This window comes from Mytilus galloprovincialis, chromosome 12 (genome assembly GCF_965363235.1).
Source record: "Mytilus galloprovincialis chromosome 12, xbMytGall1.hap1.1, whole genome shotgun sequence".
NCBI lineage: Eukaryota > Metazoa > Mollusca > Bivalvia > Mytilida > Mytilidae > Mytilus > Mytilus galloprovincialis.
The window spans coordinates 38,096,858-38,167,993 of NC_134849.1; the positions used below are offsets into that span (position 1 = coordinate 38,096,858).

General features: G+C 31.6%; 1 protein-coding gene across 5 annotated transcripts; it reads left to right on the forward strand.

The window, feature by feature from the left end:
• Window positions 1–24,193: 24,193 nt before the first annotated feature.
• Window positions 24,194–59,544, forward strand: LOC143053460 (neuralized-like protein 4). Of its 5 annotated transcripts, none has more exons than XM_076226255.1 (7): window positions 24,199–24,279; window positions 26,646–26,894; window positions 48,964–49,039; window positions 53,564–53,730; window positions 57,178–57,237; window positions 58,175–58,254; window positions 59,008–59,544. In XM_076226255.1, the coding sequence occupies exons 2-7, from the start codon at window positions 26,702–26,704 to the stop codon at window positions 59,203–59,205; spliced, it is 774 nt and encodes a 257-aa protein (XP_076082370.1). In that variant the 5' UTR covers window positions 24,199–24,279; window positions 26,646–26,701; the 3' UTR covers window positions 59,206–59,544. The 5 variants fall into 5 exon arrangements, with proteins under 5 accessions (XP_076082373.1, XP_076082374.1, XP_076082370.1 ...); XM_076226256.1 differs by having other exon boundaries at window positions 58,178–58,254; XM_076226257.1 differs by lacking the exons at window positions 24,199–24,279; window positions 26,646–26,894 and adding an exon at window positions 34,242–34,329 and having other exon boundaries at window positions 58,178–58,254.
• Window positions 59,545–71,136: the final 11,592 nt, after the last annotated feature.

The window sequence follows — 71,136 nt, forward strand, 5'->3', positions numbered from 1 at the left end:
CCTGTGTTATAAGGATGTTATCTAGTGTGCATACTCCTTGTAAAACAAAGGATCTGTATTATGGGAATGTTATATATGATTCATTTCTCTTGTAAAACTCATAACCTGTGATATAGACAAAAAGTCATGTTATATATGGTTTTATCCCTTATAAAACACAGGAACTGTTTAATAGGAATGTTATCTAGGGTTCATGTCTCCTGTAAAACACAGGAACTGTGTTATAGGAATGTTATCTAGGGTTCATATCTCTTGTTAAACTCATAACTTGTGTTATAGACATGTTATCTAGGGTTTTATTCCTTATAAAACACAGGAACTGTTTAATAGGAATGTTATCTAGAGGTCATGTCTCCTGTAAAACACAGGAACTGTGTTATAGGAATGTTATCTAGGGTTCATATCTCTTGAAAAACAAAGGACCTGTGTTATAGGAGTTTTATCTAGGGTTCATATCTCTTGAAAAACAAAGGACCTGTGTTATAGGAGTTTTATCTTGTGTTCATATCCCTTGTAAAACACATTGTCTATGTTATAGGAATGTTATCTAGGGTTCATATCCCTTGTAAAACACATGACTTGTGTAATAGGAACATTATCTAGGGTTCATATCGCTTGTGAAACACAGGACTTTTGTTATAGGAACGTTATCTAGGGTTCATATCCCTTGTAAAACACATGACCTGTGTTATAGGAATGTTATCTAAAGTTCATATCCCTTGTCTTAACACAGGAACTGTGTTATAGGAATGTTATCTACGGTTCATATCCCTTGTTAAACACAGAAATTGTGTTATAGGAACGTTATGTAGTGTTCATATCGTTTGTGAAGCACAGAACCTATGTCATAGGAATGTTATCTAAGGTTCATATCCCTTGTAAAAAACAGCACATGCGTTATAAGAATGTTATCTAGGGTTCATTTCGCTTGTAAAACACAGGACCTGTGTTATAAGAATGTTATCTAGGGTTCATATCGTTTGTAAAACACAGGACATGTGTTATAGCAGTGTTATATTGGGTTCATATCGCTTGTAAATCAAGGAACCTGTGTTATAGGAATGTTATCTACGGTTCATATATCATGTAAAACAAACAACCTGTGTTTTAGGAATGTTATCTAGGATTCATTTCTCTTGTAAAACTCATAACCTGTGTTTTAGACATGTTATCTAGGGTTTTATCCCTTATAAAACACAGGAACTGTTTTATAGGAATGTTATATAGGGTTCATGTCTCCTGTAAAAAACAGGAACTGTGTTATAGGAATGTTATCTAAGGTTTATATCTCTTGAAAAACAAAGGACATGTGTTATAGGAATTTTATCTATGGTTCATATTCCTTGTAAAACACATTACCTGTGTTATAGGAATGTTATCTAGGGTTCATATCCCTTGTAAAACACAGGATTTGTGTATTAAGAACGTTATCTAGGGTTCATATCGCTTGTGAAACACAGACCCTATGTTATAGGAATGTTATCTAAGGTAAATGTACATATCCCTTGTAAAACATATGACCTGTGTTATAGGAACGTTATCTAGGGTTCATATCCCTTGTCTAACACAGGACCTGTGTTATAGGAATGTTATCTAAGGTTCATATCCCTTGTTAAACACAGGACTTGTGTTATAGGAACGTTATCTAGGGTTCATATCGCTTGTGAAACACAGAATCTGTGGTATAGGAACTTAATCTACATGTAGGGTTCATATCGCTTGTGAAACACAGAACTTATGATATAAGAATGTTATCTAAGGTTCATATCCCTTGTAAAACACATGATATGTGTTATAGGATTATTATCTAGGGTTCATTTCGCTTGTAAGACACAGGACATGTGTTATAAGAATGTTATCTAGGGTTCATATCGTTTGTAAAACACAGGACATGTGTTATAGCAGTGTTATATTTTGTTCATATCGCTTGTTAATCAAAGAACCTGTGTTATAGGAATGCTATCTACGGTTCATATATCTTGTAATGCAAAGAACCTGTGTTATAGGAATGTTATCTAGGGTTAATATCCCTTGTGAAACAAAGAACCTGTGTTATAGGAATGTTATCTAGGGTCATATCCTTTATGAAACAAAGAACCTGTGTTATGGAATGTTTTCTAGGGGTCATATCCCTTGTAAACCACAGGACCTGTGTTATAGGAATGTTATCTAGGGTTCATATCCCTTGTAAAAAACAGGACTTTTGTTTAGGAATGTAATCTAGGGTTCATATCCCTTGTGAAACACAGGACTTGTGTTATAGGAACGTTATCTTAGGTTCATATCGCTTGTGAAACACAGAACCTATGTTATAGGAATGTTATCTAAGGTTCATACCCCTTGTAAAACACATTACCTGTGTTATAGAAATGATATCTGGGGTTCATATCCCTTGTCAAACACAGGACATGCGTTATAACAATGTTATCGAGGGTTCATATCGCTTGTAAAACACAGGACCTGTGTTATAGGAATGTTATCTAGTGTTCGTTTTCCTTGTAAAACACAGGACCTGTGTTGTAAGAATGCTATCTAGGGTTCATTTCCCTTGTAAAACATAGGACCTGGGTTTTAGGAATGTTATCTATGGTTCATTGCTCATGTAAAACACAGGACCTGTGTTATAAGAATGTTATCTAGTGTGCATATTCCTTGTAAAACACAGGATCTGTATTATGGGAAAGTTATCTATGATTCATTTCTCTTGTAAAACTCATAACCTGTGATATAGACAAAAAGTCATGTTATCTATGGTTTTATGCCTTATAAAACACAGGAACTGTTTAATAGGAATGTTATCTAGGGTTCATATCTCCTGTAAAACACAGGAACTGTGTTATAGGAATGTTATCTAGGGTTCATATCTCTTGAAAAACAAAGAACCTGTGTTATAGGAGTTTTATCTTGGGTTCATATCTCTTGTAAAACACATTGTCTGTGTTATAGGAATGTTATCTAGGGTTCATATCCCTTGTAAAACACAGGACTTGTGTAATAGGAACATTATCTAGGGTTAATATCGCTTTTGAAACACAGGACATTTGTTATAGGAACGTTATCTAGGGTTCATATCCCTTGTAAAACACATGACCTGTGTTATAGGAATGTTATCTAAAGTTCATATCTCTTGTCTAACACAGGAACTGTGTTATAGGAATGTTATCTACGGTTCATATCTCTTGTTAAACACAGAAATTGTGTTATAGGAACGTTATCTAGTGTTCATATCGCTTGTGAAGCACAGAACCTATGTTATAGGAATGTTATCTAAGGTTCATACCCCTTGTAAAAAAACAGCACATGCGTTATAAGAATGTTATCTAGGGTTCATTTCGCTTGTAAAACACAGGACCTGTGTTATAAGAATGTTATCTAGGGTTCATATCGTTTGTAAAACACAGGACATGTGTTATAGCAGTATTATATTGGGTTCATATCGCTTGTAAAACACAGGACCTGTGTTATAAGAATGTTATATACGGTTCATATATCTTGTAAAACACAGGACTTGTGTCACAGGAATGTTATCTAGGGTTTCTATCTCTTGTAAAACACAGGAGTTGTGGTATTGAATGTCATCTGGGATTCTTATTCTTGTGAAACAAAGAACCTGTGTTATAGGATTGTTATATAGGGTTCATATCCCTAATAAAACACATGACTTGCGTGATAGGAACATTATCTAGGGTTTATATCGCTTGTCAAACACAGAACCTATGTTATAGGAATGTTATCTAAGGTGCATTTCCCTTGTAAAACCCAGGACCTGTGTTATAGGAATGTTATCAAGGGTTCATATCCTTTGTCAAACACAGGACATGTGTTATAGGAATGTTATCTAGTGTTAAAATCCCTTGTAAAACACTGCACCTATGTTATAGGAATATTATCTTGGGTTCATATCCCTTGCCAAACACAGGACATGTGTTATATGAATGTTATTTGGGATGCATATCTCTTGTAAAACACAGGGCATGTGTTATAGGAATGTTATCTAGGGTTCATATCCCTTGTAAAACACAGGGCATGTGTTATAGGAATGTTATTTAGGGTTCATATCCCTTGTCTAACACAGGACCTGTATTATAGGAATGTTATCTAAGGTTCATATCCCTTGTGAAACACAGGACTTGTGTTTTAGGAACGTTATCTAGTGTTTATATCGCTTGTAAAACACTTGACCTGTGTTATAGGAATGTTATCTAGGTTTCATATCTCTTGTGAAACAGATATGTGTTATAGGATTATTATCTAGGGTTCATTTCGCTTGTAAAACACAGGACCTTGTGTTATAAGAATGTTATCTAGGGTTCATATCGCTTGTAAAACACAGGACATGCGTTATAGCAGTGTTATAATGGGTTTATATCGCTTGTAAATCAAAGAACCTGTGTTATAGGAATGTTATCTACGGTTCATATATCTTGTAAAACTCAGGACCTGTGTTATAGGAATGTTATATAGGGTTCATATCTCTTGTAAAACACAGGACTTGTGTCATAGGAATGTTATCTAGGGTTTTTATCTCTGATAAAACACAGGACTTGTGGTATATGAATGTTATCTGGGGTTCTTATTCTTATGAAACAAAGGACCTGTGTTATAGGAATATTATCTAGGCTGTATATCCCTTTTAAAATACAGGACCTGTGTTATAGGCATGTTATCTAGGGTTCAAATCTCTTGCCAAACACAGGACATGTGTTATAGGAATGTTATCTAGGGTTCATATCCCTTGTCAAACACAGGACATGTGTTATAGGAATGTTATCTAGGGTTCATATCTCTTGTAAAACACAGGGCATGTGTTATCGGAATGTTATCTAGGGTTGGTATCCCTTGTTAAACACAGGACCCGTGTAATAGGAATGCTATCTTGGGTTGGTATCCCTTGTTAAACACAGGACCCGTGTAATAGGAATGTTATGTAGGGTTGGTATCCCTTGTTAAACACAGGACCCGTGTAATAGGAATGTTATCTAGGGTTCATATCCCTCATAAAACACAGGGCATGTGTTATAGGAATGTTATCTAGGGTTCATATCCCTTATAAAACACATAACCTGTGTTATAGGAATGTTATATAGGGTTCATATCTCTTGTGAAACACATGCCAAGTGTTATATGCATGTTATATAGGGTTCATATCCCTTGTAAAACATAGGACCTGGGTTTTAGGAATGTTATCTGTGGTTCATTTCTCTTGTAAAACACATAACCTGTGTTATCCACATGTTATCTAGGGTTTTATCCCTTGTCAAACACTGGACCTGTGTTATAGGAATGTTACCTAGGGTTCACATCTCTTGCCAAACACTGGACCTGTCTTTTAGGAATGTTATCTAGGGTTCATAATCCTTTTTAAACACAGAACCTGTGTTATAGGAATGTTATCTAGGGTTCATATAGCTTGTGAAACACAGGACCTGTGTGATAAAAATGTTATGTAGGGTTCATATCGCTTGTAAAACACTGGACCTTTGTTATAGGAATGTTATCTAGGGTTCCTGTTTCTCTTTCTCATGACAATTCGAAAAAGTGCCACATCCACTAAATGCATGGACGAAAGGAAGAACAGCTACTCAAGGACCAAACGCATTTGATATGTCACGTGCAGGAAGCCATCAAAAGCCGTTATTCCTTCCCTAACCTATCCACATTTGTTCTACATAATTTTGCGATTGCTTCAATTCTTGATACTATTACATCTGTGTCAGTACTATCTAAAATTACATTTTACAACACTTAATCATGCCGAACATGGACAATCATTCGTGTATCTTCATCATGATTACAAGGGGATAGGTAGGAAGTATCTTTATTGAAATTGCAAAAAAATATTTTCACAATGAGTAACATCCACATTTTTATTAGTCTCTTAAGAAGCAATTTTGTCAGCAAGAAACTTGAACAATTTCGTTTTGTTGTCATCTTCACAGAGAAAACTACTCCTTACCCTTGATGTTCTACCAGAACCAATACCTTTCCATCTGACACAAGAACCTTGCCTTTGCCTTGTCACAGCCTTTAAATTATTCATTTAGTAAACATCAAATACAATGTCTGCTTTTGAATACTTATCGATGCAAGATTTTATATAAGGCAGTATGACATCAATAGCATAATCATCAAATATTTTTGCCCAATTTTGTGACCTGGAATTAACCATTGCTGCCCCACCAACGATAAATGCGTCGCAGCAAATCGCAGAATGTTTTAAGTAAACCCATTTGCAGCGATTAAATACCACTATTTCAAGTGACATCCTGAGATAAAGACGGTGGAGCAGTTTGATTTATATGGATAAAGAAATATTCCAAGTAAAACTGTCTACTGTGACAAGAAATAAAAAGTCTAGAAAAGAGATCGCAAAGAACTTTGGGGTTCTCTAGCTTTGTTTTTGATGAAGACGTTTCCAGTTTCATTTTGCGGCCAAAATAGGAAGTTGTTCTTTTTATTTGGTTATGAAAAGCAGGTTCTCCTTCGTTTTGCATTTGCTTCAAAGGATCTTCGTATTGTTTGGACCAATATCTTGGAGTTTATTTACGAATCAACAATTTCCTACCTGGAGTATTTTTTTTACAAATCTGACGACTCTTCTAGAAATGAATTTCCAAACTCGTTCATCACTTTGCAAAGCCTTTAAAGCTGTTTAAAGAAATCTTTTGGTGTTTTCGTAGAGTCTTTAGTATGTCGTTCGTCTGTTGTAGAATGACCCAAACCACTAGATCTTTCAAATTAATGTGCTAGTATACTGAATCCTGGTCCAGTCGGTAATCCATTTGTCTAAAAGGGATCTTCGGTTAATCCTATGGCACCAACATTGCCCTTCACAATTGCATCATTCTCTTTTTTGTGCCTGATCGATTGTGTTACAAGAAAGAAATTTGCTGGTCTTACGTACAGTGAAATTATCATTTTCAAATTTCATTGCCAACTGTGGGTGATGTTCGGGAAGGGAAGTCATATCTCGGAGATGGGTCGGTAACGATCGACCATACTTTACACGATCAAGACCTAAAACAATACGCTATCAGGCTTTCTTTGTTTTCGTACTGCATGTGTGAATACACAAGACCAATTTGTCATTTAATTTGTCATTGTATAACTAACTACTGTGGATTCATTTTTATTCGTGGTATACCAATTTTCGTGGGTTTCGTGGGTCACAGCGAACCACGAATTTAAGAATTCAACGAATAACAATCCCGAAAAATGTGTATGGAGTCGGATGTTTATTTCCGGTTATGTTATGCAGTTCTAGTATAGTGTTGACTAGCAGTAAACATTGTAACATAACACGTGTTTTTTTTTTTATTGAAAGAAGATACAAGTATTTTGATCAAATCTATAATAAATATATCGAATATCAGTAATAATTTACTTTTTAAAATTGATTAAAACTGTTCATGGAAAATAACTGCAAGTTGTTAATTACCGTGTCATAGTTTGGTTTAGCAGTGATTAAAAATCAATAGGATTAAGTACGGGGATATCGCCCGTAGGTAATATTGTTTATGACAGGAACATTTATTTTCACACCTTATACTTATATCACTGTTTATTATATCGTGATTAGGGAAATGAACTTTCAATCATAAAGTTTTGAATGCCTTATAGAATTCAGACAAGAATTTATAAATTGTAAAACAGACAAATAATTAGTTGTCTCTGTCCATTATTGTAATCGAAGTTATCAATGAACACTTTAACCTAGAATGACCAAGCGAGGATTTTGACATTTCAAAACTTTTTCAATGAATTCCTTCTTTTTTGTTTCGTTTTATTATTGATTAAACCAAGCAAGTTATATGATCTCCTAAATCAAAAAGAAATCCACGAATTACGTATCTAATTTTTTATTGTTGTAATCAGCGATCCACGAATTTATGTATACCACGAAACGTCTTTTTTTCTCTATCCACGAAAATTGATACCCACGAAAATAAATGAGACCACAGTATGCGGTATTAGCTTTGCTATAATATTATAAAAAATGGATGGCAAATTCACAACATGAGTTCCAAGTATTGATGCTAAGTTAACGGATATAACTTGGTATCCAGGTCATAGGAATTTGTATGACCACCGATGGAGTAAGCTTTATACAACTCAGTTACTGAACTTACTCTCAAAACTGTATCATGATAACTGAAAGTCGTACTCGACTTCTCTAATTCAACCAGACATGTTCAAGACTAAAATGTCTTCTGATCTGTTGAACAATCTTTACACTTATATCCAGGACCGTTCCACATAGATACATACCATTGATAATTAAATTACTGGAAATACGGTTATCGTTTTTCAAATAAAAGCGCAGATCTCATATTAAGTATCAGACTCACCAATCTGTAAAATGCAGAACTATCCTAGTAAGTCCCAAGACTAGTCAATTGCAGAACTGTCCACAAGTCTGGTCTGAAACAGTTTTGTTTATAGATCTGTAGCAAGCATAACAATCAAACTAGCAGGACTAGTCTAATGACGAATTTATCCAACTTGTCTGCTGTACATTTTGTTCGGTAATTCAGCAAGTCTGCTCCTAGTTACATAATCTACAGGTTGGGACTACACTTATCTGTTCATTTCTATATATATCACATAATGATAAGTCCCGTCACTGTCACTGTAACATGGATGTATAGTTATCATTTTGGAAATCTTGCAATATACCTTATATTTTTTTTTTAACAAATAAAAACAAGAAACGAAATTTAAATAAAAAAGAGAGGCACAAGATAACAAACGGTGTTGTAACTCATTAACTTATTACGAAAACATGTTACTCCTGTATTAAAATTACAATATAATATGTAACCTACTTTGGTCGATCATGAATATTTCAATGAATCATGTACACTCAAATTTAAAAACGTAAACTTAAATACCGATTATCTCGAAACAATTTAGAAAAACTATGATTAGTTTTTAATCGACTCATTTTTGAATATGTCACGGAAGTGTGGGATCATTGTGAAAAAGGCTACTCACATAAATTAGAAAATTTGAAATTAGAGGCCGCAAGAATAGTAACAGGTATACCAATATTTACAAAAACTGAAAATTTATATTCTGAGGTTGGCTAGGAATCTCTTTTTGAAGGAAGAAGGAGACAAAAATTACAGATGTTTTATAACAGGAACCAAAAGCATGCACCATAGTACCTATGTAATCTTGTACCTCCTTGTGTATAAACTACAATCAACTATCCGTTGCGAAATGATCATGATATAACTGTTCCATTTTGTAGACTTTCTCTTACTACTGAGTCGTTTGTTCCCTCTACAATACGTGAATGGAATAAACTTGATTTAAAAATTCGCAGCGTCGACTTTATTTCTAAATTGAAGAAAGAATTACAAAATTATAGTCTATTATGTAAAATTGAAACGTTTTATTTCCCAAGGAAATTAAATAATATCTTAATGCAATTGCGATGTTCCGCTTCATTCTTAAACGATGACTTATTTATAGCTAATATTATAAATGATCCTGCTTGCCATTGTGGGTCCGATATTGAGGATGTCTACCATTACTTCTACGTTTGTCAAAATAAACACAGTACGTAGAAAAACCTTACTCAATTATCTTAACTGGCTCTCCGAAAACTTTGTTTTAGATACAAAACTATTAATTTGCGGACACTTGGAACTTTCGAACGAGCAAAATATTCAATTTTCAAACATGTTCAAAATTTCATAAAAAGGCCAAACAGATTTCGTCTGCCTTATTATTACTGACACGGAACGTCATCATCGTCATCGATACACAAGTCATCGTCACAGAATTATACGACTTTTCAAACTTTCTTTTTTCTCTTTTTACTTCCTCTCCTCTTGTTTTACCCATGAAAGCTAGTATTATATTCTATAAACTGTTTGCTTTATATGCATGTCAATTATATTATACTAGTATTGTAACTTTATACCGTATTATGGAGAAGAATTCATAAGTATGATTTACTTGAGTATAATCCACTTTGCTTTAATTCAGCAAATAAAATATGTTTCAACTAAACTCAATTTAAATAGAAAAGCTTTAAAAAAAAACAATTATCCCTATAATCCCTCTTACCTTTTTAATTTGTTATCCCTACCACACAAATTTTAAACGGTCATTAAATAAAAATAATTGACTGCCTTTCTAAATCTGGCAAATAGATTTTGTTCTTGCGTATGCATATACACGTACAAATACCGTTTCGTTTGATTTTAATTCAAAGTAAATAAAATCAATTGTTAACCATAATACAATATTTCAAGCCTTATTATAGTATTGATTTGATACTATTTTGCGCATTAAGTTTATTCAAACAATACATTATTCTTATAAATATAATCAGTGTAAATTAAGATACTTATAACGTTCGAAGTTAACACATATGATATCTTCGTATAATTGAAGGATTAAAAACAATAAGAGAATATAAAAAGTGCATGATTGGTGTCGATAGTTATTGTATGTATAGGTTAAACTTAATTTTAAATGCATTCATTCTATATTAAAAGAAAACAAAGGTATTCTTCTGTTCAAAAGGTAAGTTAGTTCAATATTTATTCATGATCAATAATATAAAAGCAATATTTTTTCTAGTTCGAGCAAATATGATATGTTTAATTTTACTGTTATTAAAACTAAAAACAGTAGGGGAATATTTTAAACAAGTTCAAAATGTCAAATATTTATATACCACACTCATTTCCATTTATTTTCTTAACATGCATTCAACATATCATTTTGTGTTTCCTTCATTATTATTGTTTTTGTTGTTTTGTTTGTGTCATTTATACGTATACATATATCTATGTATTTTACTTGCATGTAAATTCACTGTTGGCAAGATTCTAACGATTAGTCTTAATGTAGCATTTGAATATTTAACATTTAGTTGTAACAAAGCTGAGGTTCTTAATCCATCCGGTAGACATGATCTCTGAAAAATGATCCTAAACTTTATCGAACCTCCATTGAACTTGATAGAAACAGACTTATTTATACATGATATATCAGATATTTTTTTTTTCTTCTTGGGAGCTCACCTAAATGTAAGGTTCTTTGTTTATTCGAATAATTATAATAATATTATATAAGTATGCTGTGGCTGTTCCTGAATTTGCATCACTATAGAGTGTCGATCAGCTGTTTTAGAGTTAAACTCCAATATACAACAGGGACATCACAAATTATTTGTTGATTTGTGTTAAGCGCCAATTTCAGTATTATTTACTGTTTAGAGGAAGCCATATAAGAGACCCGTTTGTTGTATTTTGTTGATAGCACATACAAAGCAAAATCAAATGTTAAGAGCGAAGCACAGTTTTCGTGACAGCATTTTTTGGAATTGTTATACTATTGTTTCAGAAAAAGGGAGAAGGTTTGGTACCATTAAAATGTTTAATCCCGCTGCAAATGTTTGCTCCTGTCATAAGTCAGGAATCTGATGTACAGTAGTTGTCGTTTGTTTATATAATTTATACTTGTTTCTCGTTTCTCGTTTTTATATATATATTGATTAGACTGTTGGTTTTCCCGTTTGAATGGTTTTACACAAGTTCTTTGCGGGTTCTTGATAGCTTGTTGTTCGGTGGGAGCAAATGCTCCGTATTGAAGGCCGTACATTGACCTATAATGGTTTACTTTTATAAATTTATTTGTATTGAGAGTTTTCTTACTAGCACTCATACCTATTTTTATGACCACCGATGCAGTTAGCTTTAGACATTTCAGTTACTGAAGCTACTCTCTAAACTGTCTTGCGATAACTGAAAGTCGGACTCGACTTCTCTAATTCAACCAGACATGTTCAAGACTAAAATATCTTCTGGCCTGCTGAACAATCCTTACACTTATACCCAGGACCGTTCCACATAGATAGATAACGTTGGTAATTGAATTACTGGAAATACGGTTATCGTTTCTCAAATAAAAAGTCAGATCTCATATAAACATGATAAAGTATCAGACTCACCAATCTGTAAGATGCAGAACTATCCTAGTAAGTCCTAAGACTAGTCAATTGCAGAACTGTCCACAAGTCTGGTCAGAAACAGTTTTGTTTATAGATCTGCAGCAGGCATAACAATCAAACTAGCAGGACTAGTCTACTGACGAAATTATTCAACGTGTCTGCTGTACATTTTGTTCGGTAACTTGAAAGTCAGCAAGCCAGCTCCTAGTTACATAATGTACAGGTTGGGACTCCACCTATCTGTTTATTTCTACATATATCACATAATGATAAGTCCCGTCCCTGTCACTGTAACATGAATGTATAGTCATCTTTTTTGAAATCTTGCAATATACCTTATAATTTTGTTTTTAACAAATAAAAACAAGAAACTTAATTTAGATAAAAAAGAGAGGCAAAAGGTAACAAACGGTGTTGTAACTCATTAACTTATTACGAAAACATGTTACCCCTCTATTAAAATTACAATATAATATGTAACCTACTTTGGTCGATCATGAATATTTCAATGAATCATGTACACTCAAATTTAAAAACGTAAACTTAAATACCGATTATCTCGAAACAATTTAGAAAAACTTTGCTTAGTTTTTAATCGACTCATTTTTGAATATGTCACGGAAGTGTGGGATAATTGTGGAAAAGGCTACTCACATAAACTAGAAAATCTGAAATTAGAGGCCGCAAGAATAGCAACAGGTATACCAATATTTACAACAACTGAAAATTTATATTCTGAGGTTGGCTGGGAATCTCTTTTTGAAGGAAGAAGGAGAAAACAATTACAGATGTTTTATAACAGGAACCAAAAGCATGCACCATAGTACCTATGTAATCTTGTACCTCCTTATGTATAAAGTACAACCAACTATCCGTTGCGAAATGATCATGATATAACTGTTCCATTTTGTAGACTTTCCCTTACTACTGAGTCGTTTGTTCCCTCTACAATACGTGAATGGAATAAACTTGATTTAAAAATTCGCAACGTCGACTCTATTTCTAAATTCAAGAAAGAATTACAAAACTATAGTCTATTATGTAAAATTGAAACGTTTTATTTGCACGGCCCAAGGAAATTAAATAATATTTTAACGCAATTGCGATGTTCCGCTTCATTCTTAAACGATGACCTATTTATAGCTAATATTATAAATGATCCTGCTTGCCATTGTGGGTCCGATATTGAGGATGTCTACCATTACTTCTACATTTGTCAAAATAAACACATTATGTAGAAAAACCTTATTCAATAATCTTAACTGACTCTCCGAAAACTTTGTTTTAGATACAAAACTATTAATTTGCGGACACTTGGAACTTTCGAACGAGCAAAATATTCAATTTTCAAACATGTTCAAAATTTCAGAAAAAGGCCAAACAGATTTCGTCTGCCTTATTATTACTGGCACGGACCGTCATCGTCGTCATCGATACACAAGTTATCGTCACAGAATTATACGACTTTTCAAACTTTCTTTTTTCTCTTTTTACTTCCTCTCCTCTTTTTTTACCCATGACAGCTAGTATTATATTCTATAAACTGTTTGCTTTATATGCATGTCAATTATATTATACTAGTATTGTAACTTTATACTGTATTATGGAGAAGAATTCATAAGTATGATTTACTTGAGTATAATCCACTTTGCTTTAATTCAGCAAATAAAACATGTTTCAACTAAACTCAATTTAAATAGAAAAGCTTTAAAAAAAACCAATTATCCCTATAATACCTCTTACCTTTTTAATTTGTTATCCCTACAACACAAATTTTAAACGGTCATTAAATTAAAATAATTGACTGCCTTTCTAAATCTGACAAATAGATTTTGTTCTTGCGTATGCATATACACGTACAAATACCGTTTCGTTTGATTTTAATTCAAAGTAAATAAAATCAATTGTTAACCATAATACAATATTCATAGCCTTATTATAGTATTGATTTGATACTATTTTGTGCATTAAGTTTAATTAAACAATACACTATTCATATAAATATAATCAGTGAAAAATATGAAACTGATAACGTTCGAAATTAACACATATGAATCATGCTATCTTCGTATAATTGAAGGATTAAAAAAATAAGAGAATATAAAAAGTGCATGATCCGTGTCGATAGTTATTGTATGTATAGGTTAAACTGAATTTTAAATGCATTCATTCTATATTAAAAGAAAACAAAGGTATTCTTCTGTTCAAAAGGTAAGTTAGTTCAATATTTATCTATGATGGATAATATAAAAGCAATATTTTTATCTATTTCGAGCAAATATGATATGTTTAATTTTACTGTTATTAAAACTAAAAACAGTAGGAGAATATTTTAAAACAAATTCAAAATGTCAAATATTTATATTCCACACTCATTTCCATTTATTTTCTTAACATGCATTCGAGATATCATTTTGTGTTTCCTTCATTTTTATTGTTTTTGTTGTTTTGTTTGTGTCATTTATACGTATACATATATCTATATATTTTACTTGCATGTAAATTCACTGTTGGCAAGATTCTAACGATTAGTCTTAATGTAGCATTTGAATATTTAACATTTAGTTGTAACAAAGCTGAGGTTCTTAATCCATCCAGTAGACATGATCTCTGAAAAATAATCATAAACTTTATCGAACCTCCATTGAACTTGATAGAAACAAACTTATTTATACATGATATATCAGATATTTTTTTTCTTCTTGGGAGCTCATTTAAATGTAAGGTTCTTAGCTTATTTGAATAATTATAATAATATTATATAAGTATGCTCTGTTCCTGAATTTGCATCACTATAGAGTGTCGATCAGCTGTTTTAGAGTTAAACTCCAATATACAACAGGGACATCACAAATTATTTGTTGATTTGTGTTTAGCGCCAATTTCAGTACTATTTACTGTTTAGAGGAAGCCATATAAGAGACCCGTCTATTGTATTTTGTTGAAGGCACATACACAGCAAAATCAAATGTTAGGAGCGAAGCACAGTTTTCGTGACAGCATTTTTTAAAATTGTTATACTATTGTTTCAGAAAAAGGGAAAAGGTTTGGTGCCATTAAAACGTTTAATGCCGCTGCAAATGTTTGCACCTGTCATAAGTCAGGAATCTGATGTACAGTAGTTGTCGTTTGTTTATGTAATTTATACTTGTTTCTCGTTTCTCGTTTTTTTTTATATATATATATTGATTAGACTGTTGGTTTTCCCGTTTGAATGGTTTTACACAAGTTATTTGCGGGTTCTTGATAGCTTGTTGTTTGGTGGGAGCAAATGCTACGTGTTGAAGGCCGTACATTGACCTATAATGGTTTACTTTTATAAATTTATTTGTATGGAGAGTTTTCTTACTAGCACTCATACCTATTTTGATGACCACCGATGGAGTTAGCTTTAGACATTTCAGTTACTGAAGCTACTCTCGAAACTGTCTTGCGATAACTGAAAGTCGGACTCGACTTCTCTAATTCAACCAGACATGTTCAAGACTAAAATGTCTTCTGGGCTGCTGAACAATCCTTACACTTATATCCAGGACCGTTACACATAGATAGATAACATTGATAATTGAATTACTGGAAATACGGTTATCGTTTCTCAAATAAAAAAATCCGATCTCATATAAAGTATCAGACTCACCAATCTGTAAAATACAGAACTATCCTAGTAAGTCCTAAGACTAGTCAAATGCAGAACTGTCCACAAGTCTGGTCAGAAACAGTTTTGTTTATAGATCTGCAGCAGGCATAACAATCAGACTAACAGGACTAGTCTACTGACGAAATTATCCAACGTGTCTGCTGTACATTTTGTTCGGTAACTTGAAAGTCAGCAAGTCTGCTCCTAGTTACATAATGTACAGGTTGGAACTCTACCTATCTGTTTATTTCTACATATATCACATAATGATAAGTCCAGTCACTATCACTGTAACTTGGATGTATAGTCATCTTTTTGGAAATCTTGCAATATACATTATATGTTTTTTTAACAAAAACCAACAAGAAACTTAATTTAAATAAAAAGAGAGGCACAAGATAACAAACGGTGTTGTAACTCATTAACTTATTACGAAAACATGTTACCCCTCTATTAAAATTACAATATAATATGTAACCTACTTTGGTCGATCAAGAATATTTCAATGAATCATGTACACTCAAATTTAAAAACGTAAACTTAAATACCGATTATCTCGAAACAATTTAGAAAAACTATGCTAAGTTTTTAATCGACCCATTTTTGAATATGTCACGGAAGTGTGGGATAATTGTGGAAAAGGCTACTCACATAAACTAGAACATCTGAAATTAGAGGCCGCAAGAATAGTAACAGGCATACCAATATTTACAAAAACTGAAAATTTATATTCTAAGGTTGGCTGGGAATCTCTTTTCGAAGGAAGAAGGAGAAAACATTACAGATGTTTTATAACAGGAACCAAAGGCATGCACCATAGTACCTATGTAATCTTGTACCTCCTTGTGTATAAAGTACAACCAACTATCCGTTGCGAAATGATCATGATATAACAGTTCCATTTTGTAGACTTTCTCTTACTATTGAGTCGTTTGTTCCTTCTACAATACGTGAATGGAATAAACTTGATTTAAAAATTCGAAGCGTCGACTCTATTTCTAAATTTAAGAAAGAATTACAAAATTATATTCTATTATGTAAAATTGAAACGTTTTATTGGCACGGCCCAAGGAAACTAAATAATATCTTAACGCAATTGCGATGTTCCGCTTCATTCTAAAACGATGACTTATGTATAGCTAATATTATAAATGATCCTGCTTGCCATTGTGGGTCCGATATTGAGGATGTCTACCATTACTTCTAAGTTTGTCAAAATAAACACATTATGTAGAAAAACCTTATTCAATAATCTTAACTGGCTCTCCGAAAACTTTGTTTTAGATACAAAACTATTAATTTGCGGACACTTGGAACTTTCGAACGAGCAAAATATTCAATTTTCAAACATGTTCAAAATTTCATAAAAAGGCCAAAAAGATTTCGTCTGCCTTATTATTACTGACACGGAACGTCATCATCGTCATCGATACACAAGTCATCGTCACAGAATTATACGACTTTTCAAAACTTTCTTTTTTCTCTTTTTACTTCCTCTCCTCTTTTTTTACCCATGAAAGCTAGTATTATATTCTATAAACTGTTTGCTTTATATGCATGTCAATTATATTATACTAGTATTGTAACTTTATACTGTATTATGGAGAAGAATTCATAAGTATGATTTACTTGAGTATAATCCACTTTGCTTTAATTCAGCAAATAAAATATGTTTCAACTAAACTCAATTTAAATAGAAAAGCTTTAAAAAAAAACAATTATCCCTATAATCCCTCTTACCTTTTTAATTTGTTATCCCTACCACACAAATTTTAAACGGTCATTAAATAAAAATAATTGACTGCCTTTCTAAATCTGGCAAATAGATTTTGTTCTTGCGTATGCATATACACGTACAAATACCGTTTCGTTTGATTTTAATTCAAAGTAAATAAAATCAATTGTTAACCATAATACAATATTCAAAGCCTTATTATAGTATTGAATTGATACTATTTTGCGCATTAAGTTTAATCAAACAATACATTATTCTCACAAATATAATCAGTGTAAATTAAGAAACTTATAACGTTCGAAGTTAACACATATGATATCTTCGTATAATTGAAGGATTAAAAACAATAAGAGAATATAAAAAGTGCATGATCCGTGTCGATAGTTATTGTATGTATAGGTTAAACTTAATTTAAAATGCATTAATTCTATATTAAAAGAAAACAAAGGTATTCTTCTGTTCAAAAGGTAAGTTAGTTCAATATTTATTCATGATAAATAATATAAAAGCAATATTTTTTCTAGTTCGAGCAAATATGATATGTTTAATTTTACTGTTATTAAAACTAAAAACAGTAGGGGAATATTTTTAAACAAGTTCAAAATGTCAAATATTTATAGACCACACTCATTTCCATTTATTTTCTTAACATGCATTCAACATATCATTTTGTGTTTACTTCATTATTATTGTTTTTGTTGTTTTGTTTGTGTCATTTATACGTATACATATATCTATATATTTTACTTGCATGTAAATTCACTGTTGGCAAGATTCCAACGATTAGTCTTAATGTAGCATTTGTATATTTAACATTTAGTTGTAACAAAGCTGAGTTTCTTAATCCATCCAGGTAGACATGATCTCAGAAAAATAATCATAAACTTTATCGAACCTCCATTGAACTTGATAGAAACAGACTTATTTATACATGATACATCAGATATTTTTCTTCTTCTTGGGAGCTCACTTAAATGTAAGGTTCTTAGTTTATTCGAATAATTATAATAATATTATATAAGTATGCTCTGGCTGTTCCTGAATTTGCATTACTATAGAGTGTCGATCAGCTGTTTTAGAGTTAAATTCCAATATACAACAGGGACATTACAAATTATTTGTTGATTTGTGTTTAGCGCCTATCATTGCCTATTTCAGTACTATTTACTGTTTAGAGGAAGCCATATAAGAGACCTGTCCGTTGTATTTGGTTGAAAGCACATACAAAGCAAAATCAACTGTTAAGAGCGAAGCACAGTTTTCGTGACAGCATTTTTTTAAATTGTTATACTATTGTTTCAGAAAAAGGGAGAAGGTTTGGTACCATTAAAACGTTTAATCCCGCTGCAAATGTTTGCACCTGTCGTAAGTCAGGAATCTGATGTACAGTAGTTGTCGTTTGTTTATGTAATTTATACTTTTTTCTCGTTTCTCGTTTTTTTTTTCTATATATTAATTAGACTGTTGGTTTTCCTGTTTGAATGGTTTTACACTAGTTTTTTGCGGGTCCTTGATAGCTTGTTGTTCGGTGGGAGCCAATGCTCCGTGTTGAAGGCCGTACATTGACCTATAATGATTTACTTTTATAAATTTATTTGTATGGACAGTTGTCTTACTAGCAGTCATACCACACATTCCTGTATCCATTTATTTTTCATCTCATATAGACACAACATTGGTATTTACTAGTAAATTTGAACATGGATAGTGGCAAAACTGGTTTTGAGAAGGACTGAATAAAAAGAGAGGAAGGAATATTGGACAAATGTTTTGTAAGTGTAAATTCTAAGATGTTTTTTGTAGTTCAAATGAACTTTTCATTTTAGGATATATGTTTTCTGAATCTTCATTATATTCATTATGCATAGTTTTATCCTTCAAAGATCTGCTATCCTGGGAAATTGCCGAGTCTATACTTGTATCAAAATTGCAACTTCTAAAATACATTGTAAGACAATGTACGAAGATAATTGGTTCTAATATGCATAACCAGAACTATTTGTGCTGAGAATGTTAACCCAACGGTTTTAAAACAAAACATGCTTTTTAAAATAGATATAGGAAGAGGTGGTATGAGTGCCAATGAGGCAACTCTCCATCCATGTATAACAATTTATAAAAGTCAGCCATTATAGGTCAAAGTACGGCCTTCAACACATAGCATCGGCTCACAGCGAGCAGCAAACTATAAAGGGCCCACCAATAACTAGTGTTAAACTAGTCAAACGGGAAAACCAACGGTCTAATCTATATTAAAACGAGAAACGAAATGCACTTATGAACCAAATAAACAGTAGACAACCACTGAACATTTTTAAAAGACTGATTGACATTGATAGTTAACTTTCGTTGTCTTGAACTCAAATACTCAGATACCAAAGGGACAGTCAAACTCATAAATAAAATAAAATGTCAACGCCATGGCCAAAGAAAAAGACAAACAAACAAATCACAGCACACAACATAGAAAACTAAAAACTAAGCAACACGAACCCAACCAAAAACCGGGGTAGATGTTGGATGCTCCGGATGGGTAAGCCCGTCGTGTCGCTCAAATCCGAGAAATTCGATAGGACAACGGTTAAGGTTTGTAGTCACTGCATAAGGAACATATCCAATATAATCTGTGAAATGGTCATTCAATAACAGTCAACCAACTCGTGATGGCGTCCATAAAATGGATGATTTCAACAAAATTTTGGATGAGTCGATATTTTCCCCAGGTCTCGAACTTTGTCCGATTTAAATGTATGTATAATAATAAGTTTGATGAATACAAAAATGTTTGACTCGAACCAAATTTACGATCCATAGACTAACAACAGCATTTCATGTGCATTTTTTCTCGAATTATAACACATATGTCAAAACAGGAACTCGTGGATTTAAACTGATTTAAAAGTTCATCTGACAATAGACAAGTAATAATTCTCCGGACAACTGTATTATTTTTTTTTGTGATTTTTTTTTCAATTTATGGTACAAAATGTAAATATAATCAACATATATTGTCATGAAATATTTTATAAATATCATATATCTTAATATAAAACATGTATTACCGTGGGAATTGGCACATGAGATAACAATCAAATATGATTCATTCCTGCCCTGCATATCTATAACTTTTGGAATATTTTGTTTAACAAATAAATGCAAATTATACTTCATTGCTTTTTGGAAATTAGGTCAAACAAAAACTGTATATAATAATGCTATGATTTCCACCAGTGTTTATCTCCAATCATCACTGAAAATAATGAGTGATCCAAGTACATACAATATTTAATTTGTTTATGAAACAATAACTGCATTCATACATTAATCAGCTTGGTTACATAACAGAGCTAAGAAAGTAAAGACAGGTCCATGTTCTTGTCCTACATTATATAATCGATTAAAAGTATTGCAGACAATAATTTATTTACAATTTTCGCGTAATACATTTAACAGTAAGGAAACAGAAAAAAAGTAAATGAATGTACTCAGACATTCTTTTAATTATATGTTATCAAGCACGTACTACACATTTTCAATGCATATTTTTGTATAACTTTTTAAAATGTTTATTTGTGGTCACTGTAGGTGTGTAACAGTCATTGATATTTGTATCGCTGTCAACATTCATATATAGTGTAAACACATTTGAAAGCGCTTATAGCTACCAAACCCAATAATCTGCAACGATAGATTGATAAAGCATAACCATGACTAATACAATGGTGTTTGTTAGCTATATATAGTCTTTAAAAAAAAAATCAATATTGTGTTATGACGTTTTTTACAAACATCAAGAATGAATAAAATTTACTTCTTACAAGCTGCTAAAATCCTTTGCATGTCGCAACATTTAAAATGTCATATTTTTCTTTTAAAACGTTTGTTCGACACTCATACAGGTAACCGTGACGTGTTTATTAGTTACGATGTTTTTTCTTCCTGGTTACAATATCTGAACAAATAACGGCCATTTTATTATTCATGTTATTGTGATGATTCAGGTAAATATCAGGTAAATTTTCTTTTTTATCAATCTAACATGTATAAATGTTCTTTGACAATGCATTTACCATGTTGCGATGGTAATGTATACTTGATTTAAGGGACGAGCTTAACAATTATGGAATAGACGGTTATAGAACAAATCGACATGAAAAATGTGAAATAATTTAAACGAGGTATCTAATAATTTAGTTCATAACAAAGCAATTACAACAATAACTGCACCTTTATAAGAAAAACGTCTATAGTCACAAAACATTAACACTTATCGGTAAGCCAAAATGTAAAGATTAACTTCTATCTTCTTTACCTTTTTAAACATGTCGTTCATGGTTCATTAGATTAACACTATAAATCTGTCAAGTTGCGGTTTGAACTGTCTTTATGCATCTGTAATTGGAGGATAAGTATTACCACTTAAAAATCTAAAAAGAAATATAAATGGAGCAGAAATGTAAATATACTATTACTACGATACTCTGATATTTTTTTTTTAAATGAAAATATTGTAAAATAAATTCAGGGGAAATCGTCCACAAAAAAAAAAACCAACGTAGCAAATCAACAGTACATGTGTTTTGTCTTTACTATTACAAACTTCAGAATTCAACTCTCCGATCAAGTTTCTGTTTCGTGTAACATGTGTAATATTCTTTTATCTTCGAGATTGACGTCGGGTTTTAACATAGCATATATAAAAAGAAACATTGAACATAACGCCAACATGTAGAAAAGGGTAATGTTATTTTAAATACGATAATTAGTAACTCATAAGGACGACAGAGTGTGATAAATCGAGGAAAACTTCCAATACCTTACTGTTTAAACTCTTGATGACTACCCGAATAACGAGCTAGTTCTAAATGATTTTCTATATCGCACTTACAAAAGAGGGACGAAAAATACCAGAGGGACAGTTAAACTCATAAATCAAAAATAATCTGACAACGTGATGGCTAAAAAAGAAAAGGACTACAAATTGCGCCTCAATGTAAATTATTTGCATATTCATAATATACCTAAGTATCCAATGAATAATGTGTCTTATATATAACATTGCATTAATGCTAATAAAATGAAAATTAAAGCAAGTTTTGCTCAGTTAGAATCTCAAATCACAAACTGATTAACCAGTGCACACATATACTAGACAACTTAAACATTTGTTAAAAAAATCAGAATATTTTCATTAAATGCTATATTTTGATGAATATAACAATCTTTTTTTGTTATATGACATGTTCTACATATATCTATCCATACTTATAGAATTGAGTATATTTTTTTTTCAATTTAATTCAGAAATGTTCCAATTTTTATTTAAAATGTAATAAGTCTTTCTTTTTCGAATCATGTGTAAGAAACAGCTGCATTTGCTTCATGTAGTCTTGCATGATTTTAAATTTTTTGTTTCTTTTGTATATTTCGGATGTTATTAATCACTGAACTAGTATACATTTTTGTTTAGGGTCCAGCTGAAGCACGCCTCCGGGTACAGGAGTTTTTCGCTGTATTGAAGACCCATTAATGGCCTTCGGTTGTGGCCTGCTCTTTGGTCGGGTTGTTGTCTCTTTGACACATTGACCCTTTTCCATTCTTAATTTCATTTACCCCCCCCCCCTCCCCCCCTAAGATAAGACAATTGTATATACGTGGGCTATTTTTTATGAAAGAAAATAGGATCAACTCTTTCAATTTGTCTTTAAGTTTAGAACTGTAAATACTAAGGTGAAGTGTAGAAAAGCCAAATGTTTTAATACCTTTGCAAGATGAAAGAGTCCTACATTGTATTTACTGTAAAAGATATTTGGATTTCTTTATAACAACATGTTATACACACCTCCTCTTAAATAGACAGTTTCACACTAACTTTGAAGTCCGGCTTTGACTGCTGATACAATTGGTGTTATTAATTAAGAAATCATGTTTCGTTGAGTACTTGCAATGTAATTAAATTGAGAAAGGAAATGGGGAATGTGTCAAAGCGACAACAACCCGACCATAGAGCAGACAACAGCCGAAGACCACCAATGGGTCTTCAATGTAGCGAGAAATTCGGAGGCGGTCTTCAGCTGGCCCCTTAAAAATATGTATACTAGTACAGTGATAATGGACGTCATACTAAATTCCGAATTATACATAAGAAGCTAAAATTAAAAATCATACAAGACTAACAAAGGCCAGAGGCTCCTGACTTTGGACAGGAGCAAAATTGCGGTGGGGCTAAACATGTTTATAAGATCTCAACCCTCCCCCTATACCTCTAGCCAATGTAGAAAAGTAAACGCATAACAATACGCACATTAAAGTTCAGTTCAAGAGATGTCAGAATACTTAGTAAAATACCGTTGATGTGTACGGACATTTATGTACTAGTAATTTAGGTATTCAATAAAGTAATGAAAGAGCCAGGTTTTTATCTTTGGTTGCAATTCAAAAGCACCATATAACAGATGTATGATTATCAAGTATCGTTCTTCCTTGTCGTGAGGGTTTATTTTGAGTTTCCAAGTGAATTAGCAATACTTAAGGAATTCATAAAACAGCTTGTGTATTACAATTCACACACAAACACGATGTTGTTTGATTTTGTTTTTTTTCTGCGGTGACAACAACTTATGTGTCATTGAGTATAAAATAGTCGCATTAAGCTGTTGAATTCGCAAAAACTGAAGGGGAGAGCGGCTTCATTTCTTTTTTTTTGTATTGTAGTGGGTCACATTGTTTAAGTGTGCATTAATGTCAATATTTTGGCATGTATCAGTAGAGTACATTTTCTGTTGATCTTATTTTGCCAAGTGACACCAAACACAGAATTAATACTTAGTTTTTCTTTTTTATAGAACGCGAAGTCTCAAGATTATGGTGATTGGGAGGGGCGGGGCAGAAAGAGAAATAGCAACTGGTTATTTTTAACATTCATTTTATTTCATGGTAATTAAATTCTTAATTGCAAAATAAGGTGGGTTATAATGTTTTCACAAACCTTCGTTTTACCTGTTTTAAAACATTTTATTTTATTGATTATGACTTAAATGATAGCATGCATATCTTTTTTTATTGATATAATTATATCTTCTAGATTGTAAATAAAAAAAAGGTATTACGATTGCTAGTTCTCCAATGTAATTCATTAATAGACTCGTCTGCAAGGTGGTATATGTCCACAATGTTCCGTGACCCCATGTCAGGAAGTAATTCGAGGCCACCTTCACCATGTTTACTTTAAGAATGAATGTAATTGTTTGTAAACTATTACACATGTATCTATTTAAATTGTTCGAACACAATTAACTAGTATACAGGTAACTGTGACTTGTCGACAAGTTTAACTATTTTTTCTTCCTTGTTACAGTATATGAACTGAAAACATTGGTTTATTATCTTGGTTATTGACAATTCAGGTATGCAATGTCAACATTTATCTTAAACCATCTTGCATGTGAACATCTGCTTTTCAAATTCATTAACCATGTTCTGAATATATATATGCGCTATAAGATGATATCTTTCAAAATCAGTCTAATTAATGGAAACCCCCCTGATTTTGTTTTCTAAATGTCACAAAAATAGTGAACTCCGAAAAAAATTTAAAACAGTTTAATATTTACCCAAACATTTATTTAATTATAAGTAATTTAGGCCGATTTAAATATGTTCATTCCATATGTTTTCTAGCTTTTTATAAAGTAATTTGTTGGTCAATTTAGTTTATTATAATAATTGATATTCGACCCGTTGTACACATACACCATGTACATATATAGTTTAATAACATTCGACAGTCTGTATCGTTCCTTAACCCAACCATCTGTAAAGACATACCTCTACCTGATGGAACATGGTATGTTAGCTACATTTAGTCAAATAATACAATGTTGTGTAAAAACATATTTCCGAATAAGTTGGATGGCAGATAAAACATAATTACGTCGTCAATAAGGAAAAATGTTTACGTATTGTAGACTATTAAAGTCCCTAGTATGCCGAAATAGTTTGAGTACACTATTATCTATTTTAAACGTTTGTTTGACTATCATACAGGTAACCGTGTCTTGCTCATTAGTTTCACTTTTTTTTTCTTTCTGGTTAAAGTATTTGAAATGAAAACATCCTTTTTATAATCAAGATAATTGGCAATCCAGGTAAATACACTGTCATCATTCATCTTAATACATCTTAAGGGTGAATATATGCTTTTCAAATACATGAACCATGTTGCGTCGGTAATATTTATGTGATATAAGATAATATCGTCCAAAATCAGTTTCTCACTTTCAAGGAAACGACCTGATTTATTTTCTGCATGTCATCATGTACAAAAGCTATCATGTTGAACATGCACACTTTCGTTTTAGTATTAACAATAAACACATCTAAACCTATCTTAATTATACGAACCATGATAACAGATACACATGTTAAATACAAAAATTGATGTGACATCATTTACCAAAATGTTGATAAGAATAACAAGAATATTCATCTTTACAGTCTATAACGAAACATAATATCAAAGGTTGAACTATAAAAGCGAGAAAATGTGGTATAATTGCCCATGCAAACAAGTTTAGGCCACCACAGGTCATTAAATTACGAAAATAAACATACCGTATGACTGACCGAAGTAAAACCCGGCTTGAAAAAATATTCTTTTGTTTTGTATGTGTGTATGTATTGTGTGTGTGTGTGTAATGTATTTTGTCATTAAGTCGATTTGAAAAGATCACTAGAGCTTGTGTTTATATAGTTTATTGAAATTGACTCTAAATAAACCAAAAACCTCCAATGAATCACATGTTTTATTTAAGAAGTGTATGCCTGATAAAAGGAAATGTTAAATCAAGTTTAGCATGTTTAGCTTAATTTGAAATCTTGATTCACAAATTGACCGACCAAGCTGCAAAATTCAACTACGAATTAACAAAAAAAAAACGTGTTCATTGAATACAAAATTCCGAGGTAACTTAATATCAATATTCTAATCTCTCTTACATGTTTTAATTATACAGTAAGTTATACATGTGTCGAGATATACACTAACATGTGTTTCCTTTGATTTGGAAATACAAATGATTACTTTTGATGATCTGAGCGTCACTGATGAGTCTTGTGTAGACAAATCGCGCGTCTGGCGTACTGAATTATAATCCTGGTACCTTTGATAACTATTGATGAACAAAATAATGAAACTAAATTATGAATATCGGTTATTCTCATCCGATGTTCCATATATATATGTACCGTACTTATATTATAGTATATTTATGTTTTTTTTTTTTGTTTTTTTTATCAAATAGCACATTGCATAACAGATGCTTGAAGTTACCAAATTGAAAAAATAACTAAACCAGAAATGTGGAAGTTTCATCGAGTCTGTGGTAAAAATGTTTCTCTGGAAAACGATTGTACCACTGCAAAGCGATTAAATCCCACCGACACAAGTGATCATGGTATTTGTTTTACCAACACGCCATTAGTGAATGGAGAATTGTTTGAAATACAAGTAGAAGAACTTGTTACACGATGGGGTGGATCATTTAGCACTGGTAACTTATATTTTCTAATTTTACAAACTTATTATAATGTTCTTTTAATAACCTTAAACAAACGCACCTTATAAGATACAGATTGGTTGAAACACAATTCCGATAAGTGAAACTGGTTGCAAGTCATAAATATGCCACTTTAGTATTATTTGTAAGAAAAGACTGTGACAATATTTAGTTTCAATATAATCATTAATTGCGCCCCCCTTTCATGTTAATCAAACAATACCTATTCCGTATTATTATCTGCATTGGTGTAGCCTATGTGACAATTTCGGTAACAATTATTTACTCACATTGGAACACTGTATAACGATAGAGTCACATATATCATATTTGTACACTTGGATTTACACAAAAAAGTAGAATAAACTCATCATAAATACCCGGATTGAAATGCTGTTTTTGCGCAAAACGTACGTTTCATCTTAACACGACTTATTGTTCATTTCAGACTTACATTAAAAAGTCATTGGTTAAATCAATTGTTAACTCGTGAATTGTAAAAGGGGTCGAAAATTCAAAATGATCAGTGTCAATATCTTTAATTGTTCGCTTTATCTTTAAAAAGGGGAGTTTTTAACGCCCGAAAATCCCTTAAGATATTAAATATATATTTCAAGGGGTTGTTTTTTTTTCTTGCTGCGTTGAAGACCCATTGGCGGCCTTCTGCTGTTATCTACTCGGGTCTATTTGACAATTCCCTATTTCTATTCTCATTTTTATCAATATAATGTATAATGTTTACTGCATTAAAAAACTGAACGTTTTAAACCGATATATTATAAGAAATACATGGATTAGCTTTTATTCAACATGTAAACACATATTTTGAATTTTAAAATATTTACGTCTCGGGTTTCCCTGAAGATACACACTTGGTTAAGTGTGTAACTAACACAGAAAACAAATGAAGTTTTAGGTAATAGAAAATGTCAAAATACAAGAGCATCGGTTATATGTATTGTATGACCGAGATTGTTCTACATGAACTACGTTTTTACCCACACTTGATCAATGCAATTTCTGCATCATTACGGTGATTATAATCCGTTTGTGATCTCAGAATCGAAAGTTGAAAAAAGTTTTTAAAGAAAAGTATGTGGTAGCATTTCTGCAATATGTTCTATTCAATTGTCTTTGAAATAATGTGCCTTAAGGAATAAATCTTGTAGATTTGAATAATCAAAGTAATTTTTAAAATTGTAAAGGCCTTTTAGAAAATTTACTTTTTTGTTTAAATTATGTCATGTCATACAGTCAACAAGTTTGCACTTGTATTCAAATAGTTCTTAAGAAGAAGTCATGGTAGGCATTGAACAATTACCGAAATGGCTTCACAAAAAAAATGTTCGAAAACAATATTATTGAACACTTAGCCTGAAATGGGCACTAGCTACGAGATAAAAAAATGTAAAACATGATTTGTTTTGTTCAATCATAAACAAAAATAAAATAATGAAATTATATATCGCTTTTAACATCCAGTGTGGTTCAATGTTGTCAAAATGAGCTAAAAATCCTTGATGATGAATTATTCACTTGCAAGTGAACGATTCGACCTCATTGAATTTGTATTCCTGTGAACATCAATTGTACTCCTTAGCTAGAGATTGATACCACATGCATTGTTTGTGTTCAATTATTTAAAGTAAAAGAATGTCAACATTGAAAATGAAACAAAGGTAAATTATTTGTTTGACTGATTCGATCTATAAAATATCATTCTTATACAGGAAAAAAGGTGATTAAATTTCTTATCTATACGTTGAATTTAAACAGACTTGTTTATGTCTTAATGTATGTTTTGATCGCTAACATGGAATTTGGAGGTCTTCGCAGGTAAACTCGTCAGTTAATCAGATTGTGTCTAGACTAATAAACACCATAAACGAAGTTATGTATAATCGAACCCATGGCCGGTATATTGTTAATTTCATACTTTTTACACTTTGATTGTTTTACAATGCTATAAATCAAATCAATCAATATAAATTTGACAGCTAGTGCTCCTTTAAAGAAAAAGAAATTAAAGTCAAATCCAAAATAAAAAAAAATCTTACATATTTATATAAACCAAGAAACACAATACCCACTGAAAACACAGCTAGATCAATGTTTTGTGAAGGTGTGTAGTCTCTGCCAAAAAAGTAGCACTTGTACATATATGCTCATTTCAAGTACATACATATACTCATTGATTGAACTGTTTTGTCTTCACATAGAGTGTACATTTGTATAGGAAAGCAAGATATGACTATAGCTGTGAATAGGTCTTTAGTAAGATACATATATTACACAACAATCAATCACTTCTATCGAAGTTCATAAGATTACAGTTAATTAAACTGTTGTTCAATGTTTTCTCCACTTTCTATAATGAAATTAGTATTGGAAAAGCAAGTTGATGAAATTAACGTAAACTGTATATGCACGAAGTATTATGAATACCTGCCACTGCATTATACATGATATAATGAAAACATCAAAAACGGTTGCAAGCGTGCGACGTTATCAACAACGTGAATATTGTTTCTAAATATATGGTATAAATTATGATACCAGAAAGCTACGATTGATTGCTTTCTAATTTTCTTCGTCCATTAATTATTCATATGACGATGTTCTTTTGCAGTTATGCTCACTTTTTATATGACGCTTTCTTTGGCTCAAAACAAAACAGACACAAAATGATGATTTTTTTAATCTTGAACGATGCTTGAGATCACAATGAACACTGATTTGCGAGTTACTCGTTGTTTGAGACATAAATGTACTCAAACTTGCATACATTTACTTTGAAGTTGTAAAACAAAAGGGATCTTGAATAAGTTTTTTTTTTCTAATTCAAATCAATATGGTCCTTTTCCATGTCTGAAAAAAAATATATTAGTCGGTATCTTAAACCAAAATTGTTCTGCCATTATATTTTATAATCAAAATACCGTATAATTTTAGCATCGAGGCCCATTTGAACAGGGGCTTTAAATTGGAAAAAAATGTTACACCCTGCATTCGTTTGGTTGAAATATTTAAACCGATTAGATTTTAACAGGTTTAGAGTTAGAACTGCTATCAATCGTGGCATGAGCTAATTGTTCTGAAATTTAAAAACATGATTTGTATTTATATAACCTGCACTGCACTTTCATATATTCGTTGTGGCGAAAGTCATAGTCAACTTTCTATAAATGGCTGTTCAGAAAGAAAATAAAAGAGGCTTTTACCATAAAAACCAGGCTGTTGCATATACATTTGTTGAAACTTCAACCTCCATGTAATGCAATGTTAGTCGCTCTCTTTAATAATCATTTTTGTTCTTTAACACTCCCCCCCCCCCGGCCAAAAAAAAAAAAATAAAAAAAATGCGTGGGAAACAATGAAACCATTATTAGAAGACATAGTGAACAATATTACGCGTGTATTGATAAAGTATGATTTGAATTTGAGTTTCCATTCATGTTAAGGTCTTCACAAAAAAAGGAAATTGCACAAGTTAGTTAAGACTTCAATCGTTTCTACTGTATCCTACAGTTACATCAATACTAGTTTATCTATAGTATTTTAAAATACTGAAACAAACCTCTGACATGTGAATGTTTTTATCCTACTGTATATACTGTATCCTCATTATAATTCGTTGGATACCTATTTTCGTGGATTTGGTGGGTACAGGTCAACCACGAAAGTAAATGATCAACGAATGACAAGTTTCCCACATGCTTGTATGCAAAACTCGGCAAAACCTCGAAATTAAATATCATCGAATACCTAAATCCACAGTATTTGACATTAACAGTTTATACCTCATATTTGACGTAAGCGGTCATTTCAATAACGGAATATGACAGACCACATTTTTTTTTAATTTTGAAATTATCACTTCCCTCCATACATGTCCAAGACCAAACAAGATGTCGATATCGACGATATCGAAAATGTCGACACGATATCGAATCGATATCGACAAACGAATACACCGTGACAAAACACCCTGTCGATGACGAATGAAGATAGCATGAAAATACCTACTGTCGATATCGTCGATATCGACAATAACAACACCATATAGAATCGTTATCGAAAATTTCTGAATTAAAGATGTATAAACAAATTAGACGTCGATACCGTCGATATCGACAACAGCGATACGATATCGATTCGATATCGACATAGAAAATTTTAAACCTCTCCTCGATGATATATGTTATATTGATATACATTAAAGGAGAAAAAAACATAATCTTAAAAGAAGTCTTGACAACCCAGGACTATCTAAGAAGAAGGTCAAACAGAGGACAAAAGACGAACCCGGTAATAAATAAGACATACAAGGACAAACAACAACATTTGACATTGAAACTTAAAACAAATGAAAATCGCAGACCCCGAAATACTTGGGCGACCATACCACAAATTCATATTGCGTTAACATCTATGTATGGATGAATGTCAAGTTAAGATATTTTACATGATCTCTTAAATGCATTGCCAACATAGGCAAACATCGTATGAAGACTGGATTTAAAAGAAAATTTACGGATAAACTTCAACCGGAGGAAAATAATATAAACGCACATAGTCCCAATTTCGATTGATACAATCAATATTCAAATTAGCCTCATGCGGTGTCAAATGAAGGTCTTCATAGTGTTAAATATACATAAAAAAAAATCATAGACAAAATTTAAATAGTGTCAAATTGTCAATTCCTTTTAAAATATTTCAAATTTACTTTACTCGTTTAGCGTTTTTCACCATTTTATCTTCATTGTATATATATCACATATTGTTAAATGAAAAAGATTTTAACTTCAATACTAGCATGTCATATGTTTTGTTGCATGCTTGAATTTGGAAATAAAACTAAATGTTTTTTTTCGCAGGCTTCGGTATTCAAGGAATTGAAAGCGGCAACTTAGTGAGGATTCACATTTTGTTTGCACCATTTATCTGCATGGTCTTAAAGTGCATTTTGTCGACCACCATAATCAAAGTTGCAAAGAACTTCCCGAAGATTGTGTTCTGTCTTCTGTTTACAAATCGTTTTAACTGACACGCATCATCGTATGCAAGAAGCATGGGGAACAGTACTATTGTTTGCCACAGTCATGTCAGAAAGACATACACCTGTGAGAGAGATTCACTTCCAAATAGTTCTGGTATTCCAACCACTATTCCACAATTATAAACCGTACATCAAATTCCAAATGATCTATGCTTGTTAGCTGCTTTTTTACACTTGTCAGTTTTACATTCCAGACCTTCTAGATCGTCTTTAGGGTCGGTTTTATTGCTTGAATCCTGAAACATAAAAGAATATTTTAACATCATTTTGAATTTTTGCAAAGTCAACAGATACGTTTAATCACATCGACTCTTTGATGGTTATGTGCAGAATACATAGCAGTGGGTTTCTATACATATTTTTTAAGGGATTATAAATGAATTAAAATATTCTTCATTATGAATATATGTCATCTCAAGGTAACAGAAAAAAGGGGGATTACTCCATCTACTGGATTAAACTAAGAATACGTTTTTGTATTTAATTTTACATACTGTTTAATATACAATTATCTAACAAGATATACCAATATTATACATCATTTCGCCAGTTGAACAGTAATATATATTTTAACATTAAGTCATTTTGTTTATTCTAAGAATAATAAAAAAAGTAATTAAGAACGTACCGTTGAAATCTTTACATGGGAAGCCTGGTATTTCAAATATCGGTTCTTCAAATACAATTTTAGTTGACCAACCAATTATCTTGAACCTGGTGATTGTTCAAATAAGTGACATGTTGCTCTCCAAGGTCTAGTTTCCATTCGATCAAATGTTTTTTAAACCATGCTTCTGACAAACGCCGTCGATCTAGAACTTGGCTATTGCCTTAGTCAATTAGGAGGACATTAAGGGGGAAATGACACACATAAACACAGAAACAACATGGACCCCGAGAAATGGTATCTATCCGGGTGTTCTAGAAGGTTGACCAGTTATGTTCAATGTCAGAGTCATTTTCATGTATGAATTGTTGGAATCAAACTGAGTAGATTGACAAAAAATATCGACAACCAAGACAGGAATCAGGCCGTTCTTCAAGTTACGGGATGTTTGTCGATATTGATTCGATATCGTCGATATCGACAACCAAGAAATAGGTTTAAGGCCGTTGTTTAAGTTATGGAATTTATGTTGATATCGACAACAAAGACAGAGGTTTCAGGCTGTTGTTGAAGTTATCGGATATTTGTTGATATCGATGCGATATCGTCGATATCGTCGATATCGACAACAAATACATAGGTTTATGGATATGGAATGCTTGTCGATATCGATTCGATATCAACATTCAAGACAGAGGATTCAGTCCATGTGGACATGTCAACATACATACAAAAAGTCGTATATCGATATCGAATCGATATCATCGATATCGACACAACATCGTGTCTTGGACATACCTCATCACTTCAACTCCGCTAAGTAGCAGTATACACTATTCACTTGCATATGGGATATACATTTCGAAGCTCATTCGGTATTCACGAGCTTGCAGCTAATATTCATACCTTATACTTTATAAAGCATGACCGGTGTCTGAGCGTACCGAGTGTCTCCTTCTTTTCCCAAAAAAAAACAATTACCGGAAGATACCAAGATCTTGTCAATAAATATTCACAACTAATACATTCCGGTTTCTAAGAATAGATTCTACGCAGTGATGTTAAGGTTGTTCGCCACATGAATAGATACAAAATTGCAGTGTTTACAAATTCAGTGTCCGGTAAATAAATAGTTGTCTCCAATCATAATATAGTCGGTGTGTATAAAGACAAATGATTTAGATTTTGAAAAAAAAAAAATACAAATCTATTTTTAGTTCCAGGGAAAAGGTCACGTGACGACCCGAAATAGAAAGTAAAATACTGACAAATAAATCGTAGTAGTACAATATTGGCATGCGGATCTTTAAATTTATAGTTTAAGACACCTTTGGGTAGCCTACGATCTAAAGTTTATTAAAACATCATGGCAAAGTGTTGTTTTTAAAGATAATGTTTTCAATGTCAAATCATTTCACATTTTGTGATTTTTCGGAGTTTCAGACACATTTTTGTCACTACTTATAATATCTGTATTCTTTGCCATATGTTAGCGAAGTGTAATTTTAAATTATCTTTCTTGGAAACCAAAAAATATCGACCTTAGTGGCCAGTATGCCCTTGTTCTACTCGTTTTTATAACCGACTCTTCAGAATTTCACTTAAATCGTCGATTTTAAAACGCTCAATTGACTTTCAATGTTCCAAACGAGTAACTCTCCTTTGTTGTTTTTCTTCTTCCTTTATAGCACAGGCCTCCCAGGGGAGTATTATCGTACTGTTTTTATGTACATGTTCGATGTGAGAACAACAGATGTGCGGTAAGAGGAGATTATCTACAGTGAAAACGGTGATTCTTTAAAATAACGATAAGTTGGACCACTTGCACACCCCTTTTGAATGATTCAAGGGTTGTGCAGCTTACTATGTGTTGTTAACAGAGAATGCTGATTTTCCTTCTAATAATCAACATTAAGCTTCTGTGTTTCTGTCCGTATGATATGTTTTCATTTTTTATAAACACTTTCACCTTAATTTGTATTTGTTTGTGTTTTCAGTGCAATTGAATAAATAATGTTTGGAAAAAGGGGGAGGGGTCCGGAAAACAACATATTTCATCAGCGAATTTTTAAATCTTCGTTTTCATATCTTGCACTGTAATTATGGCACCGCATATGCAGTTGCAGTCATTCTTTCATTTATATGCAAATATAAAAAGAAGAGGATGTGGTCAGATTTCCATTGGCATGGACCATGCATGTTGACAACTATCCAGATAAGATATTCAAATATTGTGGATATACATAAGCAATTATGATGATAGGTCATTGTACATTACTCTTTAATGCAGTGCATTCTATAAAGATAAATTAGAGTCTAGGAATGCTTGAGGGGGCCCTCATTTCATACAAACTGTATTTTTTAATGTTTAGGTAACCTTTTCTCTATTACTGTTTTGCCTGATAATCACAGACAGACAAATAAAAGTGTACTATCTCCATTTTGTTCAAACTGCAAATTCTAGTTTTTTTGTGTTAGATTAATTTAATTCTCAAATTTGACAGCAATACAACAAAAAACACAATGACCTAAGATTTAGTAAGCTTAATATATATCTAAGATAGATGCATAGTTTGAAGAAAATCCAAGTTGATTTGAAAAAGTTATTAAAACAATTAAAGTGAACTATCTCTATTTTGTTCAAACTGCAAATTCTAGCTTTTTTTACCTAGTTTAATTTAATTCTCAAATTTGACAGCAATACAACAAAAAACAAAATAACTTGGATTCAGGAAGTAAGCTTAATATATATCTAAGAAAGCTGCATAGTTTGATGAAAATCCAAGTTGATTTGAAAAAGTTATTAAAATAATTAAAGTGTACTATCTCTATTTTGTTCAAACTGCAAATTCTAGCTTTTTTTACTTAGATTAATTTAATTCTTAAATTTGACAGCAATACAACAAAAAACAAAATGACCCGGGATTCAGTAAGCATAATATATATATCTAAGATAGCTGCATAGTTTGATGAAAATCCAAGTTGATTTGAAAAAATTATTAAAAGAATTAAAGTGTACTATCTCTATTTTGTTCAAACTGCAAATTCTAGCTTTTTTTATCTAGATTAATTTAATTCTTAAATTTAACAACAATACAACAAAAAACAAAATGACCTGGGATTCAGTAAGCTTGATACATATCTAAGACAGCTGCATAGTTTGATGAAAATCCAAGTTGATTTCAAAAAATTATTAAACAAATTAAAGTCGACTATCTCTATTTTGTTCGAACTGCAGATTGTAGCTTTTTTGACCTAGATTAATTTAATTCTTGAATTTGACAGAAATATAACAAAAAACAAAATAACCTGGAATTCTGTAAGCTTAATATATATGTAAGATAGCTGCATAGTTTGATGAAAATCCAAGTTGATTTGAAAAAGTTATGAAAAGAATTAAAGTGTACTATCTCTATTTTGTTCGAACTGCAAATAGTAGCTTTTTTGACTTAGATTAATTTAATTCTTAAATTTGACAGAAATACAACAAAAAACATAATTACCTGGGATCCAGTAAGCTTAATATATATCTAAGATTACTGCATAGTTTGGTGAAAATCCAAGTTGATTTGAAAAAGTAATTATAAAAATTAAAGTGTACAATCTCTATTTTGTTTGAACTACAAATTCTAGCTTTTTTTACCTAGATTAATTTATTTCTTAAATTTGACAGCAATACAACAAAAAACAACATAACCTGGGATTCAGTAAGCTTAATATATATCTAAAATAGCTGCATAGTTTGATGAAAATCCAAGTTGATTTGAAAAAAGTTATTAAAATAATTAAAGTGTACTATCTCTATTTTGTTCAAACTGCAAATTCTAGCTTTTTTTTTTACCTAGATTAATATAATTCTTAAACTGACAGCAATACAACAAAAAACAAAATGACCTGGGATTCAGTAAGCTTAATATATATCTAAGATAGCTGCATAGTTTGATGAAAATCCAAGTTGATTTGAAAAAGTTATAAAAAAAATTAAAGTGTATTATCTCTATTTCGTTCGAACTTCAATTTGTAGCTTGTTTGACTTAGATTAATTTAATTCTTCAATTTGACAGAAATCCAACAAAAACACAATAACCTAAGATTCAGTTAGCTTAATATATATCTAAGATAGCTGCATCATTTGATGAAAATCCAAGTTGATTTGAAAAAGTTATTAAAAAAATTAAAGTGTACTATCTCTATTTTGTTCGAACTGCAAATTGTAGCTTTTTTTACCTAGATTAATTTAATTCTTGAATTTGACAGAAATATAACAAAAAACAAAATAACCTAGAATTCAGTAAGCTTAATATATATCTAAGATAGCTGCATAGTTTGATGAAAATCCAAGTTGATTTGAAAAAGTTATTAAAATAATTAAAGTGTACTATCTCTATTTTGTTCAAACTGCAAATTCTAGCTTTTTTGACTTAGATTAATTAAATTCTTAAATTTGACAGGAATACAACAAAAAACAAAATGACCTGGGATTCAGTAAGCTTAATATATATCTAAGATAGCTGCATAGTTTGATGAAAATCCAAGTTGATTTGAAAAAATTATTAAAAGAATTATAGTGTACTATCTTTATTTTGTTTAAACTGCAAATTCTAGCTTTTTTTTATCTAGATTAATTTAATTCTTAAATTTGACAACAATACAACAAAAAACAAAATGACCTGGGATTCAGTAAGCTTGATATATATCTAAGATAGCTGCATAGTTTGATGAAAATCCAAGTTGATTTAAAAAAGTTATTAAAACAAATTAAAATGGACTATCTCTATTTTGTTCGAACTGCAAATTGTAGCTTTTTTGACCTAGATTAATTTAATTCTTGAATTTGACAGAAATATAACAAAAAACAAAATAACCTAGAATTCTGTAAGCTTAATATATATGTAAGATAGCTGCATAGTTTAATGAAAATCCAAGTTGATTTGAAAAAGTTATGAAAAGAATTAAAGTGTACTATCTCTATTTTGTTCGAACTGCAAATAGTCGCTTTTCTGACTTCGATTAATTTAATTCTTAAATTTGACAGAAATACAACAAAAAACATAATTACCTGGGATCCAGTAAGCTTAATATATATCTAAGATTACCGCATAGTTGATGAAAATCCAAGTTGATTTGAAAAAGTTATTATAAAAATTAAAGTGTACTATCTCTATTTTGTTTGAACTACAAATTCTAGCTTTTTTTACCTAGATTAATTTATTTCTTAAATTTGACAGCAATACAACAAAAAACAACATAACCTGGGATTCAGTAAGCTTAATATATATCTAAGATAGCTGCATAGTTTGATGAAAATCCAAGTTGATTTGAAAAAAGTTATTAAAATAATTAAAGTGTACTCTCTCTACTTTGTCCGAATTGCAAATCCTAGCTTTTTTTTACCAAGAATAATTTAATTCTTAAATTTGACAGCAATACAACAAAAAATTGAATGACATGGGATTCAGTAACCTTTATATATATCTAAGATAGCTGCATCGTTTGATGAAAATCCAAGTTGATTTGAAAAAGTTATTAAAAAAATTAAAGTGTACTATCATTAGTTTGTTCAAACTTCAAATTGTAGCTTTTTTGACTTAAATTAATTTATTTCTTCAATTTGACAGAAATACAACAAAAACACAATAATCTTTGATTCAGTCAGCTTAATATTTATCTAAGATAGCTGCATCGTTTGATGAAAATCCAAGTTGATTTGAAAAAGTTATTAAAAAAATTAAAGTGTGCTATCTCTATTTCGTTCAAACTGCAAATTCTAGCTTTTTTTACCTAGATTAATTTAATTCTTAAATTTGACAGCAATACGTCAAAAAACAAAATAACTTGGATTCAGGAAGTTAGCTTAATATATATCTAAGATAGCTGCATAGTTTTATGAAAATCCAAGTTGATTTCAAAAATTTATTATAATAATTAAAGTGTACTATCTCTATTTTGTTCAAACTGCAAATTCTAGCTCTTTTTACCTAGATTAATTTAATTCTTAAATTTGACAGCAATACAACAAAAAACAAAATAACCTGGAATTCTGTAAGCTTAATATATATGTAAGATAGCTGCATAGTTTGATGAAAATCCAAGTTGAATTGAAAAAGTTATGAAAAGAATTAAAGTGTACTATCTCTATTTTGTTCGAACTGCAAATAGTAGCTTTTTTGACTTAGATTAATTTAATTCTTAAATTTGACAGAAATACAACAAAAAACATAATTACCTGGGATTCAGTAAGCTTAATATATATCTAAGATTACTACATAGTTTGATGAAAATCCAAGTTGATTTGAAAAAGTTATTATAAAAATTAAAGTGTACCATCTCTATTTTGTTTGAACTACAAATTCTAGCTTTTTTTACCTAGATTAATTTATTTCTGAAATTTGACAGCAATACAACAAAAAACAACATAACCTGGGATTCAGTAAACTTAATATATATCTAAGATAGCTGCATAGTTTGATGAAAATCCAAGTTGATTTGAAAAAGTTATTAAAAAAATCAAAGTGTACTATCTCTATTTTGTCCGAATTGCAAATCCTAGCTTTTTTTTTTTTTACCAAGAATACTTTAATTCTTAAATTTGACAGCAATACAACAAAAAACTGAATGACATGGGATTCAGTAAGCTTTATATATATCTAAGATAGCTGCATAATTTGATAAAATCCAAGTTGATTTGAAAAAGTTAAAAAAAAAATTAAAGATGCCTATCTGAATTTATATAATAATTTTTATTTTTACCTATTGTAAAATTAAATTCTTTCATTTCACAGCAATAAATCAAACTGCCTAATAAGCTTTAATTTTGGAAGATTAATATTTAATTTAGTTAGATGGGCTGATTAACACCAGTCAAAACTAAATTTGAAGGTCAAGAATAGTCGAGACAGGTTGAGACTGGGTCGAGACTAGTCGAAACAGGTCGAGACTAGTCAAGACAGGTCAAGACTGGTCGAGCCTTGGTCAAGACCATTTCAGACTACACAAAGATCATCACGTACTGAATCAGACTAATTAAGTAAAGTCGAGACCCAGTCGAGTACAGTTAAGTACAGTCGAGACAATTCGAGTAAAATGTGTGCTCGATTTTACTGGTCGATCACAAAAACTGATCAATTCAGACTCTGAGCAGTTTGTAGTGTATACTACTTCAAAATTTAAAACAAAAAATGAATGGCAAAAGAAAATGCGTCAAAAAGACAACAACCCGACCAAAGAAATATACATATATATCTTCGATACTATAATTTCAGTAAATGAGTTTTTATTTCAAATGGAAAAAGTGCAAAATGAATTTAAGGGAATTTATCCCATACCTTTCCCACTAAACAAGAAAGCAAATCAATAATAAATACGCTTTGTCGTTATTATTACAAACGCCTATTAAATTCAGCTCTCCTCCCACATTTCTGTTTCGTTTTATATTATGTTATCTTCGAGATTGATGACGGCTATAAAAGAATGGCAATGGGGAATGTGTCGAAGAACCAACAAACCGATCAAGGAGCCGAATTATACATATATCTTACTTTAACTTAAATTAAAAAAGTGTGAAATAAATTTAGGATAATTTATCCCATACTTTTTCCACAAAAAAGGAAACAAATCAATAAGATATGTGTTTTTCTCAACTATAAGAAACGTCTATTGAGGAAGCTCGCTTGTCTGTTTTTTTTTTAATTTTGATCAGCTTTTCAGAATCCTCTGGTTTTGTTCAGTTTAATGCCGTAACAAATTTTGCCAGGAGACCCCCAATTTTCTTTTGATAATTCTTTTACCATGTACACATGTGTAATGATAAATTTTGGTTATTTTTAATAATTTTTGAGAACTTACACTTGTCAACGAGCACGGTTACCTATATATTTGTTTTGCTCTTTTGATGTCTTTATTGATCCCCTATCAGTAATGCTAGTTCTTTAAAAAAACTAATTATTTTGAAACTGAGAAGTCACCCCCCCCCCTTAAATTCTACACTCTGCACACGTTTCTGTTTCGTTTAATATTCATTTATCTTTGATGTTTACGAAATATTTCTTTCATGCAAGTATATCTAAGCGACATCTTGCGAAACAAACATTTATCGCAAGAACAAAATTTGGCGGGAAAAAAACAATAATAATAATAATAATAATAATCAGAAGAAAAACAATAAGTCTTTCCACAGAAAAGTGGAAAGACTTAATTATAAAAAACACAAACTCCACCGAAAAAGAAAGATAAACCATCATGCTGTAAGCATGGTAAGGGTATGCAGTTTCTAGGATACGTATCATTAGTCTGCATGCTAATGTCAAGTACAACACACATGTACATGTACACAACAGTTACACTGTGTTACCGTCATCCGTGTGGTATATGGGACGCTTGATAGGAATATAACTGTGAAAATGTGATCCGCTTTACGATACCTGTATTACATGATAATCAATCAATGGTGTTTACGTTCGTAAAACTACTGCAACATAACCGTTTCTAATGTTTGCTACAACTAATGTCATACAGTTAGTATTTTAAAAGCAAGTTATTGGTTTGATAAAACTGAAGTTCTGATATATTGTTTTATAATTGAAACTATGTCATCAGCAAAGCCCATTTGAAGAGTAGCTTTAATTTCGATGCATCTCGCTAAAGTTCTGTATAAATATTGATCATTAAAACCATTACATTTTATCAAGGTTATAATTATATTTATTATACCTAACATATATAACAAACAATCATTTTTGGTAACACACAATCACGTGACATGGAATAATTCGGTTATTTTTTTATTCAATTGCATGGAAGGAAGATTATCCCTTAAAATTAACACCAGCGGATAACCTTTTTAGTTTTTGATTTTTAAACGAATTCTTAAGTGTTTTTCTATAATTGATAATACCCTGCCACTGTTAGTTTGGTTTAATTAAACAATTGTGGCCCTTTAGAAGCGATGAATATCCAAAATTGTCAACCCTTGAAAGTTGCGTCCTTATTGAAATTATTTTGTCGTGTTGATAATTTTGGATATTCATCTTTTCCATGTTTTCTACGGGCCATAATTAAATAATATTATATTATCGTGACATGAGCTAATTGTTCTGAAATGTTTAATAATAAGTGTTTATATAATCTACACTACGCCATCATATCTTCGTTATGGTAGCTATTATCATTGAACACAGAATAATTCATTTCAAATCGAACATTATGGTCAACTTTGTACTTATGACTGCTCAGAAAAATAAATCATTGCACTATTAAAAGAAGGTTGTTGCAAAAAGATTTATTGAAACACCAACCTCCATGTAATGCAGTGGCGGATCCAGAAATTTTCATAAGTGGGGGCCCACTGACTGACCTAAGAGGGGGCCCGCTCCAGTCACGCTTCAGTGATTCCCTATATAAGCAACCAAATTTTTTCCCAAAAAGGGGGGGGGCCGGGCCCCCCGCCCCCCCCTAAATCCGCCTATGTAATGTAGTCTCTCTGTCTAATTTTTTTTTTTAAACACATTCAGATTTATTTTTCTTCACAAAACATGTTCTTTAATTTCGGAGGGGGTAACACTTTGACCTATAAGGTGTCTCATTCACAGGAAATACCAACCATATCATTTGACAAATCAAGAGTTACTAGAAAACTTGAAAAGCTACATAGATGGGAACACGAAACAATTAACAGCAACCATCGTAAACAATATTTAGCGTGTATTAATTACTTAAGATATGAATTTGAGTTCTATTCACGCTCTCGAGGTAACACAATTCCAATAGAAGTATTTTGATAATTTGAAGGTATTCGAAATAGTAGGACATATCACATGTCATGCATGTGGTATAAGTTGGCTAATACTTCAAGCGTTTCTACTGTATCATACAGTTACACTAATATTCCTTTATCGATAGTATTTAACTTTAATCAAGCATTGTTGGACCTGGATTTAGAAGAATACTTAAAAAAAACTCTGACATGTGAATATTTTTATCATACTGCACGTAGATTCGTTATTAATCGTAGGTTACCATTTTTCGTGGATTTCTTTGGTACAGGTCAACCACGAAATTAGATGTTCAACGAGTGACACATTTTCTACAAGCGTGTATGCAAACTTAGGCAAAACCACGAAATCCAATATTCACAAACATGTTAGTTTTCCTTAATCCAAGAAAACCAGCACACACAAAAAAAACCAAATCCACAGTAGTTGACATTAGCAGTCCATACCTCATATTTGACGTAAGCGCCTCAAGACATCTCAATACCGGAATATGACAACCAGAGACGATTTTACTTTCAAATTATTACTTCCCCACAACTTAGTGGCATTATACACGATTCACTTGCATATGGGATGTACATTTTAAAGCTAATTCGATATTCGAGCACTAACAGCTACTATTCATACTTTATAAAACATCACCGGTGTCTGGGAATAACGAATGTGGACCAGGGTTATGTCAAGGAACGTCTCCTCCTTTAAAAAAAAACATTTATCGGAAGATACCACTATCTTGATGATAAATAGTCACACCTGATAAATGATGGTTTTCAAGAATAGAGTCTGAGTACGGACTTTTCATCTCAATAAGGTGTTACAGTGTTCTATTATGTGTCTTTGTAAATTATTAACCCTTACGTTTCAGACCAGTTACATCCAACTGGCATGGTTTGGTACTTATACTTTGTCGTTGCATTAGTGTGTTATTGTCATTTGTGTATTCTTGTGTTATTGTCATTTGTGTATTCTTATGGTATGGTCATTTGTGTATTATTGTGTTATGGTCATTTGTGTATTATTGTGTTATGGTCATTTGTGTATTATTGTCTTTCATTTTTCATATTTGTTTGTGTTATAGGGATTAGGAATAAAGCAAAGTGGTGACTGCTGTATCCCTTTTTTTTAAATTTTGTACCTATTATGTCTGTTTATATTGTTCACACATTATTGTCAAATACCAGGACTAACATTTTACACTGACGCCAAACGCCCGTCTCGTCTACAATAGACTCATCAGTGACCCTCATATCAAACAATGTTTAAAAAGGGCAAATAAAAAACGAAGTTTAAGAGCATTGAAGACCATAATTCCTAAAAGTTTTGCCAAATATTGCTAAGATAATCTGTTATTTGTTTTAGGTAGAAAAACCTTAGTATTTAAAAAATTCAAAGTTTTGTTAACAATTCATTTATTATTATGAACATATCAATGAAAACTCAAGTCAACACAGACGGGCTAACTACTTAGCTGTTAATACCCTCGGGAAAATAAATCTCCACCAGTAGTGACATCGACCCAGTGGTTGTAAATAAACTCATCATAGATACCAGGACTTGAATTTTTACACTTACGCAAGACATGCGTTTCGTTTACAATAGAGTCATTAGTGACGCTCCAATCAAAAATTGTTTAAAAAGACCAAATAAATTAAGATTCTAGTACATCTGTCATACAAGTGAGTCGGGTTTAGCTAGCTATCAAACCTGGTTTAATTCATATGATGAAATGCATCTATCAAAACAGGAATATAACAGTTGGTTCCCATTCGTCTGAAGTGTTTGGTTTTGTTATTTTGCCAATTGATAAGGGACTGATTTTTCCTTTAAATTCAGTACTTTTGTATTTTACTTTTAAATATTGCATAAGGGCGACTGGTCTACACAAGATTTTACATTATCCAAGATAATAGGTGTACTCTTGTGTTATTTTGAATGATAAAGTGTTGCAAAGGCTTTCATGCATAACCTGATACCTTATTCTATAATTAAATAGACAGAGTGACTCAATATTAAAATTTATGATAAAAGAGATGATTTTTCTTTTCCTATCGATTATTTAACAAATAATGTATGGGGGCTAAAATATATCGTGATTTTACCAAGGGTTAGCCCTTAATGACAAATATTTTACCCTGAGCGATAGCGAGGGGTAAAATATCGGCATGAAGGGACAACCCGTGGTAAAATCACGATATATTCAAGCCAACACGAATTATTTCGATTCAAATAGGACAAATACGGCATTTCTTTTGGGTCGAAGCGCTCTAGGTGGAGGACAATATTTGCCGTTCCCATAAATAAACGCACTATTAAATTGGGGTTAAAGAACGGAACAAAATACTGAAAAAATAGTACACCAGGGTTTTCGATATCACAAATTAGTCAACAAATTTACTAAAGTTCATCATCGGTTCAATGACATCTTTCAGTAAGATAGTTCACATCGATTTGTTTTCATGGTAATATTCTATATAAAGCACAAACAATGTCGGCATTTATATCAAAAGCTAACAAAACCTCTAAACAGACTTATAAAGAAGGGATATAATTGTGATACTGCTATCAGTTCATTTAGGATTGCATATTTTGGCTCTGATATTGATTAACTTATACCATCTTTGCATCGGAAATAAACACATTTAATCTAAAATACATATGTTATAATAGTAAAATACCAACTCTTAACGGAAGGAATTGTACTTGCTATTTATATGAGGAAGACATAATATTTCAATCAGTTTAATTGAGGTTTGGAGCTGGTCAGTAATTGCTATTAGTCCATTGTTAATTAATGTATCATTGTCATTTTGTTGAGTTTGTTTTGTTATCTTTTCTGACATCGGATTCAAACTTCTTTTGAACTGAGTTTTACTGTGCGTATTATTTTGTGTTTGTTTTTTCTACATTGGCTAAACGTATGGAAGGAGGGTTGAGATGTCAAAAACATGTCTATCCCGCCGCATTTCCCATGCCAGGAGCCTCTGGCCTTTGTTAGTCTTGTATGATTTTTTTTATCTTAGTTTCTTGTGTATATTTCGGAGTTGAGTATGACGCTTAGTTTGTTGCTTTATATGTGGTGTTTAACTTTGATCAACTGATTTTTATAGTTCTTTCTTATGTTGTGCTGTTTAACCCCTGTTCCGGATACCGATAAAATGTTTAACCCCGTCACATATTATATGTATGTACCTGCCCAAAGTCAGGAGCCTGTACGTCAGTGGTTCTCGTGTGTTTATGTGTTACATATTTGTTTTTCGTTCATTTTTTGTACATATATTAAGTCGTTAGTTTTCTCGTTTGAATCGAGGCCTCTTATAGCTGACTATGTGGTATAGGCCTTGCTTATTTTTGAATGCCTTACGTTGACCTATACTTGCTTATTTCTGTGTGGTTTTGTTTGCTCTCTTGTGGAGAGTTATCTCAATGGCAATCAAACCAAATCTTCTTTTAATATTGTATATACTGCTGGTTTTTTTAATTAGTGTGTCTTCATTTTGCCATGATATAGTCAGTTGTAGACTTATAAGTACGGCAGCTTTGTGAAAATTTGTGCACATCCTGCTACAAGCATGACATTTGGTATAGACCTTTTCAACTATTACTCTTTTATTTCAGATAGGGAGGCATTTGAAAAATATGTCTCACTTCCGGTAAAATCCAAAATGGCGGACATCATACTTAAATCAGCACAATATCAGAGGCTAGTGAATGAAAAGGTGTTTTCATCATGCTGCTATAATAATATTTGGTACAAACCTTTGTTATGTACTACTTTTGGATATATTATATAGATTAGATGTCTTTCAAAACCCTACTTCTGGTAAAATCCAACATGCGGACATTATACTAAAATAACCTATTTTTTAGGGAGGTTGATTTACATGTGTGTTAACGTATTGCTACTATCATTAAATTGTGAAGGAAACTTTCTTTGAAGCTTCTCAGGGATACAATGTATACGACATATGTCTTAAAAACACTTACTTCCGGTAATATTAAAAATGGTGGACATAAATATATCATTTTTTTATTTTGATATTCAACTTCTTTTCAAAATGTGAAGAAAGTTTGTTTTTTTGTGGTGGTCATTAAATAAAGGATAAGTTATCCTCTAAAACCACTAATCATATTTGATAGTTGATAATTAAGTACAAAGTTAACACGTCCGTTTAAAAAAAAACCAATATGGCATAAATTTTAAAGATGAGTCCTCAGTCGATATCTTCGATGTAGAGTTTTGGATAGATTGATTAAAATAAACACGCCGAAACATGTTTATTCACAATCGAAGAGCTGATTTTCCTCATTTACATAGACCGTGGTATTGTTTCTTACATCAATAATGTACAAACTCCTCATAAGGTGACGAGGCCTCAAAAAGAGTTGTCCAAAAGAGTTTCAATGGATCATATGTTTCCCTTCGCCATTCATAAGCGTCTGGAGTAGTAATCATAGGAACCGATTCCAAGCTTGTTACTCATCCACACCCGCCATTGTATATTACACGTTTTACATGCTGAAAAACTAGACCGAGTCGTTCAAATAGCCTCATAAGCGTCTGAGCTAGTTGGCATAGGAAAAATATCCGAGCTTGTTACTCATTCACACCTGCCATGGTATATTGGTCATTTTACATGCTGAAAAACACTAGACCAAGTCGTTCAACTAGTATCAATAAGTCTTTCCTTTTCCAAAAACATGTTTTCTTGCTTCGTAAACCCCAAAGTTTGTTCGATCTTAGTACAAAACCATGTATCGTTTTATAAATGACATTATCAAACCATATTTGGTGATGTTGGCTGATCAATCATCATTCTTAATCATAAAGTTACATCTTCAAACGCCATCCATGTCAACAACGAAGTTCCCTTTCAAGAAAATATGCATTTGAAAGGTTATATGGTTATATTTCGATAAAAAAATATCTAAAGCTTTTCCTACTTCCAAATGCAAGCTGGGCGTCTGCCCTTATATCACGGAGTAACGAGACAGCAATGACAGCAACCTCAGTATCGACTGTTCGAGTCATGACTCAGTTAAGTCTGTGTATCACTACTTCAGACACATGTAACTTTTTTTGTCTTCTAATATAAGCCTTCATGATAACATGGGGCTAAACTTGAAACACCATCATGTGGTGGATAACACAGAGAACATCCTTTGCATTTGTTGCTACAACTTCCTTTTCCTCAAAATCTATTGAGCAAGCTCCTGTGAATGAAAACTAAGTAAGTCTTTTTTTGATTTCGTCATCTCTCAGAAAACTTGGCCAATTTTGAGATTTTTTTTTTACCCTGGATTTGTCTTTCCCCTAAATATAGCTCGTGTTACTTATAACAGCCGTTAAACTACCAGTTTTGTCTATGTACGCATGAGACTACATGGTCTGTTTTAAGGTGTTTCATAACGAGTATGCTGATAGGGTATAATGTCCTTACCTTAAAAAAAACCGTGAAACTGATCTAAGGGTGGATGAAGGATTGGATGCATATGGTAGTTGTAGCAACACATGTTCAGGATATTCTATCTTAAGCACCACGTTATGTATTTCAAGTTAAGCAACAAGTTCACATTAAGAGGCAGACACTAGAATTATAGTGCATGTGTCTGATGCAGTGAAACACGAACGTTAACGAGTCATGATTCGAACAGTCATTACTGATGATGCTGTCATTACTGTTCCGCTATTCCGTGAAATAGGGGTAGACGAACTATAGATTGTGTTTAGGAGGAGGAAAAGCTTTGGATAAATATATATCAATGACCTTTCAAATGCACTAGAGATGAGTGATCACACACACACATATTTTGATCCATGTATTTACCGATTGTGATACAGTTCTCTGTTTGGTTAAAAAGGAGGAAAAAAAGACTGCGTGGGAGACATTGATGGCATTTGAAGATGTGACTTTAGCATAAAGAATGACAATGATCTGCCTAAATCACCACTGCTTACTGTAAATGACATTTTTTTTTAAATGTCTCATCATCTAAAATAAAAGACTAATAGTTGAGGAAGGTTTATGCTAAATTTCATGCTTGAAGCAGGATGTGCACAATGCGTTTGAAATAGATTTGTAGCCGCCAGACTGTATAAGCTTTATTATTCCGTTGGTTTTCATTTAAGTAGTCTACTTTAACTTTCTTAATCACATTACAGCTCGTTTAGCAGTACCATGAAATACATTGATGATGAGTTTATAGATTCTTTACCATCATTTGAATGAACAGTTTTAGTTAAAATAACAAGTGAATTAAATAAACGAATATTACAAACAACTGACATTAAGTGATGTCAAGAACCGTTATCATGCAGACTGAAAATGTGTGTACAATACAACGTCACAGATTCCTATCAATTGTTGAAACTAGCCATGTAATTTCTGATTTTGAATTCATATAACGTTTTTAAAAATAATTCAATAAAACATATATTACACCAAAACAAACGCTATTTTAAAATAAGATAATTAAATTAATTTCCTAATGAATTTTCATGGGTACCAATAATTCAAAACATATCAGTCCACATAGCTTAGAACTATGTATATCTTATAGTAATCTACAAATGCAAACATTATTAAATATTACAAATGTTAGATCAGTTTTATGATCTATTGGCAGGTGTGACGACGAATATACCATCTGATCTAACGGACATTTACATGGGATTGAAGTCGAAAGAAAGCTGGATGTTATTGTAAGTTCATGTTTTAAGGAAAGAATGAGTCTTTTCTACACGTTTTTCTGATTTCAAATTACTTTTACCAATCTTGCCTTAAAATAGTCTATTGATGCAAAACATGTAGATATGTTTCAATCACTTTTTGAACATACCGCTTGGAACAACACCTGAAATATATAAAAGTCAAGGCAAAACACAAGCATACTTTTAAGTAAATATTCACCAGATTTCATAGACTTCATGAAATGATACCCGATGTGATGACAGCGTTTCAATGTATATGTGGTGCATCAATACAAGGTAATATTTAGTGAAGCGAGGAAAAAAATCAAGTTTTCAAATTACTGTTATTTAGATCTATCAAATCAAACTAAATATGAAACACCTTTTATACAAATATTGGGTATCGCCAGTGCAAAACGTTGTTGATGAAGGTAAAGTTAAGTTGCTTTTAAATTTTCGTAATTTGGGTTTTCAAACAAGCTCAAACGTTCGCCAGCGTTTAAATATTATAATAACATCGAATGTAGACATTTGAATATGAATAAAATAATTGGTGATTTTGAAATTTAAAGCAACTGATTGTCAACCTTTTGTTGTTTTTTTTTGGACTAAGATGAAACAAATCAGGTTTTTAACCAGTTGTTCACATCTTATACGAAGTGGTGTTCTCTTTGACAAACATGTAGAAAACAACTTGTCTCGTCATAGCTTCAATGTAAAAAGTAAATAAACCAACATACAAAGTTTAAACGACAATTTAAAACTGAAAGTCCTTGAACAAAAGGCAAAATCAAAGTTCAAATATCAAATAAATGGAAAACACTTGTTATAAGCCTTACTTGGCACAGGCGTTTCTTTGTCTGTGTCAGTGTTGCAAATTTAGACTTACAGCTTGCTTTGTTCTCACTTGTATAACAGCCACATAACATTCCATTATATTGACATCAATATAAAATCAAAACAAACAGAAATATAGGTAAAAATGTCAAACTATTAGGGACTGGAGTCAACACTGTGTTAAAATTTTAAGTAAATATTCACCAGATTTCATGGACTTTATGAAATGATACTCGATGTGATGACAGCGTTTCAATGTGTATGTGGTGCATCAATATAAGGTAATATTAAGTGAAGCGAGGAAAACAAAAATCAAGTTATCCAATTACCGTTATCTAGAAAATTGAGAAAGGAAATGGGGAATGTGTCAAAGCGACAACATCCCGACCATAGAGATCTATCAAATCAAACTAAATATGAAACACCTTTTATACAAATATTGGTGATCGCCAGTGCAAAACGTTGTTGATGAAGGTAAAGTTATGTTGCTTTTAAATTTTCACAATTTGGGCTTTCAAACAAGTTCAAACGTTCGCTAGCGTTGAAATATTATAGTAACATCGAATGTAGACATTTGAATAGGAATAAATAATAGAAAAAAATGTCAAACTATTAGGGATTGGAGTCAACACGGTCTTAAAATCTTAAAATAAAAAATAACAAGCTATGTCAACAACAAAAATAAATCTCGGCTGTTGTCTGCTCTATGGTCGGGTTTTTGTCGTTTTGACACATTCCCCATTTCCTTTCTCCATTTTACTCTATATACAAATCACATAAGGTGTTGTTATACTAATCGAATATTGCTTTATATGTCATTGATTGAGTTGTTATGTATTTAATTACAAACTTTTTCATTTTTATATGACTAAAATAATTCTATATAACCCGTGAACAATCCTTTTCTTTTTGTATTTAAGAAACATTTAAAAAGAAACACATTCATATCAGATATGCCACTGTATATTTTGTCAAGTGATGTCTCAGTTGGGGTCTCAGGATGAGAAACATGTTTTCCTCTTGTATTTTTTTTGATAAAACTCTTAGCACTTGATCTCTTTTGCTAATCGTGTGACAATTAAACTCTGATGAATAGTTGTTTCATTAATAATATAACTGAAAATGGTCAAGTAAAGAAAGTAGTAAATTCCTACTAACCTGATACTGTTATAACTGTAATAAACGATAATAAGGGAAAACCAGGATACAAAACAATATAGCATTATACGTAAGATTAAATACTTCATGAATCACACTACAATATGTGTACTTTAAACACCTGGATAACATGAATAACAATGTAGTGTGTCGGCGAGTAATTTCGATAGGCCAAATGATCGACGATGGTCATTAATGTATACTTGATATCTGTTGTTGGATGTATAAGGTTGCAAGATTGAAAGAAACTGATATTTGATTATATTCCTAGTTTTTGGTGGGAATCGCGTTGCTTATTCGTTAGTTTTCTATGTTATGTAATGCGTTATATTGTTTGTCTGTTTGTCTTCTTTTATTTTTTAGCCAGGCGTTGTCAGTGTATTCTTGATTGATGAGTTTGACTGTCCCTATGTTGTCTTTCGTCCCTCTTTGATAATTAGTAATATATATTTAACTGTGTTGGGTATGACATCATATCTTTCTTTTTATCGAAACCGTATACTTCTAGTATTATAATGTATGCCTAAGTAGAATATCTGCTGTATTATTCAGCACATATATGTTTTTTTTAAAAGCATAAAACATGCCTAACATCTACTAACAAACAACCTTTTACTGTTATAGTTATTAAATGTTGAGTGAGGGTTTTGTTTTCTGTTTTACAAAAATGGCATTCACCATTATTGGATTTGACTATTCTAAATTTTTTTTACACCGAGAAGATAATTTTATAAGTTTCCAGCTAATTTGATTTGCTTTCTTAGAGGACATTTATCTAAATGTCTCCATATCTTTTTTTCGAGGTAGTTCCGAATTATACTGAATATTCTATTTATTTGGACCTATATCTTGTTGTTACGAATATTGGATAATTGTCAAAGACAGGTAATATATGATCTACTTATTTATATTGTGCAGTAAATTGCTAAAGTACTTTTAATGTAATAACCATTTTTTGTCGTTCCGGATGCAGGTTGAGGTTTTTTATTTTAACTTTGAACGATTGTAGAATAAGTCATTTCAATCTTGTCAATTCTGAAATCCAGTTTGTTTTTATCTTCAATTATATTGTTTATAAAGTGGTTTATTTTCTTATGTTTTTGTTTTACATCCCTATAAATTTAATTGCATGCATTTTACTTTTCCGAAATTAGTGAAGAAAAAAAAATATTCTGTTGTATTGAATTTTATATTTTCGAATAATTGTTGGTTAAGAATATCGTTTCTATTTATTGGACTTAATTAAAAAGATGAAACGTGCGTCTGGCGAAATAAATGATAAGTTTGGTATCCTTTGTAATCATATTGCACGGTTAAATTGAATCAAGATACAATTTTTGGAAATTTTCTATTCGCCATCATCGGAAACCTATACCTTTTTCTATCAACATATCACATAATATTTGATATCAAGTGTATTTAACCACTATTCGGCTATTATGTTGCAGATATCGGTTGATGATCCTAAAAACTTTGTCTAACTTTTGATTTGTTTAGATTTAGAGTCGATGTTTATCAGACTCGACTCTTCCTTTACTGACCCGCATCAGTTGATCCTTTTAATTAAAATATTTTGTTCTCTCCCTACACATTTTTACATGATGTTGTTTATTTCTTTCTTATCTTTCAGGTATTCCTCGCACTTAGATTCCAATTCTTACCGTCGATACAACCAATGATTTTGATATTAAGACCCAGCCCTTGAATGTAATATCACGAGATTTCAAAACCTCACAAGACGCATTAATGTTCCTTATTGTTCTTACTATAGAGCTTATATATTAACAATGTATCCATAAATGACTCCCAATGCTGTAATTGGGTTATTTGACTACATTTTGTTGTTAAATATTGGTGTTAGATTTCTTCAACAACCAAAAACATGTACACAAAGTTAAGACTTTTCACATTACCCAGACCAACTTATAGATACATTTCAATTTGTTATAACAATATTCCTTGTACTAATCGAAACAATATACGTGTGTATGGGTTGCTTTGATATTATTTTAGACTTTGCAAGTATTGTATTTCTAAGCTCCAGTAGCATATTTATATCATTTAAAAACTGAGAATGTCATACAATTGCAAGCTAGTGTTATTGAGTATTTAAGTAATAGAGTATTACATAACACCGTACTGACTATATATGACATACTTGCTGCTTTCTATTAAGCAGTAAACAATGAAGAAAAATACAAAAACTTATAAGTTAGCAAAGTTTCTTAATGAGACAATATTTGCCTTTGAAATCGAAATACTATTTAAGGACCTTGCTTATATTAAGTAGCACATTACTTCATTAATCACAGATACATGTAAATGTCGTATAATAAAACAATGAAAACATTATTTGGAAAACGTCAAACAATTCCATTTGTGGAGATAGAGATTATTTTGTGTCACCCAATCTAAGCTACATTGATAATTCCAAAGATTACATGTCTGAAATCACTTTAAGTAAGGATTACCCTAAAGAAGTTACCGGGTAAGAAAATATAAATAAAAAGATACCTTCATTGTTTACACTTTATCTTTTAGTGGTAATTTGTTATACCAAAATGGAGAGTGTATTGGTTCATATTCCTTAAATACAAATAAAGTACAAGTCGATGATAAACTTGGTATAATGAAAGCGTCAGACAGTACCCTACACTTTTACTTGAATGGTATCGACCATGGTAAAGCTTTTTCTTATGTACCTGAAGGTAAGACAACTATATGGATATAATACAGTAGCATTAAATAGTAACTGTTACTATACTTTATTTCAGTTACCGATTGTTATATGTTTTATTATATTATATGACGAAACCGCACAAGAAACCAAATGTGATCATGTTTGTTATAACAGTGATAGAGCAGCGTTTAAATATTTCTGTGTTATTTGAGGACTTTTACTTAGCCATTATTTTATGTTATGTCCTTTTCGTAATAGTAATGAGCATAGAATAGTAACGAAACACGCTATATTTTCTGCTACTTTATGGAGTTATTCAACAAAACAGTGTATCAGATGATTATGAATAGAACTTAATAGAAAAGCTTAAACACATATGTGTGTTTATACATATATGTATACATACACATTTTGTTATAATGCATTATAGCAAACTCAAAATGTTTTGCTTTAGCTTGACTTGCCCAACAGACAAGTAAAATGATCTTATTAGTTCGTAAAGCATTGTCTTTCTGTTTTTCGTTGACAGTATATTTGGCCACTCTTGTCTGTCTTATCATGCACCTGGTTTATTACCAAAACAATCGAAAATTTAAAAAAAGTACAGGTTATATGCAGGGACTGTCGAAATCAAATATTTGTATGAGAACCATTAAGATCATAGATTTGTAATTGATTTGTTAGCTTATTATTAGCAGTAGAAGAGCGAGACGAAATATGACAGAGGGATAGTCAAATTTGTAGATTGAAAAAAAAAAACTGACAACACCTTGGCTAAAAATAAAAAGATAAACAGACAAATAATAGTACAGAAAACACAATATAGAAAACTAAAGACTAAGCAAAACGAACCCTACCAAAAAAAAATGGGGTTGATCTCAAGTGCTCTGGAAGGGTCAGCAGATTCTTCCCCAAATGTGGCACCCGTCGTGTTGCTTCAGTTATTACAAATCCGGGAAATATTCTAATTCGGTTGGTCACATTCGTGAAAATGGAAGTCGCGACATAAGGAAGATATCCGATGTCATCTGTAAAATAGCTATTTTATAACGGTCAACCAAATCGTAATGGCGTCCGTAACATTAACGAAGGGATGATTTCAACTTCACCATTTGAAACTCTTAGTTTAGTTGCTTCCTTGTGAGCAGCAATTTCTATCAAGGAAATCATTAAAGGAAAATATTAGCTTACTTTAGACAAGGGAAAACTTTGATAGATCAACATCATTAGCATTTCACAATCTTTATGCACATATAATGAAGTATAAACGAAAATAAGTCAAGTTTCCATAGTTGTCAATATACTTATAAAAGGAATTGTCACTCATATTTGTGCTTTATGACAAACATTAATAAAAAAACCGAAATTTGCACAACATAGAGCTACATTGTAAAAGACATCGACAAGACAAAATCTAGAAAGAAATCCAACTGGCCGAAATTGTACCTCTATTTACTACAAACGGTACTGCTCTTGGTGTTGACCATTTTAACGTGGTATGGAAAAAAGTGAAATAAAAAAAAATACTGAACTCCGCGAAAAATTCAAAACGGATGGATAGCAAACGTGATAGTGTTAAGGAAGATTATAGCCATACATTGCAGTCCAGTCTATAACGATGAAGTCTATTTTTGGAGGTGACTTTGTTCACTGATAGAAACACAGGGTCATGATAACTCTTACTTCTTATTTGTCTGGTTTGATAAAACAATATATAAAGTATGGATTACATCATATATGATGGAATTCATTAACGCGCTTTATAAAATAGAGCAGTGCTACATAAAAGTACAGTGTAGTTTATCGAATTTGTGCAACTGTTGATATTCAATTTCATTGATATTTTTTATCATTACCTTGCCAATAGTATTACCAGCCGAGTAGCTTAGTGTACTCTTTTTGTGGTGCTACATTTTTTTTGCCAGCATGGTTAACCACCCCATTATCGATATGTGCCTTTTCAAAGTCAGCAGTCTGTATTTAAATATTTTTAATTGTTGGCTCTTGTAATATTGTGATTAATTAGTTTTTTAAATATCAATCATGATGTTGAACATTAGTTGCTCTCATTTTGCCATACTTCAACCTTGTTTATGCTCTTTTCTGGAAAGCATTATGCATGTTTTGTCTAGTTTTCAAACACGCCATTATTTTTATTTTATTTTATATTTTCTCGTTTATTGATGCAGTATTAATTATTCAAATCAGTGTTGATTTAAACATATTCCTTTTAAACGATTGAACGCTGTTCTGATTCGATATTTCTTTTAAAAATTGAAGGATATGTTACGATCGCCATTTGCCGTACTGCCCACTGAAGTTCAAATTAACGGAATGTTCGCTACTATTGGCAACCTTACGACCCTCACCAATGAAAAACAGACTTATGATCGGCTGAAAAAGACCCCCAAAACATGAAATATGAAACCATTCAAATGCGAAAACCAACGTTCTAATATATATTCTTTTAACGAAAAACAAGAATGGCAGACATGAACAAACGACAACTACTGAACACAAAATTATTGACTAAGGACAACTACATACAAAATGTGGCAGAGTGAAACATGTTCGTTGCCGCTAAACCCTCCCCTAATTAGGGATAGTAATGGATCAGTGCTACGAAAGAACATACTGTAAAAAAATACTTTAAAAGGCTTAACCCATCAGATGGGTTCGAAAAGGTACATGTACATAATGAATTGGACAAAAACAAAGGGAGGGCATGAAGAGATGCTTAAACATCCAGACAAAAAAAATGGTCTTTAGATTGCAAACGGCTTCACTGTTTTTACATGAACAATTGTCCCTTAGACGATACAATTACCTCGTAACATCTCACTTGTAGCACTAGTAGCACGATTTCAGTCTGAAATGGTCAAGTTGGTCTGATCATATCTTAATTCACTGGATTTACTGCTAGAGAAAATCGTAAGTCTTGACATTTTTTCTAGCGGTAAATCTAGTCGATTAATATATGATCAGACCACAATGACCGTGTCAGACTGAAATCATGCTACTAGTGTCTAGTAGACTATATGTTGTCGTGTTAGATTTAAAGTACTCCATAGACTGGTGAAATACTCCATGTTGTGCATTTGATATCACATATTTCGACAATTATCAGCGAGTTCAAAGAATTGCAATTTCAAAACCTTATACACCAGCTAATGAGCTGATATGAAAAGTTAACACAACATATATTGTGTAAGCTGTGGAATTGTCACAGAAATAGACATCGACCTGAACATGTAAAATGATACATGTATATGTTCCTGTATGTCTTAAGTTTCCGATAGTATCATTAGCCAACAAACACATCAAGATATTTGATAACGACATGTTAAAACTTATATTTGTTAAGTTGTTTTTTTTTTGTTGTTTGCTCCAATTAAAATCAGGAATACAATTGATGTAATAATATGTTCTCCTCCTGCATTAAAATGCCAATAAGTTTTATTACTTTACATTTCAGTTGTTTATGGTGTCGTTGACGTTCATGCAAAGTGTTGTCAAGTTTCTATCGTTAACCAAGGTAAGCTATGCCTTAATTTCGTACAAATCTCTGTCAAAAATTAACCGACAGATATGTCTGTCGAACACTGGTTGACTTATATATGAAAAAAAAATATAGTGTAACAAAACCTAATTAGAGAAAATACTAGCAACTCAAATGATTCTTGCCAGTGATTTCTCTGACCTATCTTTGAAACACACTGCATTCAACATTTAAAGAATCGTGTGTTTTCTTTGCAGTTCACACACACCACTTGTATAAGATTGAGCAAGTTTTGGAAGCTAAAATATATGTCCTTAAAAACGTGTGCTACTAGTAATGGAAAATTATTTTATATTTGTTATAAACAAACTACCTTTCATGGATTTTATCATATTGAGGCGCTATATCAATAAAACAGTCCTTTATGCCAGTTAAAACTCTGAACATATTTTTTTACATTTATCCTTGTGTTTTTACTACAAAAAATACATATCCATGGCTTACTAAATACATGTAACTTGTTTATTATAATCAGTCAAAGTTGCAATTGGTGTTCTATGTATACACTGAATGGTAAAAAGCAATGCTATAGCAATAACTTAAAAGTTCATCTGTATGACCTAACTGTTACATATCAGTTTAACTTCTGATCTTGTATTTTGCAACATCTCGTGTTTACGGGACGTTGAGTGTTTCGATATGCAAAATAATTTACAGAAATCAACGTTTTATTGTATTGTCTATACATAATTGTGTTCCAGTCCTAATGATTACATATGATGCCATATCAAACAATGTCTTTAACAAAAATCTGGTTGACCATTAGACGTTTATTTTCATCATAGCAAGACATTTGAAAAAACAAAATAAAACAATAGTCGACATATAAATTAATGCCAATACTAAAAGTCAATATATTAAATAACTGAAACGAGCAGCAATTAATATCATAATTAGAAATACTTTCTTTCAGCAGACACTACAACAGAAGCTGGAGCACAGTTGGCAATCAAAAAGACACAGAACTTTAGCCTACAACCAACAGATTGGAATGTATGTATAAATATTACCATTTTTGTAAGATTTTTTCAAAATGTACAAATATAATCATATTGTATTCGGTAAATGTACAATAGTGCATTTTGTCCTTAAACAATCGGGACTTAAAAAACAACTAGAATTGAAATTATATAGGACACTATTTTCTACCGTGGTGCATTAATCACGATTATAAACCTTTCCCATTAAATTTTAAAGGATGATTTTGTTGTAGCTTGCGATATAAAAAGAATACGATAAGCAATGTGTAATGCACAGGTATATTATAGCTGTGTGATCTCAGCCTTTCGTTAAATAAATAAGATTACCATTAAATATATTTCTTGGAATTACTCACAGTGCGTTGAGGTTTATGTTTTTTTTAGGACGATCTTGCTGTGAGGACTTGCAATTTAAAGCTTTAAAATAATTGATATTTATATGGACAAGGGTTTTATTGTGAAAAGAATTCAAACGTATTTACACTTGTACATTTGGGATAGATATGTAAGAGATTCAGAAAATAAAGCAATGTGTAGACGCACAGTTATAGTTTTGCATGCCAAATATCTAAATAGTTGGGATATCCTATGTTGCTGTTACTTCGTATTTTAAAACATATCAACTAGTATAAATTATATAGGGAGTGTGTACATGTACTTGACATTTTTTTATCTTGACATGTATTGGATACATTTTGTGTATCACCACTAAACCATATTGTGAAGACAAAAACTATACGTGTTTACATTGTTTTTTTTTCTTCAGGTTCAAACAGTTTGTGATTTTATAGATTCCATACCGGAGTGTGCGCCGTATGTTGAAAAATTCAGATCAGAGCGAATCAATGGGGCTGCTTTATTAGAATTAGACAAAAAGGACCTAAAGGATTTTTTTGAGATGCCTTTAGGATTAGCCGTCAACGTTTGTTCGCATTTGAAGAAGTATGAAGAAAAAAATAAATGATAAACATGTACATGATGCAGGCAATCTATGTTTTCTTAAATATCGTGGTTTGGGTTAAATCATGATTTGTTTTAAAGATAGAGTTACATACACATACAATTATACACAATTAATGTAAAACGTGTGTCGTCATGTTAAAATAAAATGTTAACACTTTACTTAATTTTTAGTATTTACTTAGTTCCGCATATTACATTATCTTATATACCTTTAAATGCACAAAACAATGTGATGTAAATTGATATGTTTTACTATATGCCTTTGTTAAACTTAGGTGATACCAGAATAAAATGATTTTTGCTATGGAAGAGTTAAGTACATATCCTGTAGTATGTCTTATCCAATATTTGTATTGTGTTGGGTACTTTTTGCAAACAAGTTATCCAGATTAAAATGGAAGAGAGCAAGCATCGAAACTATTATCATATAGTAATGCCACATTCAAATGTACCTGTCTCTGTTTCCAGTCAGTAACCTTAAATATAAATATAAATGGGTAAAAGATGCTCATTACTTTTGAATAATAAGCAAAAAGTAAAATCACAAAAAAACTGAATTTAGAGGAAAATCAATTCGGAAAGTCCAAAATCACATGGCAAAATCAAATAACAAAACACATCAAAAACGAATGGACAAGAACTGTCATATTCCTGACTTGGTACAGGCATTTTCAAATGTAGAAATGGTGGATTAAACCTGGTTTTATAGCGCTAACCCTCTCACTTTGATGACAGTCTCATCAAATTCCGTTATATTTACATTGATGCGTTAACTAAACAGACACAATAAATAAAATAGACAAATGTTTATTTGGCAAGACATGTTCAATACCTGCTGAGTTACACATTATAGTTAATACTAATTACAATTTGTAGTTGACTTTATAATGATAAGCAACTTTTATCTCAATGTTCCTTGTTTTCTGGTTATATGTACCTTAATGAATGACACGTTTACTGACTTATATTTCCTTAAATAACTCATTGATATCAATATAGTCGAATCCTTTGCGACAATCAAGATCTGAGTTGTTTAGATAGCTTGGTGTTATACCGTCAAATCATTCCGTGGAACATCGGGTTGCATACGATGAAGGGTAAACAAAAAAGTCATTGCAATAAAAAGTTTCTGGGTAAAACACATTGTTTCGGTGTTGCAATGTACAAATATTATTCTATTTTGGTGTTTCTTTGATACATCAACATTAGTTATTGTCATTTGGCATATTTTGTTTTTAGTACTGGACAGGATAAAACTCATGCTAAGTATTTTTCATTTTTTAAACAAAGATAACTTCTGCACATATTGTTGAAAATTACAATTCTTACAAAGACGAATAGAACAAAATCAATTGTAGCATTACACCTTATACGGGGAGTTGCACATGCTTTGCTACCTCAGGAATAGATGAACGTAGCTGTATTTGACAAAACTTTTAGATATTTTCGATCATCAATGCTCTTCAACTTTGTATTCTATTTGACCTTTTTAACATTTTATGATTCGAGCTTCACTGATGAGTCTTTTGCGCGTCTGGCGTAAATATATTGTTTTATCCTGGTATCTATGATGAGTTTATATGCACCCGCCTTTGGTCTTGTTATGAATCTCGTTGGTTCAAATTGCATGCTTTAAAAAGGGAAATTTTACCCAAAAAGTAAAAACAAAATCACAAAAGATCAAGCAAAAGTTTAGTTAATATCTTAATAACAATTCATAGATATACCAACCGCAGCTATTAATGATTGTATTTACAAACATAAACACGTCTCTCTTTTGTGAGTTTACTATTGTCATTGAAATTTGATAAAGCAATTTTATCTAAGCTTTTTCGACTTCACATTTCTTTATTGAGTGTTTTAACATATGCATTCAATGGTAAAAATGTTTGTGAAATATTTTGAATTTCTCATGCTTCAATCCAAACATATTTCAACCTAAGGTGTTATGAATAATGTGACAGAAACCAGTACTGCTAACATTAGATGTTTTGAAGCTTCATGATAGAATCAAAAATAAATTAAGGTGAAAGCTGTATATAATTGAAAAAAAAAACAATATCTGTTGCTTGGGAGTATGTATAATTGTATTAGATTTGTCAACAAGCCTGACTAAAAGCTGTTTGTGTTATTTGAAATAATCTTTTTTTTCTGAAATCAGAATCGTTGTCTCGATTATTTTCTTATTTTTTTTCTTGTCGCATTTATATTTCTTCATATATTTTTTTATATGTTTCACAATACCATGTATACAGAGCCGTGATGGCTACAGACATATTTTACTTCTGGCACGTATATCTATACAACAACTTGTTCTTTATTTCATGACGTAAATTGCATATGTAGGAATCTGGTCAATCGGAATGTTCACCAAAGTGTTATTTGGTAAAGCTTTTAAGTAGCATAATGATATCAGCAACCACTATATCCCAGATGGCTGAAAATGTAATGAAAGAGATTATTTTCACCCTTAACAAACAATATCAACAGAGATATATATTAACAGCCGTTAAACTGACCAAACAGAATGTTTCCCGTAAGAATACAATTGTTTAGAATGTGTCTAGGTAGATATTGTAATGCAGTGTTAATCTGCATTATTACTATGTTTATCTAATACTATGGTATTGCTCAAGTACAGATAGGAGTTATAATGCCGACTTCTTTGTGAACGAACAATGCATTGGACACAGTTTTTTTTAAACTCTGTTATTCAGGAAAAGGTTTAGTTCATGCATACTGATGAATATTATCCATCATATAAATATATTGCATTTACAATATGAAATGTATTCCGGCAAATATTTATCAATACTCAGCAAATATATTTATTCTATAGTCTAGGGTGCGAAAAAGATCCCTAGATTAAATGTGAATCGACGTAGACCGTTAAAAATGTAATTCTTTTAAGATGTATGAAACATACAATGAACCATAATCAGTGTCTTTTTGATTAAGGACACCATGGTTATATATGCCAATTAAGACTCGATCTTTTTGAGTTTCACATGCTAATATTAGTAGAATCAATACGGATTAAAATTCAAAGTTCGATGTTACATATAAAACAGTAACACATAACTTTTAATGTATACAAAATATATGTAACCCGCTGCAATATTCATTGTAAGTATAATTAGGAAAGGAAAACGTGTAATTATAGTTAAAAATTACGTTATAATTGAGCAAAAGATTTTAAAAAAAGAGTCTTCATCATTAACAAAATAAAAAGTAAGATATCTTCTAAGGTATACTTTGTAGTTCTAACCAAAACATTGTTACATTTCTTAAAATTTGTTAACCTTATTATGGGCCACACCAGCTATTCGGGTAAATTGTTACAGGTATGCACACATCAATTAAGAAGAAAGGATACTTTACCAAAACGAATAAAATAAAAACAGGAAATTGCCGAAGAGACAACAATCCGACCTAATTCTTTGAACTGGACGCCACAATTAAATCCGAAAGCAAAGCTACTTTTGTTTTTTTCAGATACATATCAATTAAAGTTATCTAAGGATATGTCTTTCAATGCAAAATTTTGAATATCATTTTATAATATTTTGCCTTGGATACTGTTTGAAACTGTCACCAACAATACAACACATCATTTTAAATTTGTTTGTGAAATATTCAGACTCATAATGCTTCAGATTTTTTTTACCTCCCAGTGAAATTAACTCGTTGACTAAGATGATGATATATTTTTTTATTTCAATTGAAATATTTCAATGCATGAACATTTTGTATTTGAATAAATCTGTCTGTCTGCCAACTATCACACAAGGGAGTCTAACCAACTAAGAAATGCTTAATCGTCTGTAGATTGATGTTTATATATGAAACGATGTGTAGTATTGATTTTACTTGGTTCAATGTTCAGTAGCAAGTATTTCATATATGCGCAGGTACTGAGACAGAAAATCAAATTATTCATTCACTGATTGTCTTCAAAAATAAACGATTGCGGGATGACGGACAGGAAGACTTCAAACGTATGAGTGTGAACTAGCTGTCAGTAGCTTAACGTACTCGCATATCCTTTCTTGCTAGTGTCTTTTTGTTGTTCTGGTGAACAAGTGATTCTTTCATTGTTGAAGACCCTCTAGCGACTATAAAGATGAACAGAAATAACAACGCTGACCATTGATAATTTGTATTTTTTGCTAAGCATTGACTTTGTGTGCGATTAGGTCCCGTGTACGTTTACTCCATATTCCTTTATTTTCTATAAAAGCGTCTGCCTTGACACGACTTAATACAAGTTAAACCCTTCAATGTAAGACACCAGTCTATGGCAATAAGAGTACCAGTTTGGTATTCTTTAATGTTAGAGTTCAATTCTTCACGAAGAAACGACTTATTTTTTTCTGTATTCAGTATAGCATCATATCTTCTTAAAATATTTTTTCGCACAATGTCTGGATATCAGTGGACATGAATCATTGCGAAATTAAACATTTACAAATTACAATAAACACTTAGAGTATAGCCATAAGGTAGGACAATAAATGAACAAAAGACAAATCCAGACAATGGGGTACAGATTAGACACATAAGTACAAACAAAAGACGATCAACATTGAAAACTAAAAGTAAATCAACAACATGCATGGATCACGCAAAACATTCAGGGGCGACACCGGACTAATGGGAGTTTGCTGCTTGCAAGAAATTCGCCGTGAAAACAATTATATATGAAGACAAGCTTTTGTTTCAACTTTTCTTTTACATTTCCAACATGAGGCTGTTACGGCCTCGGTCAATGTTCTTAAGCATCACATATTTTTCTTTCATTTTATTGTTAGCTTTCTTATTAAACTAAAGGAGAGGTTTTTAGCCAATTTAAACAGTACATTTATATTGGTCCTTATAAACTACGATAAGATTTTTTTTTAGTTCCACACATACAACTGAAAAAATCTTCGCCGATTTCAATCCTTTGTACACCACAATGCCTTCACTGAATTCATTTGAATATTCGTGGTGATCATGATAGTACATTGCATACTGCGTCTTCATTCACGTGCACAAATGATACGATTATTATTTTTGTTTTTGTTTCTATATAACGGGGACAATGTTCTCCGTTTATGATACGTAAATTCTGAATGACCAAACATTTAGCTACTGTGTAACTTTCTGTATCTTCGTTTTATAGCATGATAACACTAAAAGAGGAATATGCAACCCATTATAACTTTTTGTAATTATTGTAATGGATCAGCATTATGAGATCCTAATTATAAGTAACTACGACATTGAAAGAAATTAAAAGTGGTTACTTAATCATGTAAAAAGGGGCACATGTATTTTATTTTATCCGTATATGTTTCATAATGCGGTACATTATGTACACGATAATTATGTTGCTGCAGTATAATATTTCGACACAACAATTTGAAATTCACAAAATATTTATTAAATTCTTTTAAGCAAAGATTTGTAAACTATACATTGTCAAATCCTTTATGTTCGTAGTAACATAGTACATGTACATTTCATAGTCAGTCACCTGTGTCAATTCACGTGCAAACTACAAATGTTGTTGTATTTGAATCTTTCGGCCAATGAAATGAGACGTAACAAGTTGTTTGTTTGTGATACGCCAGCTTATCAATGAACTATCAAACGCTAAAATTGACTGCACGTATTATTTGTTTTGCTTTATATTGCTTTAACAATTAAATGTAAGTTTCAGAAACTTACACAAGTTTAATTTCGGCTTTGACTCCTTGGGTTATGTCGTTAACATTATAAGACAAACATCTACACATGTACCAATGTAAATGTTCAAAATTATATGATAACTATTGTTCTACCCCTATTGAGGAATTAACGATATATGCCACTGGACGTTAATCGATCAATTATTAATTCATCCATCTTATCCTTTTAGTTTTGTGATAATTTGCATATCCAATACATGAAACAACTGCAGATTTGCATTACAGTCAGAAGACCGGAATTATTGCACATATAAGAAAATTTCAATCACAACCCTACATTTTGATCCCCTCACAAAACGACACTTTATAAATTTCACGCAGCATCATTATGATGTTAAAAATGCTTTTATTTGTCCGGTTTTTTTTTGGTTTTTTTTCTTATTTATGTTGTATTCCATTTAGTCCTGCAATTTATTGATTGATTAATAGAAATATCGAAGCAATTCTTTAGTTTATCTAATAAAATATACAATTAATTTGATTTAGTTATTTGGATTCAATTAACCTAAATTGAAGGGTTCGAACAGATATATTGATGTAACTGTTTAAATAAATTGCATAGTATACAAATCCTTGTTCTAATATAAACAGTAATATATCAAATATAGTTAATAGTTATAGTTATAGTCAAAGCAACAATGCATATTGTTTCTTTTCCATTCTTTTAAAGGTCTTTCCATTCATTATAAGGAAAGACCTTACTGTATTTCTTCTGATTATTATTATTATTCTTTCCGCCAAACTTTAACGACATTTCCCCAAAAAAGTACGCGACATGTTAAAATGATATTAGGTATCTAGTTGACCAAAAACATTCTTGTGGTGAGGGCACGACCCCGTAACATTTCCTTTATAGCAGTTATCTCCCCTAACACCGACAACCTTGTCATCATTCTAACTCCGTAACCATAATAGGTTGAAAAAAACGAAGGTGAAATTTGTTCAGGAGCAGACCCTGGTTCTTCGTTACATTTAGATTAAAAAATTTCGACGACTCATTGGTACGGTTATGCCACTTTGAAAATTAACCTATGTTGGTTGGCCACTAAAACTCAGAAACCGTTAGTTGTAGCCACCTAGGGTCTTCACCAATGATCATCAATTAACGTGACCATAATAAGATCTATACAATTAGGTCAAAGTCAGATATCAAGGTCCCTAGCAACGACATAAAACACCTTAGCAACCATATATTTTTGAACTTAGAAGGCTATGAATAATATACAAATAAAATTGTTAATACTGGAAATGACATGTTTGTCCCTACCAACGACATATAAGTCCTTAGCAATCACCTATTTATTTAACTTGAAAAACGTTGAGTTGTATATATGATATTTTTAATACTGGAAGTAATATTTTTATCCTTAGGAATGTTTTTTGTCCTTAACAACCACTTTTTATGAACATACAAGTCCTTAGCAACCATATATTTTTGAACTAAAAAGGCTATCAATAAAAGAAAAAAGGAAAGACCTTTTAATTGTTCATGAACAACTGACTTTTTAATTTAATAATGTTTTTGTTCATCTTAATTTGGTAGGTAGACTTATATTAAATGCCCCAAACGTAAATATATGTCTTTTTTAAATGCATTAAAAGACGTAAGAGAATGTCGACTATGAGCCAGTCAAGGTCGTTAAACTTAAATCAACCTACCCATCGTTATGGCAGACTAAAATTTATTTCATATAAACAGAATACATGTTCATTTATTGCAAGTTTTTTTGTACGTCACGGTGCATGAGAGCACAATAATCCTTTTTACAGAATAGAAACCACAATTCACAATTTTCATATCTTGCTGCTTTTACACAATTAACGCCCGTTTCGCGTCAGTGACCGGTATTACAATTTGACACAGTTTTAAAAGTTCATTGAGCCGTTAATTCATTTACAATTTTGAGCAAGACCTAACTGTTTATTTAATTCAACGAATGTCAGCATTATCTTCGTTAATTTTATTATTGAACACAACATGGTTTTTATTACAAGCTTACCCATAAATCAATATACAGCTAGGGAATGTTTGTTGTTTATCGAAAATAGAAGATACATCGATTTAAACTATGTAAACAATGAATATTTTTTTGTGGAGTTACTTATATTTCCGTGTCTACATTTAATTTAAGAGTACACTATAGTAAAACAAAAAAGAGAAACGGAAATAAACAGGAATACATACAATTCCGTAAGTCATTGCAATGGACCATACGTTACTTACATGTCACGAGTTTTCATAGCACTTAGCAATTTTTAAAACGAATATATCAGATAAAGATCTACTGCATTTTGGGCAAATTAAAGATATGTTAAACATCTAACTATTTTATTTTTAACAGATTCATAAGTTTTGCATTTTTTAAACCTTGCACCAACATTTCAATGTTTTTTTTTTATTTAAATCCCTTATATGTCACGTGTATTGTTCATTCATTTGTTTAAATTATGAAGTATGTGACTTTACTAAGAATACACGCATTTAACTAAAGTCGATAAAGTTTGAAACAAATAAACAATAGATACATCGATGTTGTTTTGCTTGAGTGATTAACCTGTACAAAGCTCGGGTCTCAACACTGTTTAAAACGAATTAATACCAGTTTGAAATAGTTTAACGGGGCCGTGGCCTATTTGTTTGACGTAACTAACCACCGTCTTGAATTAAATTGAACGACTGCAAGCGAATCTATTTGACTGGCATTAAAATGATTTGATATGCATTTAAATAAATTAAAAATATTTGTTATTTTTTGTCAATCTTTTTCAAGTGACGATTAATCTTATTTAAATAGCATGAATGCGTTTTTGTCCGATCAAGTTAAATTCGGTTTACTATTGCTAACATGGCTAATATGTCTGTTTGATTCGCTCATCGATGCACATATAATGACATTTGATACGACTGTCATACAAGTGAGAGGTTTAGCGCTTTATAGCCAGGTTCAACCAACCATTTCCTACATTTGAAAATGTCTGTACCAAGTCAGGAATATAACAGTTGTTTTCATTCGGTTGATGTGTTTGACAATTTGATTTTGCCATTTTGTGATATTACTTTTTCCTATTTAACAATTCAAGATAGCGAAAGATTTGTTGAAGCATTTTGTTGAGATTTGATATACAATTACAGAGTTCACTTGTGTTAACATTTCTTTGTTTACGGATTTTAGTCAAATGATCAATCCAAGTCTGATCTGGCTGTAGTTTGACACTATAATGTAAGGTTTTGCAGGCATAATTGTTAATACCATCTCCTAGTACATGTAGTACTATCAAACTCTTACAATTCATCCCTTACACGAGACGAGAATAGAACACAGCACTGAAGTGAATGGACATCGTTTATCATAGATTTTCCTTCTAAGGTGATAGATTGCTATCCCGAACCGTTAAATGAGCATGCCGTTTACACGATTATCATTTGAAAGTTAGTCGCACAATTTAACATAATTAAAATATCAAATAATTAACATCGTACAGAATTCTTAATTGGTAACGAAAAGTTAATTTTGACACTACTATTTCACTGGTATTGTTTTGTTCAAACCGATATCTGATGTAACACTGCATTTGTAGTATACCAAAAGATGCAATCTTGTAAAATGTTTGAATAAATGAAGGTGACATGTTACAAAAACAAACATCATTGCCTAACTAATTGATTCAAAGGTTTTGAATTTTTGAATCCAAGACAAAATCAAAGCAATCGTATGTTTTTATATGCAAAAACAAAAAGACACAACATAAATCCAGTCTAAGAAACAGTACACCTACAGATAATAGAAATAATACTGAACATTAAAGATAAAACTGTAAAAGTTTATACATACGGTATTTCAGATCGAATTATTTGACAAAAAAAAAAGTATTGAAAAAAACATTGTAATAAAGACAAATGCAACTGTTACAGTATTTTAAGGAAAAAAATAATTATAAGCTCCGGCAGTCAATTACATCTGTATTGCTACTATTGGTGGACTAAACCCAAGACCAATAAAACAAATATAAACATACATTGACGTTCAACCATAAAGAGTCAATTGATACTTATTAGTAGAAAGTTTCAATTGTTTCCGTTTATGACACTTTTGAATAACCTTTTGAATTATATTAATACGTTTTATGTTAATGTTCAAAGGGTGTTGCTTTTTCGAAACATTACACATAGACATATATGACATTCAGATAAAAAACAGCAACACAAACACTGTTCCTATGCTTTTTAAGTGTTTTTTCTAGTTGCTGTTCATTCATTGATGTTGTGTCATTAATAAATACTACTTATCGTTTTTTTCTTTCTATTATACATCTGATATCATTAAAACTTTGGAGAAGTTTAAGTCAAAAATGCATATATGATCAAATTGATGCATATAATCAGTTTAGATGATCTACGTCAAAAAAGTTATACACCTTTTTTGGAACAAGACTAAATACGTAAGTTTGCAGTAAATTTGTCAGGTATTATTCATTCTTATTATCATAAAACGTGAGGACACTATTGAACATGGATACATAAGCCGTTAGCTTTCTCGTTTGAATTGTTTTCCATTGTCATGTTTGGACTTGTTAGCCCCCAAGGGTGACTGGAGAAACAAAATATGGTCATTTAGTCTTCCCTTGACCGGCATGAAAACGCTTGCCGAAGTGGGGCGTCCGTTTGGCTGTGCAGGATGTATTAAGTTTGCAGTCATGTCCGGTCAGAATGGGGGCGTTAAATCCTATGTCTCGTGTAAAAGATGGACGAACAGACAATAGTGAACATGGCACTAGATAGAAAACTAAAGACATAAACAACACGAACCCCACCGGAAACTAGGGATGAGCTCAGGTGCTCCGTGTAAAGAGAGTTCTACGCTTCTTGCACTTTAAGAACCCTTGCAACAACTCTTTGAGGGGTCTGTATGTGGTATGTTACAAGGCCAAATGTCTGTCCCTATCCATTGTACCTCATTTTCCAGTGGCAGTTCAAATTTTGACGACCATCCTTCCGAATGGCCTCTATTGTATGTATTGTTAACTTGTTCTAGTCCTGAATATGAATGAACTATTTGCCACTGGACGTTAAGCAACCAACAATCAATCAATAAATTTAGGCCTTTTATAGCTGACTATACAGTTAGGGCTTTACTCATTGTTGAAAATTGTAGAATGACCTATAGTTGTTAATTTCTGTGTGATTTTGGTCTCTTGTGGAAAGCTGTTTCATTTCAATCATATCACATCATCTTTTTTGACATATAGCACCTTCATTTATCGTTTTTTTGTTGTTGACAAAATGCATTGAAATGAATAAAGCCATTATTGTGTTGTTAAATATTCCCATTTACCTGAGAACTGCTCGTAGTTACACATTGGACATTAGTTATTATAAATGTATTGGCAAATGGTTTGACAATTAGATTTTATCGTTTCAATCCATACAATGCATTCTGGATTACTTAATGACGTGATATACATTGACAATGATTTCTATAAATGTTTAAAAAGCATTCGAAACAGGGAAAGATTTGAACGGCCATCTGTCATAACAACAAAACAAATCTTTAAGCTAGATGTGCATAAAATGAGACACAACTGGTAATGAAGGATTAAAACCTTCCCATAGTCATACAGATATCTATCTGTTTCAGAAGTATTGAATTTAAAAGTATTAAATTTATCATGATTGTGAACCACTTTCTGTGAATTACTTCCATTAGTTTGCGAATGAATATAATGCTTATTAAAACATCTTTTAAAAAAGCTTGGAGTAATAGAGATAGATATTATCTCGTCAACAATTAAGGGAACATATATTTATTCTAGTGAGCTTCCTCCGGGCATGCTTGGAGAATGCTCCGAGCATTGTCGAGAAGCTAATATCGTTAATACACCATTACACTCCCATTAATGTCAATCAAATAGAAGAGTTTATAGTTAAGAGCTTGTATGAGCTTTTTGTGAGCCTTTTGTACGCCTGTAATAATAAAGTTTTACTATCTTGCCCTAGAAAATTAGTTAATGGATACAAAAATAGATACATTAAAACTTGAGGTTAAACAGTTGAGGGACATTTCATTAACATGAGATCGAAAAGCTCTCACTAGAATAAATATATGTTCCCTAAATAGAAGACAATAATTCACCCAGACAACTTGTTCTAATGTCATAATATGCACACGATACAAAACATATACATTTCAATTAAAACGTAA

Excerpts from the sequence above, each read along its gene's own strand:
- LOC143053460 (XM_076226255.1), top strand. The coding sequence starts at position 26,702 with ATGTGGAAGTTTCATCGAGTCTGTGGTAAAAATGTTTCTCTGGAAAAC. Across the intron at positions 26,895-48,963 it reads GGGTGGATCATTTAGCACTG|GTGTGACGACGAATATACCA; the intron begins GTAACTTATATT and ends ATCTATTGGCAG. Across the intron at positions 53,731-57,177 it reads TTTTTCTTATGTACCTGAAG|TTGTTTATGGTGTCGTTGAC; the intron begins GTAAGACAACTA and ends TTTACATTTCAG.